Source organism: the organism of the source record quoted next, unplaced genomic scaffold, assembly GCF_019419815.1.
Source record: "Pyrus x bretschneideri cultivar Hongxiangsu unplaced genomic scaffold, Pyrus_bretschneideri_v1 Contig37, whole genome shotgun sequence".
NCBI lineage: Eukaryota > Viridiplantae > Streptophyta > Magnoliopsida > Rosales > Rosaceae > Pyrus > Pyrus x bretschneideri.
Genome location: NW_025999690.1, coordinates 3,042,597 through 3,114,685, shown reverse-complemented (window position 1 = coordinate 3,114,685; position 72,089 = coordinate 3,042,597). Strand labels below are relative to the sequence as shown.

Sequence of the window (72,089 nt, the reverse complement as noted above, 5' to 3'; positions counted from 1 at the left end):
CGCACAAAGTCTTTTCACTTTATTCAATTTAACCAGAATGCAGGAAGGCAGAAGCTGCAAAACAATTGCAGCAACTACCTTCCTCTTAGAATTTCCAGCAGTTGTAGTTGTGTTGTCGTTAATCTCAGAGGTATATTTTCTTAACTAACTTATTTAATTTCCATTCATTTAAATTGTTTTGTATGTAGTTTATAATTGTTGTGAGTTTGTGTATTTGTATGCAAACATTTTTGTATGGATGTACAAAAAATGGTTTGCAATGTTCATATGAGCTTAGTTTCTCGTTTGAGAATCAGTTGGATTTCGTGAATGGATACGAATTCATGACTGCGATTCAATTAATTCTTGAATTGTCCCGGAATTTTGGATAGTTTGAGAATGCACAGTTACATGTTGTATTTTGCGGTTCACGCATTAGAGTTTGAAGGTGGGAAACTTGGTAGCATATATTTGCATTCTTTGGGTGCATCGTAGTTTTTTGCATGTACGTCATGCACTTGAAGAACTGCAGAGAGATGCTGTTGAAATTTTCCAATGCTCGAACTCTAATGTGTTGGAACCATAAATTACAGCACGTGACTGTGCATTGTCGAATGAGATAGGACCTATACCGAAGGCATAAGGTGGCATGTCATAATTGAAGTTGTTGTAACCCTTGTAAATTTTTTACGTTTGCAAGTGATATGGACAAATAGTGGATACATAATCCTAACAGATGTGCTGATGATTATTTGGATGGAATAAATCATTGAATTTGCAATTGCAAACAACCGGTGTTCAACTTAAATTCGGTGTCTTTGTAGAAAGTGTAACAACTCAATGATTGAATATTTTGAAACTGTTCAATACCATTTAGTCAAAAATAGAATGATGGAGACCTAAACTACGTGTAATCATCATGGAGGACAAATACAACATGCTTCATCCTCACACATTACCTGAGTAGTGGAGGTAGTTGAATCTGTTATGGACTCAAATGAACAAATTATGGACATTATCAATTATGCTTTTCCAAACACTAGTTTGAATATGAATGAGGAAGTAAAAGATGACGTCCCTCCCACCATGGACAATGAAGCATTTGAAAAATATGAAGACAAAAAAACCACTAAAAAGTGCCAAGCAAGAATTATACCCTGGTTGTGAAGGATTTTCAGTGCTCACGGCCATTGTTGAATTGATGCATGGCAAAATAAAGTTTTGTATGTCGAACCAGTGTTTTGATTACTTATTGAGGGTTTTCAAGAGGATGCTTCCAAAGGATAATTGCCTGCTAAAGATCATAAAGGTGCAAAGAAGGTGCTGAGTGGTCTTGGATTGGGATATGAAAAAAATCGCGTGTATAAATAATTGCATTTTGTTTTACAAAGAGAATAAACAGTTAGATAAATGCCCTGTATATAATGAGTCACGGTTTAAAATGACCTCTCAGAATAGAACAATGAAGATTCCACAAAAAGTTATGCGTTATCTCCCATTAAAGACCAGGTTGCAGCAATTGTATATGTCAACGCACACTGCAAGCGACATGAGGTGGCATAAGGATAGACAAGTGGATGACGATGTTATGAGACATCCTGCAGATGGAAAGGCATGGAATTATTTTGATCAGTTATACCCCGATTTTGCACGTGAGCCCCGGAACGTTAGATTGGGATTTGCAACAGACGGGTTTAATCTATTCGGGGTTCTAAACTAAAACTACAGCACTTGACCAATCGTCGCAATTTCGTATAATTTGCCTCCTTGGAAGTGCATGAAAAAAAAGAATATATGATGATGTCATTGTTGATAACTGAAGATCTAGGCATGTTTATTGATATTTATTTACAACCATTGGTCGATGAACTAAAAGAATTATGGGAAAACGGTGTTCCAATGTACGATAAATCTATCGGGAAAAGAGATTTTCCTGCGTATGTTATGATGTCTGGGTGGAGCACTAAGTGTTATTACACATTCCTAGTTTTAAAAGAGAACACAATGTCTGGTTAACACACAGGAAAAGATTATTACCTAGGCATCGTAGATGATTACCATGGGACCACGAGTGGTGTTAGAATGAGACAGCCTTCTTCAACGGCACAATGGTTCAGCCAAGACCCAAAGAATGGTTTGGAGATGAAATTTTGGCTAAGGTGAATCGTTTGGATTTTGCTCTGTTAGGCAAATCCAAAAATCGAACAACATCTGAATGGGACACACAAAACGAGGTTGTTCGAGCTCCCATATTAGTCCAAATTAAAGTTGAGACACAACATCAATATAATGCATGTTGAGAAAAATGTGTTTGATACACTGGTCGGAACTATGCTAGACATTGAAGGAAAAACAAAGGACATAATAAAAGCTCAGATTGATCTAGAAAAAAATGGGCATTAAGCCAACGAGGGATAGAGACATAGCTAGAAAGAATCTCGCATCATTTTCTGTGAAATCGAATAAGAGGAAAAAGTTGTTGCAGTTTCTATCTTTTGTACAGTTTCCGAATGGGTATACTTCAAACATCGGTCATTGCGCAAACATGGATGGAGACAAATTTTTAGGCCTCAAGAATCATGATTGTCATGTGATACTTCAACGCCTTCTCCCAATGGGAATTCGACACCTCGTGTCAAAAGATATGGTGAAGCCCATTATGTTGTTGGCAAGGTATTTTTTGTCAATTAACTGCAAGATCTTTGCGCAAGTCCGATGTTAAACAGTTGCGCAACGATATTATTGAAGTGTTATGCAAGTTTAAACAAATATTTCCTCCAGCTTTCTTCACAAGCATGATCCATGTCATGATTCACTTGTCGGATGAGGCACTTCTAGCCGAACCCGTCAACTATCGATGGATGTATTCGATTTGACTAAAGGTATTTAATCGCCATAATATTTTAGTTTGTGATGTATGTACGATTTGACTAATTTTACACATAATGTTGTTTATTGATGCAGCCTACTAGGTGAATTTAAAAAGAGTGTACGGAACATGAAAAAGCCCGAATGATCAATCGTGGAAACATGGATCGCATTTGAGTCTCTTACATTTTTTGCAATGTACCTACAAGACGTTGAGACTACGTTTAATCAACAACAATGCAATAATGACGGTGGTGTGAGAAGTGAAAAACTTTCTGTTTTTTTTCCAAATTGCAAGACCCTTTGGTGAACCAATCAGAAGGGGTCGTTTAACAAAATGGACATAGAGGTAGCACATTGGTTTGTACTTAACAATTGTGACGAGACAATGACCTACCTAGATGAGCATGAAGAGTTGATGAAGCGGAAACATCCTTCACATTTATATGCCAAGAAGCATCGTGTATTGTTTCCTTGTTGGTTTCGTGACAATGTAAGTTGTTCATGTTTTGGGTTATTTTCATAATTGTAAATGGTAGACTAACACATTAACTTTTTATCGTTAATTTAGGTGAAGAAATTGAAGGACATGAATTTGCCCACTTACACTGAAGAATTGTACAACTTGGCTATTTGGCCCCTAAACATAGAACTGTACTCCAGTTGTCATGTAAACGGCATCAAGTTTTTGGCAACTGATCGCGATGACAAGTTGTGTATGCAAATAGTGGGGTATATCCCGAGTACGGGTAACATTGCAGACGTTGATTTCTATGGAAAACTTACAAGTGTTGTGCAATAGCTTTACAAAGAATGTTATCAAGTTATCCTGTTTAAGTGTCACTGGTTTGATACAAACCCACATAGGGTTAGAGGTGTTAAGCGAGACGATGGTTTACTATCAGTCAACACTAACAGATGTTGGTATAACGACAACCCCTACATTTTGGCAACGATGGCCAAACAAATTTTCTATATATCTAACCCTAAGGGCGGGAGGGAATGGAAAGTAGTTCAAAATATTGAGCACAGAGGGTTGTATGATATTCCGAACCAAGATCCTGCTAATGATGACAATTATAGCAACGTTGATGACCAACAACTGGAGACTTTAACGGAACTTGGTGCAAATATAATGCGGGATATGACTATTGTACAAGAACGGTACCAGGTAGCTGGAGGTCCTGAAATCGAAATACCGATCGGCTCCATTATGATTGATCTCAGGGGTCTATCACGATACAAAGCACTCGAGTGCACGAACGACAATGTTGACGTGCATACAGACCAGGAGGAATAGGAGTTTGAATATGATGAAAGTGATGATATTTATTCTAGTTCAGACAAGGATTAATGAAACCATGTGATGTAATGTAAATGTAATGATATTTGTAAAAAATTAATTAAACAAAAAAAATTATTTATTTAAACCAAAAATAAATTAAATAAACAATGCGCGAAGATATTTTGGAAATGTTTGTCACGCAAATAATTAAAAATTCATTTTGTTTTATTTAAAAATTGGACGCATGACAAAAATTAGAACACCCTCGTTGCGCAAACATATAAAAATTTGATTTTTGACGAAAATTAGGCGCATTTTTATTTTGTTGAAAATTAGAACACTCTTCTCTCTCTCTCTCTCTCTCTTTCTCGATTCCCTCAGAATCTCACTATCCTCTCTCCCTCTCGATTCTCTCCATCTCTCGCTCTCATCACTCACTATCATAGTCTCTCCCTCTCTCCATCTCCCCCTCTCTTGCTCTCTCGCTCTCTCTTTGTTTCTCTATCTCTCTGTCACTCTCTCCTCTGCACCTAACATCCGCCGCCACACTCCAACACCACACCATCTCACCACCGCCACAACATTACTAGGTAAGCACTCAGTATTGCTTAATTCACTCTCCCTTAATTCAATTATTTATTAATGCAATTTTTTATTTTTTCTGTTGAATTGTTTTGATTAGAACAATTAGGGATTTAGGGTTCAAATTAGGAAACTTGGGTTAGGGATTTAGGGTTCGAATTGGGAATCTTAGGTTAAGGTTTTCAAATTGAGAATATTGAGTTATGGTTTTCGAACTGAGAATATTGGGTTATGGTTTTTGAATTGGGAATCCGGGGTTTGTATTTTAGTTTTTTTTTCCCATTTTTTTGGTTATAAACAAAACTAGGTATCTAATTGGGAACAAAATAGGAGTTTCAAATTGGGATTACCTAATGTGAAGGAGAGGAAGTCCCAACAAGTTCCATTAACAAAATTGGGTATTATACATTAAGAAATTTGGAAACTTTCTTTGAATACTACTATCATAGATCAAACTCATCGAGAAAATTTGGTATTTTTACATTAACAAAACTGGGTATTTTTTATTGGGGTGGGGTTACTGGTTTTAAGAAAATGTGGAGAAAGAGTAAATATGGCCGTGAGTTCATTTTTTCTTAGCTCATTCAAACCTAATATGTGTTCTTCCCAGGTTGTAAATTGTGTCAATGTCTATGGTTCCAATCTATTCAACTTAAACCGGAATGTTGGGCAATGCCTTATCATTTGTAAAAAAGATTGGGGATTTTTTGGGGTACCCCATGAAAGTGCAAGCTTTCATTTATAGAGAATTTGTAGAGGGAGGGAGGTGGGGAATGGCCTTTCTACACCTCTTGAATTATAAAATTTTCGATACATTTTATGCTTTAGTTCTACAGAAGTTAGATTCCATGAGAGTGTCTTTATTTTGGCATGAATTTGGATAAAGAGATTGAGGGATTTAGCATTGCTCCAAAGTTACTAGCTTTCCACTTTCTTTCCAAAATAAATGGAGGGTTAGAAAAGAAAAGATTCTCTCATATATTAATTTCTTGACAGATTTTTGCTTTATTATATAGGCAATCATACGTACTCCTTTTCTCTCCAATATGTGCTCCTGGCTTTTGTTTCTTTTTCGCTAGTGATGGTTGATTGTTGAGTGTACAACTATTGGTGCAAAATTTCCTATGTTTTATACCTTAGTTTGCTTCATTTGATTTTATGCCACAGTTTTCAACCTCTGCAATAGTATCAACAGTTTTCAACCTCATACTTACTCATTTTCTCTCCAATGTAGATCTTGTTATTACTATTATATGATATTTCTTATTCCCATTCCCCACCCATTTATGGCTATAAACCATGCCCCTAACACTCTGGATTATGCAATGAAGCCATGATGCCTATAGCTAATACCCATATTTTTGATAATTTACTATATGTTTCCCTACACTAACCATATATGCTATTGTCTCAATGCTTTGCTCTAGCTGTATATTCAAATAACTTCACTAGATTTGGTGTTTTAGTTTGCTTTTGGATTTTTTTCCCAAAAATAAATAAACTTAGTTTATCTCTGTGTGTGTGTGTGTGTGTCAAGGAAAATGTTATATATTTGACTATTTTTTGTCTATTACTGATCTATTGGTGGATCAACTACTTAGGATTCATTGCTTATGTTTTTTTATAAACACCTGATAGCTTTTATATGCAAAACATAAACAAAAACATGTTGGTGTTGGTGTTGGTGTTGGTGGATTATGTATATTATGTGCCATGTAATATACTCTAATAAATTGACTAAAAGTAATGGAATGCAACTTTTTTATTTATTGTTTTTGTAGATGTCGAACTTAATTTCAAACGTCAAGCTGCTAGTAGGGTCAATCAGACACCTTTTCTAGTAGATAGTGCTGCTGCCACCTCCACACCTGATATGGGCACGACAGGTGTGTCTCCGATCACGCTTTTCTGTCCAGCGGTGTCTCTGGCTCCTGCATCATCAACTTTTTCATTGACACATCCTCTACTAAGCACCCGGTGAACTCATCAACGGCCTTGGAGTTTTGAGGAGGCTGAGCAGTCTGGTGAGGTTTCTGCTATCCATGGAGATGGGTCCCAAACAGGTAATGCATCTTTCTCATAGTATTTTCAATTTAACAATTTGGAATTTAGATTATAGTTGTTTCAAAGTCCCTAATTGGTATAAAGTGTTTGCATTGTTAGGTGGATGTGTTGTTTTTGTTGTTATATTGTCTGCATGTTTTAGGAAATGTTATAGTTTTAGGGGAGGTTTTGCAAATTTTCAATAGAAAATAGAATTCGTCTAATGTTTACTTTGTTTATTTTGTAGTTCAAAAAAAAAAAAAAACCAAGGGCCGATGTAGACTTTTGAAGACATCATAGCCCACTTGCACCACGACCGAGAAGATTGCCATTACGTGGGAACCTCAACGTCAAGCGGCTGCAACATAGGAGCAGCACAGTGTGTTGCCCAGAGACATTGACTCAGTTGTAACGACCCGTCCCCAATTATTACGGTTTTTATAATTTTATAGCGTGAATTTACGAAAATACTCTTCGAGGCATAAACGTTGACTTTGGTTGACCACCTTGTTGTGTCATGTAAGATCCGTTTTCTTGGTGTATCCTTGTAGCACTCATTGCTATGAGCATGTAGGCACAAAGAAAATCAGATTTAGAGTTACGAGAGACTTTATGGAATTACGAAGTCGGGGGGCAAAATAGTCATTTTACTATTCAAGACATCAGGATTATTATTTAATTAGTATATGGCACGTGGGGCCTACACCCCATTTCTCCTTCTACCATGTGTCTTCTTCTCCCCCAATCTCTAAGACTCTCTCGATCTTTCTCTCTCCCTCATTTTTCTGTCACCCTTTCCCTACCTAAGCACCCACAGACCCCTTACGCTTATTCTCTCCGGCGAGCTACACCACACAAACCAGGCCAATACCCCATCTCCATTTTATGGCGAAGAACCACCACCACACTCTGATCTTCTCCGTCTCGAATCCATGCCAAGGCTCTGGAACTCGACAGTGGCTAAGCCACTGCTCATTTCCTTCCCGTCGAGCCACAGTGAGTTTTCACCCTCCCCGATGTAGATAAGTGTCTAGAATCCTTTTGGTAGTGTTTTAAGGTTAGATTAAGGTAGTTTTTAAGTTATACTTGCTTGTTAGACGCAGAGATGGCAAGAGGGAAATTCCCCAGTTTTCCGGCAAGAACCCGGGGGAATTCAAGTCATTTTCTGGTCAACTTCGGCCATTTCACAGCCTCCACTAGGTATATTTGAATCCTTGTTCCTTGGTTCATTTTGGTATATTATATCGTCAAGTTCAATGATTAGTGGGAGATGACCGGAGCTTGGAAGCTCCGGCTTTCTTCTTCGTGAAGTTCGGCAACCAAGATCTAGACCGGGTTGACCCGACCCGTAACAATACTAGCCTACCAACCTAGCTATCAAGCCCAGTCTAATGACCCGGCCCAACCCTTGACCCATGTGACCTAAAACCCATAACCCTTTACCTTCAACCCAGTAACCTAGGCCCAATAACTAACCCAGCCCAACCCAATCAGATCCAACTAAGCCTGGTCCACTAACCCAGCCGATCCACTAACCCAACTCATTAACCCAGTAACCCTTGGTCCAAAAACCCCAAACCTTGGCCCAGTAACCCTAACCAGACCTGGCCCGTTGACCCAACCCGTTGACTTTTGACCCAACCCGTTGACTTCCGTTGTCCATTGACTGGTTAACGTTGCATGTTTTTTATAAACTTGCATGTTTTCCGGACAAAACTCAAAATTCAACGTTGCATGTGAATGGACCCCTTCTAAACTTGCATGTTTTTTATAAAATGTTAGGCTTGCATGCATTTCATATTTCAGGAATGACGCATGGTTTATATTATGTTTTCCGGATTTCCATATTTATGGTTTATCGAATTTACGTTTTTACAAAAAGTTATGAATGATAGGATTTTCATATATGAAAGCAATGGCTTTCAAATATGATTTATATTATGGATTTACGAATATGGATTTACGAGATGAGATTTTGAGATATTATTTTGGTGCTTATCTAGCGGGTTATCATACAACACATCCACACAACACGGGTATGTAAATGTCTATGGCCATAAGACACATTTGAGGATATTTATGGATATATTTCTTCTCCGGGGTAACCTGGAGTCGTAGAGCTTCACCTTTGGGTGATGGGGCCTACCATATTGCTTCACCAGCGTAACGCAATGTCGTACAGCTTCACCTTCAGGTGATGGACAAGTATTGCCCTTGGGCGAATGAAGAGTTAATGATATTGATGACATACCTCCAGCTTCACAGCCGAAAGCAGTGTCGGTGTGTGATGTATATATTTTCTTCTCTAGTATTACCCGAAGTCGTACAACTTCACCTACGGGTGATAGGGTCTACCCTATTTCTTCACTGGGGTAACCTAGTGTCGTACAGCTTCACCTTCGGGTCATGGACAGATACTACCTTCGGGCGACTATGATACCCGTAAAAAGAGTAAGTATTGAGAAGATTTATGGATTTTCCTTCAGGCGGCGATAATCATTACTGAGCATGGTTTTTCACATAGATGTTTTATGAACGTTTTCATGGCATGTAGAGTTTTCAGAAAACTATTATGCAGTACTATATATGTATTTTCAAAACAGGGGGTTAGTATGTTCATAAAGAAAATGGTTTTCTTATTTTTATTAGTATTATTATAAATTTTGGTCTAGTCATCTTTTATGTTCTGCGACCCCTCAGGAATTAGAATCGAGGCACACAATCCCGGCATCAGGACATTTTTGCTTAGGCATATTCAAACTTCCTCTATGTAGAACCTATTTCTCGATTCGTACCTTTCTATTGTAATACTTTCACTTTATTCTTGATTAGTTGTATGCTCTGAACACAATACTGCACTAGTGTATCCATTTCTAATTACATATTTTATCAATATGCATGTTTTTAATGGCTTCGTCACCCTTGGGTGTTGGCCAGCACGTTCCTACCCTAATATTTAGGGATATCAGGGTTGGGGCGTGTTAGTTTGGTAACAGAGCATGGTTTGTTCAGAGCATACTTAGGATCTTCCCCTACTCTAACGGCATGGTAATTTAATCCTCATTCTACCTGAATAGTCACATCCTATTAAAGAATAAGAAATTCGTGTTAGGATTGTGCCTAAAGTTTGATGTATTAGGTTACGAATGACTTTGAACATCGAACCGCTACTCTGCGACATGCGTTCCCTATGAATGGTGGACAGAGTCTATTCTGCATAGAGTGGCGTGAATTAGAGGAAAACTAAGTGTGAAGAAGTCTAGTTGGATCTGTTAAGGATCGAAGGCGATGATGGTCATCTACGACATACGTTCCTTTGGAATGGCGAGCAAAGGCATACCAGTTAGGAGATCGTTTAAAACGCTCGAAGTTCAGGTTAGAAGAAATTATGGAAATACCAGTCGTAGATAAGGTTAGCATGAATCTATGGGGTATACCGAATCAATTTTCTTGGGCTTACTGTTTCCCATGAGGGAATTCGTGTGGACCCTCAAGAAATTCTCAGTGATTATTTATTGATAATATTCTTATCTACTCCAACTATGAGGTCAGTTATTAAGCATCAACAACCAGCTTATACCAAATTCTTCAAATGTCTACCTTGCTTAAATTTCATATCTTCCTTAGGAGACGTAAGCGTTGTGGAAGATATTCTTACCAGATCCAAGGTTGTGATAATTAGAAATCGGAAATGCTATTGAGTGTCTTGAATTACAAAATATCGATGGTCTTGTCAATTCTATCGACAGTTGTCAACGATTCCTTGACCATACCCCTACTTTCATTTCTTTTGGCTAGGAAAAAGTCAGTTTTGTTCAAGATGTTGTCTCATTCTACCATCCTTCTTACACTTTTCGATGACGTTGACCAATTTCAAATCTTGCAGTGATATCTCACTAAATGGGTAATTATGTGCTAATACAGCATGAATGAGTGACACTTATGCCTTTCAACGGTTGGAACTGCATGAAGTGAACTACCCTATCCACGACCTATAGTCAACGGCTACCGTCTTAACTTGAAAACCTAATGACACTCCTTCATGGAGACTTTGGTGATGATTTGATGTTTGTCGATCATCTCACTCGATGTACTATCCATTAGTCCTTGAGGACTATTCCTTGAATTATCTGGCCGAATTCATCATTTTCGAATTTTTCAAACCGTCTAACATTTTGGTCTACCTCGGCTTGTTCGTAATCTCATATTCATCTCTTGGTACTAAGAGATGTTTTAGTCAATCTTGGGTTACTTTTCTATTCTTCGTATCATTTCTGAAGTAAACAGATTGTCCAGGAGAACCACTTAGACATCAAAGTTTTTAGTTAAGATAGTTAGTTCTTCAATCATCCAATCAGCACCTTATCGAGCGAATCTCCACCATGGGTGATTTAATATTTCTGGAGCTACTGTTTAGCAAATTGTTGGGAATTTTAGGTTGAGAGAAAAATCTAAATCTCCGTTCGTCAGTTTTCATTAGACTATCATTCAACCTCGCAAGCTTCTATGTTTTATCTTCACTTAAATGATTAAGAGAGTATATTAATGTTCACGCGTACCACCACGATTGTGCAATTGTAGTTATAAAAGACCTCAATAGAAAGACACATCAATACCTGAATATTCTTCAATTAGTCCTATTTTCACCTTATGCAGAACTTTCAAATATTTTGCGACATGACTCTCGATCATCAGAAAACTGAGTTAGCCAATTTCTAGGTTCAATCACTTTAAGTGGTTATTACCCAATCAAGTTAGGTACTTGTACGTACTCAAGCATTAGAGTTGTGTATTCAATTCAGATATCTTGTACTCTAGATTTAATGGACTTGTTTTGAACCTCAAATTCCTGAGTGTTCTTTTAGCCTTCTCAGCATGGTTTCTTTCTAAAATCGTGAGGAATTCATGACGGATTGACTCGGCTGAAATGTGCAGTCCAGTTTTACATTGATTCTGACATGAACGTTAGGAGCATAACCTTTTCACAAGCTTACCATACTTACCAGGAAGAATTCCAAGTGGTCTTGAGGATTAAGTAGTCTTTTAGTAAGAAATTGTTGAAGGTAGAACTACAGGTTCCAGGCCTGTGATCGTATGGCTAGTTCTGTGAATAGTTTGAAGTGGTAACCATTATTAGGAGAAAGTGGTCAAATTTATGGTCCTTCTAATATAGGCTTCCAATTTTGTACCTCTCAACCAGGAAAGCGATGATCGTGGTTAGTCACGAAAGACATGTTGTACGATATGTGTTTGCCTCTACACATCTTTCGACTATTTCACTCCAGGACTTATTGTTTGTATGTACGTGGATGTTGAAACACTTCTAGCAGCTCTGATTGGTGCGCTTTGGTGTACTGCGAGAGCGCAATTGAGGAATTGATCTAACGATCATGGCACGTTCACACATTGAGGAGCAAAATGGTAATTGTGGCATCTTCAGGAACTTCTCATTTGCTTATTAAGACAACGATGAGTTATCGGCATTACAGGCTGTAAACTGTAAATATCAACGGCTTAATTGTTGGGTTCGCTAAGCAAGTGGGCTAGTCGGCCCGTCGATAGCAAGAGCTATTAGTTAACTTTGATTAGGACTCGACTCAAGACACGACCATTCTTAGAGTATGGGACATGACAAATGTTTAGGCAAGGCCCATTTTCATTTTTGGTTTTGATTTTTGGTACAAATATTTTAAATTACATTATTTTATTTATATATGTATTTTTACCATTACAAATTTTGGAGTGAGTTATTTCCACTTTCTAATTTTTTAACTCATTACAAGTGTTTGAATCGTACGCTTTCATTATCTATTTTATCATCGTCTTAATATACGTAGACATATATTTTTGGACTTTATGTTATTACGTAATCATATATGTAATTTCAACTTTATATTTTTATATAAGTTTTATATTATATATTATATTAAGGAAGGAAGAAGGTATGAGAATCATTGCAATCCGATCGCAATGGAATGGCATTCTCTTTTTTGCAACCGCTCTAACTGGATTTCTTCCTTATATATATACATACTTTCTCCCTATTTTCGAGTATTGTACATATAGCAAGTTATTTCAAATTTTGGGACAAAATTTTTTTAATGGGGTAGATTGTAACGACCCGTCCCCAATTATCACGGTTTTTATAAATTTATAGCGTGAATTTACAAAAATGCCCTTCGAGACAAAAACATTGACTTTGATTGACCACCTTGTCATGTCATGTAAGATCCATTTTCTTGGCATATCCTGGTAGCACTCGTCGCTATGAGCATGTAGGCGCAAACGGAATCGGATTTGGAGTTACGAGGGACATTTTACGGAACTTCGAAGTCGAGGGGCAAAATAATCATTTTACTATTCGAGAAATTAAGATTAGATATTTTTACTATTTAATTAATTTTTAGCACGTGCGGCCCACACCTCATTTGTCCTTCTGTCACGTGTCTTATTCTCCCTTAATCTTTAGGACTCTCTCGAGCCACGGTGAGTTCTCACCCTCCCTAATGTAGATAAGTGTCTAGAATCCTTTAGGTAGTGTTTTAAGGTTAGATTAGGGTAGTTTTTAAGTTATACTTGCTTGTTGGACACAGTGATGGTGCGGGGGAATTCCCCAGTTTTCCAACGAGAACCCGGCGGATTTCGAGTCATTTTCCTATCAACTCCAACCATTTCACGGCCTCTAATAGGTATATTTTGATTCTTTGTTCCCTGGGCTTCATTTTGGTATATTAGGTTTAGTGTTGAGTGGGAGATGACCGGAGCTTAGAAGCTCCAGCTTTCTTCTTCGTGAAGTCTGGTAACCCACGATCCGGACCGAGTCAACCCGACCAGCAACAAACTGGCCCCTCAACCTAGTTATCAGGCCCAATCCAATAACCCGACCCAACCCTTGACCCATGTGACCTAAAACCTATAACCCTTTACCTTCAGCCCAGTAACCTAGGCCCAATAACTAGCTCAGCCTAACCCAATCAGATCTAACTAAATCTAGTCCACTAACCCAGCTGATCCACTAACCCGGCCCATTAACCCATTAACTCGTGGTCCAAACAACCCAAATCCTGGACCAGTAACCCTAACCAGACCCAACCCGTTGACTGTGACCCACTGACCCGTTGACTTGTTGACCCGACCCCGTTGACTTCTGTTGAATGTTGACTGATTAACATTGACTTTTGGGTTAACTTTTTCAAATTTCGACGGGGACCCCTCCTAGGATAATTTTGACGTCCTGATTCCAAATCCGCTATCTGTTTTTCCAAATTCTAACTTCTTGGTAAAGTTTTACCAAATGACCTCTATATGTGCTTAGGTGCATCAGAAAATTATATAATAAATCAAAATATTACCCAAGATAAGATTAGGTCATCGTTCACCGGACCTTGATATATATATATATATATATATATATATATATATATAAATTATTAATTCATAATTATCAAATAGGAGTCCATAAAGTCGCATACAACAAACCTAGTTAGATTTGTATACCTAATTTCAGTTTATCTTGATGCCCAGGTAAACGTGATAAAAATAAAAAATAAAAAAAAATTGCAAAGAAAAAATTTGCAAAAAACACAACATAGATGACACGATCTTCTCGGCAATACAAGGTTAACATATTCATACAAGAAAAAAACGCGGAAGCAAGAAAAAGCCCATAATCATATCACAAGAGCGCGATTAGTCGAACCAAAACAAACCCACTCTTAATAATTAAATGAGAGCCAACAAGAAAAATAAATAATTAAATTTCATGAAAACTACTTAAAGGCAGCAGTGTGCATAGTAAATCCATATATTATCAACCACGAAAATCATTGCATACCAACACAAAATTGCGGAAGCATCAAAATAAATTTTCATGAGATGGAACAGTAGAAGGCATCCAACCAAAACGATAAGCAAATTTTCCTTAGTATGTGAATCATCTTCAATAAACAAATTTGCTCATACCTTTATATCGACCCTAAGCTTGTTGTGTGGCTCTGATACCACATGAAAGACATATTCTGAAATCACAACAACAAGACATTAGAATCACAAATAAATCAAATCAATATGAAATAGAGATCGACTAATTATATTGAACTTATCTGTAGAATTCGGAAGACATGGTTTTAAAGATGAAGCCATTGATGAACTCTAGGTTGTCTTCTCCTTCCAATACTCCAAAATATCCCTCTACTATATATGAATAGGTTTTAGTATTATGAAGAATTTAACGTATGGAAGTAGGGACTTAACCTAGTATTTATATACCATTAGGGTTCCTTATTAGCCAGCCTATTAACAGCTAAGAAGGTCAACCCTATCACCTTGATTGAGTCCTATCATGATGTAATATCTTTGTATTTGAACATCTAGATGATTCTCCTAGATTAGCTGTAATGATTGAAGACTCCACAATTCTTACCTAACTAGGACTCTTAATTTACTCGAATTGCACATCACTGAATAATCAAGTGATTTGTTCCTCAAGTAAACCAATTGTCACACATTGCCATTCACAGAACTTTACAATATAGGCATCAACTCTCCCAAAACTTATAGGTCAATTCCCGAGCAATGTGAATAATTCTTTAGGGCGAGATCAAGTTATTTCTTGAAATCTAAGGATTGAACTAGTGAAAAATAGATTGTAATATCTCCATATGCATATTTTTATCCTAAACTCTATAAATAAACTGCCCAAAGCCATATCGTATTTATTTGCTCCATAACCTGGTTTCTTACCATTATCCATACCCACTTACGTAGAGCTGTACTTACCATATTCGCACCAAGATTGCTTAACATTATTTTGGCATTACTCTTCTCTTTAGTTTGCCACCAGATTCCATCCCTCTAGGGTTTTCCAATAGATTCCTTCCCGTCTAGGGTTTGCCATTAGATTCCTCCCCTCTAGTGTTTGCCATTAATATCCAACCATCGCCAGAACTGCTGGGTACCAGATCACAAACAATAATATTATCAGTGGGAAAAAATCTAGCAGAGGGGGAAGAAGGATTGAAATCAAGAGAGTAGAAGATAAGAACAAGCGTCATGTTACCTTCTCCAAGCGCAAAAGGGGTATCTTCAACAAAACGGCCCAACTCAGCTTTTTGACCAGTGCAGAGGTAGTGGCGATCATTGTGTCTAGCAACGGCAAGGTACTTTTCTTCGGCAGCCCTGCCCCCGACACTATCATCAACCGCTACCTTGACAACAATAATGCCTCCTTATTTCCTGCAGATCAACCAGATCATCCTACTAATGCTTCGAATACTATAATGCATGGTAGTAATAACAAGTAGAGGAGTACATGAAAGCTAGGACCCAAATGGAGGCAGAGAAGATCTAGCGGGGGATAATAATAACAATAATATTGATTATGGGGAAAGAGGAGGGTTTTGGTTGGAGAAGCCGATTGAAACGATTACTAATTTGGAGGAGTTAGAGGAGTACATTGAAGCATTGCACAAGTTGAAACACAATGTGGAGTTCGAACCAATGAGATGATTAGGAATATCTAGACCAGCCCGACCGGGTGCAACTTCTCCTCCTTGATGACTCTGGATCATGGACTACTTTCTAAGGTTGAACAATTCTCGTATTACTATTAGTATGTAAATTTTCGGATTTCTTCAGAGATGACTCCTGTCGACTGGCCTGTTTTTGTTTTTGGGTTGCCAAGAGCCAATATATTCGGACAATATTATGAGATTTTTTCACTCTTTAGTCTGATGATTACCAACAGTGTCAATTTCTTTAGAGCGCGGAATCACTCATTACAAGCTTATATATTAGGTTTTAGCTCCCGAATTTTGTGTTAATACGTAAAACTTAGCGAAAGACTGATGATTGGTAAGAGGAAAAAAATGTACAGTCAGTGATATCAAGTAAACATCCAACATGTTTATAGGCCAAGCGCCCGTCCATGTTTTTAATCCTCTAGCCATTCATATCATGTGTCAATCAGTAAGCAATAATCCTGATCAAAAAATCATTGTACGCCATGGTTGAAGAACTGCATCAAGAAAAGCACTGAGCAAGAGCAAGAATGAAATAAGTAAAAAGGGCGACTCAAATCCAAAGATTCACCACAAATACGTGATCAAATGGACATATGAAAACCACCCTAATCATCAATGGGAACAAAGATACAAGACCAAAAGCATAAAATTGTAAAGAAAACCCCAATAGAAAAACAGGTAATTAAGTAGGCAAGTTTTGATAACATCATGTGAACATGTGACAGTAGGAATGACGTGTGACATCACAAAGTGCACTTACCCACCCATAAACACCTCCTCAGGAATAATTGACTTGCATGATATGACTGTGGCTCCAACTCATCTTTGCAGTTCAAATCTGCTTCACCATTGAAAGGTTTTCCTGAATTTTTGTCCCAACATGTCTCCCAATGCAATCAACGCAAAATGTGACGGCAGCCACTGATTCTGAACATTTCTCCGGTCGGTTTGACGTCCATGCAGATGCCTCAAAAACCCTGAGAGGATTGTCCAGTTTCTTTTTCCTTCCCTTTAACTTTTTCATTCGGGTTTCAACATCTTCTTCTTCGATTCTCAGGGGCGGAGTAGTATTTTGGGGGGATTAATGAAGCAATTGCAGAGGACATTAGAGCCTCTTGAAGCTGCAACTCTTGTGCATATTTCTCATCTGAGAAGGGAAATACTTCTTGCTCATCATGGAGAGCTGAAAAGTAGAACTCATCAACCAAAAGAAGAGTAGTATCATCAGAGTTTGGTGTTGATGTTTAACTCGTAAAAGGATTTCGACAGTCTCTCATCAGGTTCCAACAATTTGGAGAGACGCATTACAAATTTTAACGCGTTTGGCTGTTAATTTTTCCTCAATTTCCGAAACGATTGGCACTTCACTTCATCAGGTGATTATATTCAGAAATGTTAAGACTTTTCATGGACTCTTTACCATTTCATAATTTCATGTTAATTATTGCGGCAACAATATAAAACAGTGTACCAAAAATATAAGGTGGCAGATAATCCATAGAAAGTCTCACTTTTGAGTTTCCCCTTAGCATTTCTCTATTATATTACCTTACCGTTATATTTTTTGTATTTTGTGCTTCTCATATGTAGAAATGTGTGTAAGAAGCAATTATGCCTTTTTTTTTTCTAGAAACAATTTTAATAAATAGGTTTTTGTATCAATAATTGTCACAGAGTGTATAAAATCATAAAACATTGCATCAATAATTGTTTGTTTTCCATCCCAAGAAGTTTGCCCAAAAACAGAAAGGGGAAGGGGCAGAATGGGAAAATGGAAGTGTGTGTAGAGGGAGAATACGAGTGAATCACTTCGCCATAAGGAATGGTGGCACGGTCCGGTATAGGAGTGCAAACCCGCGTATACCCATCTATTGCCACACGATGCAGATCCAACAGTTCACATATTTAAGCCTTCATATGTAAAAGAAAAAAGGGTAAATTACATTTTACAAATTTGAGATTTATTGCAACCTCATACAACATTTTCAAAAAATTTTACTTTCATACCTCACGTACTATTTTATTTTAATATAATATATCTGTTACATTTGTCATCCATTGATCCGTTAATAGATGATATGACTGCCACATTTGTGCTAACGTGGCTGCCAAATTTGTGCTACATGTCAAAAAAATAATTTTTTATACATTTAAAATATTATAATAATTTACACTATTTATAAAATATAAAAAAATAAAAAATAAAAAAATCCAAACCCACACCCAGATCCCCTTCCTTCCCCCTCACCTCTCTGCAACCCCCGCCCTCTCTTCCCTTGACCCACTTCTCTCTCCACCTCTCCAATGGCCTTGGCACCAACTCCACCACCACCTTCGTGGTCTCCAAGCTCGGTGAGGTCCTTAAATCCGACGAATTGAAGGACAGAGTCCCGACTTCCAAGTGCACCGAGGACCAAGCTCGCCAGTTGGGTTGACGGCGCCAATGAGGTCAACCCAAATCTCGATTTGGTCAAAGGGCACAGCGAAGCTCTGCTGAGGGAAATGATGGTGGAGGTGTGGAGAAGTTTATGGTGGGTTTTTTGGGGTTTTGGGTGGGTTGGTGTGGGGTAGGCCTGGCAAACGAGTCGTATCTATCGTGTTCGTGTCGTTTTCGTGTAACACCTGTTATCTTAACGGGTCGTGTCGTGTCACACCCGTTATCTTAATGGGTCCTTAACAGGTCGTGTCACTTTACCCCCCAACCCGTTATGACCCGTTAAGAAAAAAATATATTTTTTTAAAATTTGCACATACCACACATTGCCACATAAATATTACTTCAAAACATTAAAACATTTCTCGTTCAAGTACTATATCTACACTCGAAAATAAAAGCCTAATAAAAAAATAATACATACAACTAATCTATTACAAATATTAAATGTGCAAGGATAAAGAGTTTTTGTTTTTAAGATTGTAAGTCTTTCTCAAAAGTTTACACCTCCATTTACAAAGTCTTCAATTTACATCGATCATCATGAAATTGTATTGGAACTTTGGCTTGATCTATTGCCTTCAAGAGTTATGTTGAAGATGTTTTTAGTAAGATTTTCCACGTCAGAACTCTCTTCCGCATAAACTAAGTATAGAAAAACCAAACATTAAAAATCATTCAAATTATGAAAAGTTTACCAAAATAATTATGAAAAGAAATAAAATAATAATACTATACCATATAAAAATATATTACCTCCTTTTCCAAATAGCCAATCTCGTGTGCACAACAAAGCTTGAACTGTTTCTAGTAACGATAGATTGAGTAACATTTAGAGTTTATTTATATTTTCATTAAGTATAACATAAGATTTTGTGGTATCCACTTGTGTAAATATTTTAAATTGAAGATCGAATTCATTCATTGTATTCATAGAGGGTCAAGGAGTGTAGCTGTAAAAATTCATCAAAATCGGAGTTAAAATAACCGTTAAATCTTGATTTTTCGTTTATAACCGTCGAAAAGCTTTGTCCCGTTACTTGATCTCTGAATGTTTGTTTTTTGTGATTTTTTGCTGATGTGATCTCCAAGTATATACAAACAAGTTTGACGGTTTGGATCGTTGAAATTAGTTTTGGAGAATTCGTATCCCATCAAAACGATAGATTGAGTAACACTTAGAGTTTATTTATACTTTCATTAAGTATAACATAAGATTTTATGGTATCCACTTGTGTAAATATTTTAAATTGAAGATCGAATTCATTCATTGTATTCATATAGATTCAAGGAGTGTAGCTATAAAAAAATCATCAAAATCGGAGTTAAAATAACTGTTAAATCGTGATTTTTCGTTTATAACCGTTGAAAGCTTTGTCCCGTTACTTGATCTCTGAATGTTTGTTTTTTGTGATTTTTTGCTGATGTGATCTCCAAGCATATACAAACAAGTTTGACGGTTTGGATCGTTGAAATTAGTTTTGGAGAATTCGTATCCCATCAAAATGATAGATTGACTAACACTTAAGAGTTTATTTATATTTTCATTAAGTATAACATAAGATTTTGTGGTATACACTTGTGTAAATATTTTAAATTGAAGATCTAATTCATTCATTATATTCATATAGGGTTAAGGAGTGTAGCTGCAAAAAATCATCAAAATCGGAGTTAAAATAATCGTTAAATCGTGATTTTTCGTTTATAACCGTTGAAAAGCTTTGTCCCGTTACTTGATCTTTGAATGTTTGTTTTTTGTGATTTTTTGCTGATGTGATCTCCAAGCATATACAAACAAGTTTGACGGTTTGGATCGTTGAAATTAGTTTTGGAGAATTCGTATCCCATCAAAATGATAGATTGACTAACACTTAAGAGTTTATTTATATTTTCATTAAGTATAACATAAGATTTGTGGTATACACTTGTGTAAATATTTTAAATTGAAGATCTAATTCATTCATTATATTCATATAGGGTTAAGGAGTGTAGCTGTAAAAAATCATCAAAATTGGAGTTAAAATAACCGTTAAATCGTGATTTTTCGTTTATAACCGTTGAAAAGCTTTGTCCAGTTACTTGATCTTTGAATGTTTGTTTTTTGTGATTTTTTGCTGATGTGATCTCCAAGCATATACAAACATGTTTGACGATTTGGATCGTTGAAATTAGTTTTGGAGAATTCGTATCCCATCAAAATGATAGATTGACTAACACTTACGAGTTTATTTATATTTTCATTAAGTATAACATAAGATTTGTGGTATACACTTGTGTAAATATTTTAAATTGAAGATCTAATTCATTCATTATATTCATATAGGGTTAAGGAGTGTAGCTGTAAAAAATCATCAAAATCGGAGTTAAAATAACCGTTAAATCGTGATTTTTCGTTTATAACCGTTGAAAAGCTTTGTCCCGTTACTTGATCTTTGAATGTTTTTTTTTGTGATTTTTTGTTGATGTGATCTCAAAGCATATACAAACAAGTTTGACGGTTTGGATCGTTGAAATTAGTTTAAGAGAATTCGTATCCCATAAAAACAATAGATTAACTAACACTTCTTAGGGTTTATTTATACTTTCATCAAGTATAACATAAGATTTTGTGGTATCCACTTGTGTAAATATTTTAAATTGAAGATCTAATTCATTCATTATATTCATATAGGGTTAAGGAGTGTACCTGCAAAAAATCATCAAAATCGGAGTTAAAATAACCGTTAAATCGTGATTTTTCGTTTATAACCGTTGAAAAGCTTTGTCCCGTTACTTGATCTTTGAATGTTTGTTTTTTGTGATTTTTTGCTGATGTGATCTCCAAGCATATACAAACAAGTTTGACGGTTTGGATCGTTGAAATTAGTTTTGGAGAATTCGTATCCCATCAAAATGATAGATTGACTAACACTTAAGAGTTTATTTATATTTTCATTAAGTATAACATAAGATTTGTGGTATACACTTGTGTAAATATTTTAAATTGAAGATCTAATTCATTCATTATATTCATATAGGGTTAAGGAGTGTAGCTGTAAAAAATCATCAAAATTGGAGTTAAAATAACCGTTAAATCGTGATTTTTCGTTTATAACCGTTGAAAAGCTTTGTCCCGTTACTTGATCTTTGAATGTTTGTTTTTTGTGATTTTTTGCTGATGTGATCTCCAAGCATATACAAACATGTTTGACGATTTGGATCGTTGAAATTAGTTTTGGAGAATTCGTATCCCATCAAAATGATAGATTGACTAACACTTACGAGTTTATTTATATTTTCATTAAGTATAACATAAGATTTGTGGTATACACTTGTGTAAATATTTTAAATTGAAGATCTAATTCATTCATTATATTCATATAGGGTTAAGGAGTGTAGCTGTAAAAAATCATCAAAATCGGAGTTAAAATAACCGTTAAATCGTGATTTTTCGTTTATAACCGTTGAAAAGCTTTGTCCCGTTACTTGATCTTTGAATGTTTGTTTTTTGTGATTTTTTTGTTGATGTGATCTCAAAACATATACAAACAAGTTTGACGGCTTGGATCGTTGAAATTAGTTTAAGAGAATTCGTATCCCATAAAAACAATAGATTAACTAACACTTCTTAGGGTTATTTACTTTCATCAAGTATAACATAAGATTTTGTGGTATCCACTTGTGTAAATATTTTAAATTGAAGATCGAATTCATTCATTGTATTCATATAGGGTCAAGGAGTGTAGCTACAAAAAATCATCAAAATCAAAGTTAAAATAACCGTTAAGTCGTGATTTTTCGTTTATAACCGTCGAAAAGCTTTGTCCCGTTACTTGATCTCTGAATGTTTATTTTTTACGATTTTTTGTTGATGTGATCTCAAAGCATATACAAACAAGTTTGACGGTTGGGATCGTTGAAATTAGTTTTGGAGAATTTGTATGCCATCAATCAAGTTCCGTGTGTGTGTGTGTGTATATATATATTTATTAAGTAGATTTAAATCTATTTATTTTGTACGTATAAATTATAATTGACTGGTACACGGAATAGTACATACATCACGTGTGTCATTATAAAAATAGTGAAATATGTCATGTGTGTGATAAAAAGTTAATAACTTAAAAAAAAAAAAATATTTCTCACCACTTCTATTAATTTTCATTTTTCCCTTTCTTTTTTGTTTCCTTTTCAACTTTTTCTTATCATTTTCACTTTTCCCTCCAACATCTTTCCCTAATTCCCTCACCTTTTTGTTTCATTTTCAACTTTTCTTAACATTTTCATTTTCCCTCCATTTTTTTTTTTCAAAAAGGGCGGCAACGGCAAGAAATTGAATGGAAAGAAATCACATCAATGGATGCAAATCATGCAATGCATCATGCATATTAAATTATTAATTAATAATTATTATAGTTTTTATAAAATTTAATATATATATATATATAATATATTATAGATAGTTAATATTTTGGGGGTATAATTATTATAGTGTATATAATTATTATAATTATTATAAACTTTATAGTTAATTTAATATATATATATATATATTTATTTATTTATTATAATTTTTAGGGGTATAAAATTGTAAATTAATGTATATAATTATTACAGTATTTTTTTAGGGTTATAAAATTATAAAAATAATATTCTATTTATCGTGTATCGTGTTACCCACGTGTATATCCGAATCAACCCGTTATCTTAACAGGTGCTTATCGGGTTACCCGATAACGACCCGATTCGTTATCGTGTCGACCCAAACACCTGCTAATTTCGTGTCGTGTCATGTCGGGTTATCGGGTCGTGTCAGAAATTGCCAGGCCTAGTGGGGGGTGGGGTGGGATGTGGTATTTGGGGTTGGGGAAGAAAATGGGGTTTTTTTTTTTAATAGGGTAAATTATTATAATATTTTAAATGCATGAAAAATTATTTTTTTACCACATGACACAAATTTAGCAACCACATCAGCACAAAAGTGAATCTTATATTTGCCACGTCATCACTTAACGGATTTTCTAACGGATGTATGAAATTAAAATAAAATAATAAGTAAATGTATGAAATTAAAATGTTTTATTAATGTTGTAAGGAATTGAAATCAACCTCAATCCTGAGAAGGTAAAATGTAATTTACCCAAGAAAAAATCGTATAACAGCGGATTAGGAAGACAGACAGTGTCGATAGGTCAGTATATTCATAATCTTTCATTAAACGCTACACAAAGTCGTATATGTTCACAAAGATAGCGGCATTATGTTACAACGACCCTTGTCAATCATAGGATTTCTTAACTATCAACCTCCACCCCTCCCAAAGGGAAAACATAAACAGAGACTGAAATTATAGGGTAAGAGGAGATACAAAGAGAACATAAATTTCCCACCCGGACCGAAATGCGTACGCTAACTAGTATGCTCTACTACACTTGCTGTTTTCTAACTTTGTCCTCCCCCCTTCTTTCGTCTCCTAGTTTTCCATTGACATGATTAAGGCCTAATCAGCCGTACAAATCAACAATTTCTCGTGCCGGATTGGGGAGGGAAGCAACCTCCAAATCAGAGAGCCAAAAGGAAAGTAATATTAATTATGATTTTGTAGGAGCAAAATTGAATTACAGCGGCCGTGATACCGTTGAGCCTTGCAAAAATCCATTTGCAATTTTCTGTGGTTTCTTCTTGAAGTTGCTGATGCTGCAATGTGGACATATGTACTCCAGTCCATCTGTTTTTGCATAATCCTGCAAAGTCGAAACAAAACTTTAACAAACACAAGCGGAAGGATTTGTTTCCACTGCCACAAGGTGCTTACGGATTTTGCAATATGATACCTTAAAAGCACCAAGACCCTGCCTTCTGTCACAGCCAAAGTGGGCCCACTCGCCGCATATTCCACAGTTTACCCAATCCCCTGCTGCGCTACTGTAGAACAATATCCAATTTCACGTAAGCAAACATTTAGCTAATACAATCATTTTTCACCAAAGGAGAGGAAGTAAGACGGGGTAAATACGAACCTGTGACACAATAAGCAGCACTCCCCATCTACATCATCATGAGCCAATTCGTATTCTAGAAGGTAAGTTTCGTAGTGTCGTTTAAGTGTATTTCCAACACCCTGTGAAAACAAGAATCATACTCGCCTGTATCAATTGAGTGTTCCAATCTATTGAATCTTACACATAAAGAATGAGTGATTAGGTCCCTATTCATCCTTTCGTAATCATATACTATTTAGGGTTTAGAATATGTATGTGGAAGCCATCCCAAATATTCTTAGGTGTGACTGCTATTCTCTCGTAAGCATAAACTGTCTCACAATTTTGGTCCTACCTTTTCATTCTCCCTTACCTCTTTGCGGATGTTGCAGCATAAAATATTTCAAAATTGGAAAACAAAACCAAAGGGAGATTATAAACATACAGTCATTCTATTGGTCATTGTGTAATTGCTCATTTTTGAGAAGATCTGTCCTTTCCAGTTGATGCCATTGCCAACATGAAAGCCTCCTCTGGTGACCACCTGACAAACACCTCAACTTTTCAATAACATGTCACAAAATTCCAGTGGTTAATTATTTTAGTCGCAACTTCAGCAAGTGTAAATCCTGGCAAAGGAATTTAATGAGTTCACCTCTTTATACAAGTTGTAGAGGTCAAGTCGCTTTCCATTGAGAATGGCATCTGGAAACTCTGTGAGTCCACCTTGAGGAATGAGCCGATTATGTCCCCGGAGAATTAGAAACTGCATTACATCCTTCAAAAACTCCTCCTGCTCAAGGGAGAACTAAAATGTAAATAGAAATGAATGCAAAACAAGAAAGTAAAACCCCAAAGGTTAAGTATATTGTGGGAGTAACATTTAAAAAAATTCATATTCATTGTCTATTACTATTATAATATTGGAACTTCTCTCATGTCCGCACTTTGCCTTTATTCCACAACATCCCTCTTGTACCTTTACTAATTCTTATTTTTCAAAGAAAACTGCATCTTTTGATACAATTTGGAAAAAAATAAATAAAAAAACAGGGAAGAAAATTCCCGCTACCTATTTCCCTGTTTTGACTTCCCCATTTACTAACCTACGTACTTTCTTGATGGCTATTACTCTATGACCAGCATGTATATTATTTTCTTATCACATAGTTACAACCTCCATGTAACAAAAGGTATCTCCAGCGCATGGAGAGTGCATGGTAGTAGTGCATTTAGTACGTTCGTTCCAAGGGCTTATATTATAGTTGTGCATGTGTGTGTATAGTATATAGACTTGATCAACACTTACAAATTGATTTAACACTTAGAGCAAAACATAGCTCACCTCTAAGCAAGAATGTATTGGGCTTCTACCGCAACCATGTTTCTTTAAAGGCAAAGGATTCAATGAAATAATCTGCTTAGCCTGAGAAGAGCTTGAGTACGATTTTCGTTGTGTTGTAGGAGTTAATCCCACAATACTGAGCTTTGTGGGTGGAGGAGGAGGCATATGAACCTTCACTTGGCCTCCATCATGTCCATCTCCCTCAGAAATTCCAGAAAAGGGTGTCATTTTAGGACGACGAACATGAGGAATGGGCCTCATTGCAGCTATTTTCAATCTTCGCCTGGTTGGAAGTAAAGCTGTGCTAACCCCATTCATTGCTCCAGCCACTTTATTGTCTTCATCTATTTTAGAAGCAGCTAAACATGGAAGCCCTTGGCCGTCAAGAGAACCCGGTCTTGTGTCTTGGCATGGTTGAGATCTCTTCCTACTAGGAGGAGGTGGTCTCAACCAAGTAGGAAGGCTGCTGGGAACCAAGCCGTTTGATCTATCATCTTTCTCTGGACTGGAACTGAAGAAAAGAAGGCGCACAGCATCATCTTTTTCAAAAGATGCCACAGGTAATCCCTGAATACTGGCAATGCCCAGTGCAACTAAACTGTGATAGGAGACATCAGGTGCGAGCTGCCTCAAAACCTGAATTTGTAGCCACAACAAAACTAAAAGTTACATAAAATATTGGAAAAAAATTGATCCATTTTTGTTCAACCTACAAAAATTAACACTGAAGATTCCAAGCCAACAAGGTAAATTTAATTTTCCAAGAAGGATGCTCCTGAGATAACCTGATTGTAGAACAAACACTGATGTTGTAGCAATAAAATTAGAATCCATTTTAAAACACTGATGTTGTAGCAATAAAATTAGAATCCATTTTAACGAGCCTTGTTCTTGGGCATGAGAATTAGATGGATCCTATAACAAGTTAGTCTACCCTAATTTCTTGAAATCCCCTCAACTAAGAGGGGAGAATTTGATTACTACTAACTAAAGATTGGGCAGGTCAGCGGCGACCAGCAGAATCAAAATTAACAAAAGGGGGCATAAATTTTTGGTGTCCTCACAGTTCTTCAATATCATGCTAGCTAAGACCAAGATAGAGGAGGAAGTAGGTAAAAACCTGTGAAGCCCATGCAGGAACCTTCATGCTAACTTCAAATACCGTAGCCCCACATGCAACTGAAGCAGACTTCCGTGGTTCAGATAGAGGTGCTTTGGTTTCCTCATCTTTGGGCAATGCACGTACAAGTTGACTCTCTTCAATAATTTCATGCTTTATATGATTCTCCAAGAGCTGAAAGTAAACAGGTAACAAGGTGTAAAAGTTGAACAGCTCCCAATACCAAAATTTTTCCACACAAGTCCTTTGGATTACCTGATCATCAAAGCAAGTTTGAGCACTGCCCGACACAAGAAGTGATATGTGTGCTGAACTACAAGTTGATACATCACATCGCATGGTCACAACACCACGAGAAAATGTCCCAGCCTGAAGAGGCGGCGGAGGAGCACTAATCACGTAAAAAGCATTCATTAATTAATTTTATTGACTCTGGGCGTAACTGCTCAAAAAAAAAATATCAAAAAGTAACAGGCAGTTTGAAACATTAATGGAGCGTTGAAGTTGTTTCCTATACCAAAAATGCACATTCAACACCTGATTTTATGAGAGAAAATTACAAAAGGAAACACCAACACATGTAACAAGATCAACAGCATCCTTTCTCCACATGAACAGCTACCATTCAAACCAATGTGATGATGCAAACTTTAACTACTACGCAATTTGCAAATACCCTATCCAGCAACAATAAAAGAGCATCCATAATATGCATAAACTATTTAAAGAATACAACATACCTAAATTTTCCATGAAGCTTGCTCCCACGCATCTGGAGAAACATAGACAATAAAATGAAGAAAAATAAGAACTCCTTGCACCATGATGATACTAAGAGTAGCATGTTAGTTTTTATTTAATTTTCGGATAGATATAAAATTAAGCAAGTTATGTAAGGCAGTGCTAATTATCACTTTTTTCAATAAGTTTAATCAGGAATCCGAAGAACCTTCTAGAAGGGCAAAAAGAAAACTTCCCTTAATTAGAGCTATAGGAAAATAAAACACAAATTGACTAGCCAAACCACACTTACTTCAATGTTTAAGAGGGCATTGAGACCATCCTCCAAAGGTTCTAATAAGCTTGCATCCTGAAAAGAAGTCATCTCATAAGTCTATGGAAAATATGGTAGTGTGTTCATTTCTGCTGGCATCTGTGTGCATGTGTTCTTAATTGAAGATTAAGTATTTAAATGCTGGAAACACAAGTACATACAAGCTTACCAATGTGGATGGCTCGCCACAAACAAGAAACCTCAAGATCACATCATCATCATGTATCTTTATAGCAGGGAGAGTACCCAAGGAACCTTCTTCATCTTCTTCCATATCTGCCTCAGGAAGATCAACGTTGATTTTTACGCGGTCACCAAGAAGACATGGCCCCAGCTCCGCACTAGATTTATATATGTTAGCAGGAACGAGATGGATGTTTTGTACACAGTAAATCCTAAAGGAAGCATATGCAAGTTGGAAGGCATCCCATGTATGAGTTGATGAACTGCAATCAACAAAACTGCAATTGTCAAGCCTATTTGGTGCTTGTATAGAACATAATAGCATAAAGATGTCTTAACTAACTATGTTAATGCATATTGCACAGACAATGCTTCAATCCAAATCAATGGCATTAGGTGTCTCTAGAGATGCTAACCAACATCTAGAGATGCTAACCAAACAGTAATCAAGAATACTACAAATACATACATGTGCACACCAAAATGTCATCTCTTTCCCTGTAACCAATCCAAGATGCTACTCGACACCCTTTATGTGTGTATTCAGGTAAATGAATAGAAAGAGAAGTACCTTTGTACCACTGAAAGTAAAGCATGTCGAAAGTGGCAAGCAGCATAAGAAGAAAATTCACTTCTCCAATATATCACATAAGGAATCCCCTGCAGATGAAAGATGCATACTCAACCACAATTTTCAACAAAACCATGTTACAAAAATAACGGGCAGGCTTCCAGTTCTGAAACAAAAGTGCGACACCCTAACTAGCCATTTCTCACTGATCCCTTGGTAGTGTACTCCTGAAAGCATACTTATTAAGCCTTACTAAGATTACCTTAGAGTGAATGGCTGCTGCCAATGTTGCACCATACGGAACCTCCAAATAAACCTGCAAATATTTATTATATGAAGTTGAGTCCCATCCCATGTCAAATAAACTTCAAGCATATTACAAAGAACAAACCAGAATGAACAAAGAAAAGAAACACCAATCATAGATGGGAATGAGCTCCAAACAAAGACGCAGGCCACAAGAAATCATGCAATGCACAAATCACCACACCTCATAACGAATTTCCTGATTACCTACTCCTTGATTTTTCAATGCCTCTTGTTAAATGACTCACGCCAAGTCAAATAATCACATGCTGCCATAATTATAAAATGATAAGAAAGCAATTCACCGACCACATATAATGAAATCTATTTTCCTTAATTCTCCAATGCAAGCAGGAACATGAGCATAAATCATGTACACACAATCCCAAAACATGCCATTTTGCAAGTTCAAGAAATATAATACTTACAGTTGTAGGCAATGTAGCACCAAAGATCTCAGATATAGCTTCAGCAGTTGACAAATCAACATCCTCCCAGACAAGAGAGCCAATTTCACTATTACCAAGCTGTTCCCCTTGCAAGTAAACAAGATTCGGCTTATATGATTCAAGCATTTTACAAAACTCCTCTTTGGTTGGCTTCGTCAGAGTTTGAACCTGCATTTTAAAGAGTCGCACATAGGGCAAACTTAGAAACTATACCAAAACCAGGAATTCACCATATATGTTAAGAACAAGAAGATACTAGCAATAAAAGTATGCGCAACTCATTCGATATTAAATATTCAGAAGATAATGGTAAGAAAGATTTTCACCTCCAAACGCCCAGAGGAAACTAACTCCGGAAACGGGTATCTGAGCTTATCATCTGCGGTGTCCTTGTTAAATTTCTCTTCAGAATTTTTCCCGCAAGTGACCACAAGCAGACTACAAGGGTGCTTTGAAGCTCCCTGAGAATGAAACATTATTTCCTGCAGGCTTCCACACAGTTGGCAAAGCAAAGAAGCTCAAGCTCCTCACAGAAGATTTAAAACCCGAAAACCATTGAAATCCCCTAGACTATAACACTGAAGCCAGGCATCAACTTGGAGTCCAATCACACCATCCTGATCAAATTTCACCTTCTAGCTACCATTCAAGAAAGCATAAGCAAATCTACTAAGAGGGATCAAAATCCCTCCTCACAAAGAACTATCAGGACCAAAATTCCCCCAGAAAGCCAGCATAACAAGATCCAGGACCCAAAACAAACCAAATGAGAAAATTAACCAACTTTTGCCCAATGATTGAAGCAAATTGGGGAACAAGCCCTCGATTTCAACCCAAAAATTGTTGAAATTGGAAAAATTAGCCGATACCGAAATGAGAAAACGTGGGGAAATCAACGAACCTGGCGAAGAACAATGGAAAAATCACAAAAGCTCACTGACCCAGATGAGGAAATTGAAGAACTCGAACAACCCAGATGAGGAATTTTGAAGAACCGACGACCCAAGTGAGTCCCTTAGCTTCTACAATCACAAAAAAGCACAAAATAGACGAGTAAAGTATGAAAAGAGAACCCTAGGCTCGTAAAATCCAAATCCCCAAAAAGAAATTCGTATAAAAAAAAAAACCAATTTCTATCAGGAATTAATTTATTTATCTGTTTCCATCTATCGTAATCTAATTGACCAAAAATAAAATCAAAATTCTCAGTCACCAAAAATTTTATTAAAAATTTGAAGGTAATTAATATTCGCATTTGTTAAATATGGTTGGTGTGTCAGAAATATGCATTCAAATTTCAAAACCACAAAATGGTCAAACCCAACAAAAAACATCGAAACCAATTAAAACTCCTTATGACGAACTTGATAAAGTAACAACCTTTGATTGAACACATTGCGTTTAGTGTAACATTAAACCCAAAGTAACTTTCGAAGAAATTGAACAGTAAATTTTCATGTCCCATTATGATTTCTTGGACTTTTTGTGTTATTGGCATTGCCCACAAAGATTCGGAATTTGGGGAGGTAAAAGGTAACAACGAACAACGACGTTTTTTTAAAAGCCCAGGATTTCTTTACTATATTTGTTTTTTGAATTTGATTAATTTAATTTTCCTGTTGTGTTGTGGCGGTAATAATAGTAGGGGTCGTGAATGTGGGGGTGTGGTGGTGGAAGGGAGATGGGAGCTTGGTGATGAGGTGATGGGGTGATGAGGTGGCGAGGATGGTGGTAGAGGTGGTAGTCATGGTAATGGTGGTGTTGGTGGTGATCATAGTAGGAGTGGGGATGATGCTTATAAATAACGATGGCAAAGGCAATGTTAACAATGGTGGTGGTGGTGGTGGGGGTAGAGGAGATGGTCACGGTAAGGTGGTGGTGGCGACTTGGTGGTAGAAGTGGTTCTAATCAGGGCTGGCTCAGGTCCAGTGTTGGCAGAGCGACCGTTCAGGGCCCAAAATAATTAGGGACCACCAAAATTATTAGGGTAGTATATAAATTTATAAAATTTGGTTCAATGACAAAGAAATTTAACTAGAATCGGTGGTTTTGTTGTTTGAAATTAATGAGGAGGTCTTGGATTCAAAACACTATGTGTGCTTATTTACTTTTCAATTTTTACAAATTTCTTTTCATAAAAGTATAAATATATAAAATTTGGCTAAATGATCAAGAAATTTAATTAGAATCAATGGTTTTTATTGTTTAAAATTAACGAGAGGTCCTAAGTTCAAAATGTTAAGTTATCTTGTTTGGATTCATAAGCATAGAAATTTAGAATTTCCGCATGGAAAAAAAAAAACTTGGAATTTGGGACCTCCAAATCCCAAGTTCAAATTCCATGTAAATAGGTGTCATTTCTCAATTTCTATGATTGAGAGTTTAAAAATAACAAATTCTGTATTCAATTCCATTGTTCTTTTAGGTTAACCAAACAAGAAAATTTACAAATTCTAGAAAATAACATCTCGTCATTTCAATTTCCGTCATTTTTAAATTTCTTAGTAATCTTAAATTTCTTCACCCAAACGTAGTGTTAAGTGCATGTTTATTCTTTTCAATTTTTACGAATTTTTGTTTGGTTGTTAATTTATTTTTAATTAGTAGCTAGTAGCTATGTGGTTTGTTATTTTTAAACATTTGTTCCAATTCAAGTCTAATCTTCAACAAGGAGTAATGCGTTGACCAAATTTGCAAATCATATAACGTGTCATCAAAAATTTAATTTAGTACCCATTTATTACTTATACATATCAATTAAAGACTCAAAAACATCATTGTTTTTTTAGTTCCATATTGACAAGGTTAGTAAATAAGAAAAAACACCTCACGATTTATACAAAAACACTTTAAAAGTTCAGATGAAAACAAAACTCATATTTATCTACTTGTAAACCCAGAGTTTTTTGTTTCCTTCTCATGATACAAAATAAATTAGTTTTTCCATGTTTCTTAATTATTAAGTTTGAAGTGATTTTCTAAGTATAATTTTATTAATGTCTTACGTATGAAAACAAATTATTTTCTTATATAAAATGAGAGCACATTTTTTGGCAACACCCCAGGCCTCAAAAATCTCTAGACCGGCCCTGGTAATAATGATAGTTATTACATTATTAGTGGTTGGTAGAATATCAAAGAATGACAAAACAATGAAATGCATGAAAATCTTAGAGGGAGAGGTTGGATTTGTTATGACAAAAACTTACTAAAAACTAAAAAAACAAAACAAAAACAAAAAACTTAAAGTTCATCAAGATTCATGACTTTTTAAGATCCATGATTTTTTTAATACACCATGAATTTTTGTAGACTCGCAAAATGTCATAATTTTTTTTTTTTTTGTCAAACACAAAATGTCTTAATTGAATACCACAATATTCTCATATTTTTAAGAAGTAAAAAAAATAGTCTTTATTCAATATAGGGTAACCTCTTTAAATATTTATATTAAATACACTTGGATTTGAGAGTCAACCAACTTCAACTCCATCTACAATACACTCCTATATTAAAGGAGGGATGATGATGGTTTGAACCTGAAAAAGTTGAAGAAGAAGATGCTAAACACCACTTGTAAAATTTTTAGATACCTTTGAATCTTCATTTAATATTAATTAAAAGTGTTCAGAATTGAGGAGAAATTTTTTTTTTTTGGAGTTAGATCACGATTTTCAATCCAGCTTACACCGTAAGGGAAATTAACCAGAATTTTTTTTTTTTTTTTCGAGTAAGATCAAGATTTTCAATCCACTAGAGAGAAAAATTACAAAAAAAAGTCAAACTCTAAAAGAGAGTAATTAAAGTACCCACCAAAGCTAAATATCTCATAGTCCCTTGTTATATGATACACCTCCCCAAAAAGGTTAGTTGTCATGTCTTTAGATATGTTATATGTACAAAGATTATTAGTATAGATGGTCAAGGGACAGAGTCATTTTATTTGTAAGTGGCAAAAGGATGAAGTCAATCGTTTATGCTTCTGTAAGTCTGGAAATAATTGAGAAAAATGATGGAGATTATGCACCTTGAGACGGACCGGTTTTTGTTATATTAGGGCTTTTCCCCGGTAGTTAGGCAACATTAATCTCCAACTTTAAATCACAATGCACTAATTAGATAAGCCACAAAACGTAGATAAAGAAGACACGGTAAGGGTTACATTTTTGTTTTTGTGAAGAGTTTTGAGTTTGGTTATTCATTGATGCACAAAATCATACAAGAGGTAGGGTTTAGTGTGTCTTGTTAAAATCTAGTCAATAGCGCTTTTCAGTTGTATTGTACGAGTGGGAATTAAATGAAAGAATTTGGCTACGGCAGTATGTTAGGAGTTTCAAAGTGTCAACATACAAAATTCCTAGCCTAAAGATTGCAAAGCAAAATTCAAGAAAAATTGATGCAAAAAACAACAAACAACAAAATACATAATCATGTAGTCCACCCCAAATTGGGCCAAGTCCACGAGCGTTGACTGCAATTCTCTCAAATATTCACTTTCCTCTTAGCCAAAATCTCATTTTCAAAACCCACGTTAAACACGAGGACTTAATACTAGAGGTCGTGAAGTTCTTTAGTTGAAAATCTTTTAAGCAGCCAATGGAACATGTCATCAACGTTGATTGAACACTATATTTTTACCTAACATATATATAACTGATTATACTAATGCAGAAATCCAAGTGTGGTGAAGTTGAAGTTTTCATAGCCTCTCCGGGTTTGAAAAATATGGATAATTATAACTTACCACCAGTTGTCTTTCTTTTTAAGGAAAAAAAAAGTTGAAGTTTTCATCGTTTGAGGCCCATAAGGCCTGGTTTGGTACTAAAGTGATTCTGAAAAATGCTGGTATCAAAAAAAGCTGGAAGCTGTTTTTGTATTTGGTAAACATTCAGCTTCAGTTTTTTTTCACAGTTTTGGATGAAAAAAGACCAAAAACAAGAAACTGCAAAACTCAGCTTTGAAAAACCAGCTTTTTTTCACATCTGTTTTACATAAAAATTTATTAAACACTATAATACTGTTTTTTTTTTTTTTTTCAAAAGCACTTTTACAAAAATGTTTGCCAAACACTCTGCTGCTTTATTTCATAACTGCTTATTCTCACAGCATAGCAAAAATAGTTTTTTTTCAAAGCACAGCAATACCAAACCAGCCCTAAGTACCTCACACAGATTTGATCACCTTTACCTTCATAAAAAATTTCACTATGTTCATGGCAGCCCTGCATTTTTTTAGCAACCCTTATTACAGATATTAATTAATTCTATTAGCATTATGAGCGTACGTATTATCGATTAATCGTTCAGTGCTTAATTAAAGCCTGTAGTCCAATATTAATCATGCTCTTAATTTCTAGGATCTTGCAACTCTCGTTGGTTCCTTGATTACCAAAAATAAAAAGGAACTTTTGTGTGGGTTCTTCAATCTGATAAACACATACGTCTTTGAGATCACAAAGCTTAACCATATTCTTGTAATTTTCACAATCATGGGTAGAAAATTGCTGCAACGATAAATTGAATATAGACATGTAGTTAAGAAAGAATGCAAAGAAAACCATTTTTTTATGTTCAATGGGCGATTACTACATAAAAGAAAGTCCAAACCCACATCGTATATCGATCCTAGGTAAGTTTTAACAAGGACTAGCATACAGACACGACGTCAATTATGCCAACCGAGCATGAATGGTGGTTTCTGCAACATTACATATCATAAGGATTTGACGTAAGATAAGAGTGCCGATTGTTGACTACCTGACGTCCTTCCCTTTCTCCGTTATCCGGACTTGGGATCGGCAATGTAAGATAAACTTACACAAGCGGATATTCAAAGAAAGTACTTTAAAGGGACAATTGCTCACCCCAAAAATCTAACCACACATACATAAGGACTAGCATACAGACACGACTTATACAAATACATAAAATAGTACTGTAAGGGGGCGTTTGTTTGCCCTAACTAAGTTGGACTGGACTGGACTGGACTAGCTATTAGTCCAATACTGTGTTTGTTCCATGCTGGGACTAACATTAATGAGACTAAAGGGGACTAGCATGGACAAAACCCTTCACTAAGAGGTCTTAGCGAGACCCCCCAATAACCATGGGACTAGCTAAGACTATCCTCTCTTTCTCGTCCTCGTCATGCTCAACGACCACTCTCGACAGACTCCTCGTTATCTCCGATCACCTAGATCAATCATTAACTTTCCGACTCTCTTTCAGATCCATTTCACAACCAACTTTCATACAAAATATACCAAATTGAAGCTGGGAGTGACAAGATTACGATTTTACCTGAATCGAGGCCAAAATGTGGTCGAATATGGCTGGAAAATGGCCCGGAAGTCTCAGCCTGTTTGGACTTCTTCAAATCCATGACAGATTCGAGCATTCAAGGCTAAGATCTCGGTCCAAGGATGGTGATGAATTTTTTGACGGTGCTAACTTCATCCAATTTAACGAGGAAATGGTAGGAAAAAATGAAGAAAAAGATAAGATCATAATAAAATATTAATAATTCATTTATTAAATAATATAATATTATAATTTGTTATTATCCAGCTTCTTAGTCCAATACTGCACCAAATACTTCACTAAGTTAGTCCAGTTTAGTCTAGTCTAAGCCAGTCCAGCTTAGTCCTTGAAGCTAATCCAGTCCGAGATAGTCCGGCGCAACAAACGCCCCCTTAAGGGACAAGTGCTCACCCCCAAAATCTAACCACACATACAGATATTCAAAGAAAACGGAACATTATCTTCTTCAACTTCAAGTAATCTATTTCATAGGTTTGGTTAGTACTGGACAAAGTTGCCGATAGATACCAAAACGTTGATGTCAAATATTTTTGTTTTCGGGCTAATTGAAAAAATTCCGGTATGTAAAATATCATAGGGCGCCAAAGGTATTGTTGTATTATTGCTGCTGCCTCCAATAAGAGTTGTCCATTTATCATAACAGACAAGGAAAGAAAGCGATAATGCAAGAAAGTGAAGTGACATTTTGCAAATAGAAAGGGATCCAAATCAAGAAACTGCCCTCAAAATTTATAATAATTCATCTTTATCTTCCTCCTCCTTTTTTCGGTTAAAAAATTAATCTCTATCTTGTTCTATAACAAAGTTGAGATGATAACTACAAATAATCCAATTACCACTCATTCCATTAATTTTTCTCCTGCTTTGCTGTTTTGCAGTGTCAATTAACAAGAGGATGAAAAAGATCAAAAGAGAAATTAAACTATATATATATATATATGTATATGTCTAAAGTACAAATATCTTTCTTTGATGTCTGGTTTTCTCCTGTTGCAGATGTACATCTTCAAAAACATTAGTGTTGCGAGAGCCACGCCTACTAGTGTTAGCATTACCACTCTTAGTAAGGCTGCAACGATATAGGCCACGCCTATAAGATGTTATCATTTGCTTGGTAGAAGCCTCTAATTCCTTCATCTCATCAATAACAATCTGTCTGTTCCTGCACTCTATGCTGCAAAAACCTAGATCACCTCTGCATTCAAAATTGTAAACAATCTCAGTAACTAATCAACATATATCAGAATCATAATATAAACTCCTAAAAATTAAAATTCTGGTGGTAGAAATATTTTATATGATAAAATATATATGCATCAGCTAAAAACATTTCAGAATAAAATATGAAATTACCAGCTTAAGATGGGGAGTTTATCCCTTTATTCTTAAAAGAATATAATCATAGAGAAACGATTTCTAGACGCCCTATTTTCTTCTAGCCTTTGGGTTGAATTAATAGTTTCTGTAAATTAATTTTTACCTGTACATGTAGACCTCTTTATCAAGGCTTAATCCCTTGTTGCATAAGTGACATGTTTTAAGAAAGCAAGAGAATTGCTCGAGGGAGCTGCAGGTTGTGGATTGGCTCAGTCTTAATGCAGATTTCTCAATGATATTTGTCCTATTTCTTTGTGAATTCTGTACAAGGATTCCCAATCCAACAGCCACTGAGCTCCCATGGCTGGTTTTATCACTGATGCCCAGCTTATGGGCAGCTGGCTCGATCAAGTTGCAGGGCCTCTTGAACTTGGAAACCATCGTTTGTGGGGGGATTAGATAGAAGAAGACGAAAACTGAAGAGGTCTGTGAAGAAGAAAACTGAAGAGGGATGTGAAGTTTACAAGGTTGAGATATTAGATATTTAAAAGCACCAGACAAACTGATACAGGTCTTCCGTCCACACAGAAGATATATAATATTTATAGGAGATGGATCCCATCCGGATACAAGTTGTGGGGATTGTAAAGATCCTCGCATCTTAGCCGTTTATAGTATATCGTGCAGTAAAATTATTTTAAATTTATTTATTTAAAATTAAATACAAATAATACCTAATAAAAATTGACCGTTCGATATACAATAAACGATCATGAGGCTTCCTAGAATTCTAATAAAAAAAAAAGGATCCAAGTATCTCATCCATATTTATATATAAACAAAAAAATATACAGACACATGTAAACTGCTTTGCTTTTGTTAATGGGATTGTGTTGCTACCTCATGAGCCACGTGCTGCACTTTTGCTTGCTCTATGATGATATGATCTATCTTTTACCGCGTCTGCATTCCCTTGTAGGGTTTAAAGCAATAGTTAAAGTTAGAATTGGGGTTTGAGTTTTGGAGTCGAAATGCATTATTGATACCCTTTGTTTGTTTGGCCCTACCGGAAAACGAGGGAAGTTTTTGTTCGGTGCAACATGAGAAACGTGATAATTGTGAAATACAATGAAAAATTTTCACTTTCCTTGTCCCCCCACCCCCCCACCATTCATGAAGTATACAACTCAACTACAGAAGTTTAAAAAAATAAAAATTATAGTTTGTTTTGGAAATACAATGACTAAGCAATCTCATTTTATTATATACTAATCTTTTAAGATAACGGTTTAGAGATATGCATTTTTACTTGCAAATGAGAAGTTTTAAATTCGAACCTCATAAATGATAAGTTAAAAACCAATTTATTTCCTTATTCATTAATGTAAATACATAGTTTGAACAAAAATATATATTATAACATAGGTATACAACACGGAACACAAACTGTTGGCAGAGGGAAAAAAGTATCAACAAAAAGAAAAGGAAAGCCTATTTCTAGCTAGGAGTTTATATAATAACTAGGGTTGGCACATTGATTTTGAAATTAAATATGAAACATTTTTAAATTGGTTAATGCTGTAGTGAAGAGTTTGTTTGTACTGCTTTTCTGTTTCTTTGTGGTTGTGAATATGTTGGCAGTTATATATATATATATATATATATATGCGCCTTTGCCTTTGTGGTTGTGATTATCTTGGCAGGTATGTGTGTGCGCGCGCGCCTTTGCCTCTATGTATTGGCCTTTGGGACTCCACAGATGAGCACTGGAAATGGCAAGTAGTGAGGCTTTATCCAAAAATAAAAATAAATAATCTCGATATAATTTACACTGTTGTGATCACTTCTTATTTTCGATCAACAGGGAGTGGTTCAAACTTGAGTCTCGAGAAGTACCAGCAGGCTAGTTAAGAACTTAGATAATTGGTAGTGCTCCTACTTAATATACCTAATTAACCTGAAAATGTATATTATGAACATCTCATATGCTCATTTTCTTATGATGAGAGAAATTAACGTATATTGCTCACCATATCATTTGAAATGAAATGAATGAGAGGGACTGACCATCTTGTAGTTGTATATTTAATTTTTTTTATACCCTTGTCGTTTCACTAAGAATCTTTTATACATTAAAGTAGTGCAGGCAAATGAGATTTATTCTTGACTTGATCATCTTGATGATTTAATCCACCTTTATTAATGTTATATTTATTTTTCCCCGATCCAGATAAAATCGCAAGAATAAGATCAAGAACTAATCTGGGAGAATCGAATTTATACCTTTTTTATTCTATACCAACCCAGATAGAATCGATCAACTCATGCATATTATTAATTAATTTATTGGGAATGGCAATCCACTGCCTTTTTAAGAATCTGAATCTTCTTTGGATTCTCTTTACGAGGATTCAAGAGATTTGTAAATTATGTTCGTTCATCGTATATCGTGTGATTAGAAATTATTTTAATTTTTTTTATTTAATATTAAACATAAAATAAAACTTACCGTACAATATACAATATACAAATAAGATTTACCAATATCTGAAATCCTCAGGATCCGGAGAGAACTCTGTTGTCCTTTTTTAGTCGTGAGACTATTTTTTTTCAATGCAGGCAGCTCCTCTGCCCCTTGATTTTGTTGTACCCTGATCAATTAGCTGTCAACAAATTATTTATTTAAAACAACAGAAAGGGTGGATCGATCGATATCTTTATCTGATACAAAATGTCATTTAAGGCAGAAAATAGCAAGACAAATGTCCTCCAGGATCTTTTCTCCCTTTGCACCAAAAGTAAAACAAGAACTTCAATGTTGGTACAATGCAATTAAGTAGATTGTTCATATATATTAGATTTTGCTGTGTTTGTTTTTACGTGGATAAATATATATAATATGAACTTACTAGCGTAATTAAGTAGATTGATCATCCCGCTTAATACTACAGTCTAATAGTATCTTTCTTCACTTGTAAGTGAGAGGTCTTAAATTCGATTATTGTCAAAAGTGAATTTAAACCACTTTATTACTAGTTTATTATGAGACTTAATCCGCTTCCCACCCTCTTATTGTGAACAATATCGTTTTTTTCGAAAAAAAAAAAATGTAGATTGATCATACATTGAGGAATTAATCACATCAAGCGGTCCAATGGAAATGTGGTAGAATTCCAAGTCAAATAATGCTCCCTGTGCATAGGTTTGAGGCATAGCTATAAAAAAAAAAACGCGGATGATTCATTGGTTGAAAATTTTGGAAAAATGTGTGTCATTTGATTATGATCAGAAGTAGATTGAAATATTTTTACCATTTTCAAACCCCACTACGAATTGTTCCTGCATTTCAAAGTATAGGATACCTTAGACTTCGGCAAAAAAAAAAAAAAAATACGAGGAATCAATATGCATTTCATGAGAGTCAATTGAAGGAGGACGCAAACTTCACATCGCACATAAGCAACACAAATGATGCAAAAACATTATTAAGAGAAGCACTACTAGGTGATTTGTCTGTGACTACTAACGTCAAAGGCAATTTACAAGCCGTGGCCATTAAGTCGTCAGAGCATCTCCACGACTCCACCTATTTCCCAATTGCCCCTACTGTTGCGTTGAATTGCCTCCAACTCAAAAAAATTTGCTCCTTAACACTGGTGGGATTGGGTCTAGAGCTACGGCCCTTTCAGCTGCCCCACTGAAACGGCCTGGGCTTGCGCCCGTTTGGTAACAGAAAAAGCTTGCGTGTGGGCCACCAAGTGCACAAACCAGCGTGCTCTGCCACGCCGTTGGATTTCCAACAGTCCTTTCATCTGGTCCATTGTATTTCCTACATTAAAAAGAAATGAAAATTTTAGGTTGTGTCACATACCACAATTTGGTGCATCTGATTTTTAAAACGAATTAAAAATCAACGGTCAAGAATAATCCAAAGGTAAAAAAATTACCAAAAAATTTATTAAAAAAAATCAATTTTTTTTCTTCAACGCACTTAAACAAATTAATTGAAAATTTTTATGAATAAAAAATTATATTTGTGAATAGTAATCGTCATTGTCCTTACTTTTCCTCTTCTCAAACGGATAAACTTGCACGAAGGCAATTACTCTTTAGAGTAAATAGTAAGAACAATTTCACGGCCCTTGCCCGTGCCTTGCCCTCCTAAAACGGGTGGAGATGATCTTATGCCAATTATGCTTTTACTTGGATTTCATTAATAAAATAATCCCATACGGTAAAGAACTAATTTAAAAGTTATTATATAAGAAACAAAAATTATCTCATAATTTTCTCTCTCACACTAATCCCCTTTCATACTACTTCTCATCATTCCTCAAATGCTTTAAAATGTATTATATTACTAATATTTGAACACACACTTATTGGTTTAAATATTTTAGAAAGATATTTCGGGATTTACTAAATAGAAAATTGTAGTAATGATCTCTCAATTTTAATTTAATTGGGACAATAGTTCTTTAACTAAAAATTCATGATCATTGCTCTAATTGGGTTAAAGTTGAGGGACCATTGCTACAATTTTTCTCATTTGATTTTCATATTTGTCATTTGATTCAGTCTCACGTGCAATGCATGTGACTCCATTGACGGAAGTGTAAACGGAGTTGACAAAAAATATCATAGCTGCACGTTTTGATGAGTTAAGAAATCAATGATCATGAGTTTTTAGTTGAGAGAGTATTGCTCTAATTAAGTTAAAGTTAAGGAACTATTACTATAATTTTCTTTTCACAAAACACACAAGGTTTCTCAAAAGTGAACAGGTTTGATCACCATCCATGTGCATCTTGCATCCATATATCACTGACAATTAATTCAAGACAAAACTCATGTGGAAAAGGAAATCTTCCAAGATATGCTCCTAGGCTCCTAGCTTCCCACCTTACTTTTTCAATTTGTTTGTTTTGTTTCTTTTTATGCGATTGATAAAGGATAGTTTAAAGTGCAATTAACAATATGTATCGTGCATTGTCTCTCCACTTATACACTAATTCTATTCTACCATATTTTTGCGTGTTTCGTTTAGGCCCGTAGTTAATCAATCTTTTGATTGGAAGGGCACATAAAAAAATTAATTAAATTAAAATCATGAAAGTCAGCTTCAACCGGCACGTTCTGGATTCGATTGTTAAAACTGGTGAATCACATTATGGTGGTTAGGAGGAGGTTGAAATGTCTTTATAAGTCTTCCCGACCTTCGAAAAGATGGATTGCCGTAAGAAAATCACCCAACTGGTTCCTTTTTTTATAAACGAAAAAGAAAGCCAGCCTCAACCATATTTCTCATCAGTTTCAGTTTGGCTAATGCCGCGTCCAAACAAAACTTGCATCAAAATGTAAACACAGATTCTCTTATCCTCCAGTTATATATTTGTGTGTCTATGTATGTATATATATAGCTAGTCTCTACCATTGCCGTATAAATTGTAAAGTTCTCCACTGCACACTTCAGACGTAGCTTTGCATGAAATGATCATGAAGTAGAAAGAAAGGCATGAAATGATCAAGTTAGTGAGTAATTTATAATGAAAAAACAATAAAGGCATATATATTAAGTATTATTCGCACTCTAAAAATATTAATAATTCTTTATTATTTATAAATTTTTTAACACAAAGAAAGTGCAAGATAACTTTCTAAAGAGCAAATCCTCATACTTCATAATGTTGTCTTAAGTCACTTCAAAAAAGGTTAAATTGTAGCAAAGGTTCATTATCTATACTATGATTTTAGTTTTCGTCTCTGAACTCTACTAATAGTTTCTCTCATTATCGAATTATGTCATTTGTTGCACTAGTACTCATTTTGTTAACTCTGTCAACTTTTTTGTTAAGTTGAGGGACATAATAGAAATTTCATCCAAAAAATAAAAAAAATGAATTTTTTAAAGAGAAAGACTTTGGCTCCTTAACGAGTGAGGAGAACTCCTCCTTATAATACCATGACGTATTCACCAAACTTTGTGCTTACGATCAAAACTCTTTACATATTGACTAAACGATATTAGTTTTAATTGAATTTTTTTGCAAAGATGATCTTTACATGGTGATTTATAATATGAGCGGTTCTGATCATAAGTATGAAAATTTGTGAATAGGTCACGAAGTATTTTGAGGAGAAACTCCTCCTTAACCTTAAAAAACCAACCTCTTCTTTTTTTATATAAATGAGTTTTCTTTTTGTATGAAAACACATAGTCCCTAAATTTGAGGAAAAGAAGATAGATTTGATGAAAGGATTACTCATGCAACGAGAGTTAAGTTAGAAGATTGAAGAAACTAATATGAGAGTTCAGGCACAAAAACTAATCGTGGGGTAAAGTTAAGGGAACTTCGCTACCACGCACCTGGAAAAAAAATGTACATTTCTCCATTCTCAAATAGTCTTTACGTATACTATGTAATTGAAGATACTTTGACACCCACAATGATCTTAGTTTTTTTTTTTTTTAACTGTCAAGCCTCGATCCCTAGATAAGTCCAGGATCAACACGTGACGTCAGAAATTACTCATGAAATTACCATGTGTCATTCCCAAGACATGACCCAAGACATGACCAAAAACAACCCAACGGTTCAATAGCGTAGTAACTTTTTCTTTTATTTCATATCTAAGGTTCCAAACCACTCAGCAGATTCGAATATGGAAAGGGATTCCGAACTCCTCAACAGAATCCAACAAAGATTGGGTTCCGGACCTCTTAACGGAACCGATTAAGGAAAGGGATTCCAAACCACTCAACAGAATCCAACGAAGATAAGATTTCGAACCACTCAATAGAATCCAACGATGATAATGTTTTGGACCCCTCAATGGAATACAACGAAGATAGGGTTTTAGACCACTCAATGAAACCAATTAGGGAAAGGGATTCCGGACTACTCAACAGAATCCATCTCTAAGATATGTGTAGTCCCCCAAAGTGGATTAACCAAGTAGAACCATAGGCATTCATCTGATATCATGGTCCTCCAATGCAGATTAATCAGGTGGGACCACATATGGATATAATGCGACCAAGTAGGCAAGGCCCCCATTGCAAATTCACTAGGCAGAGTCAACCCCTAGGATGCGTATGGCCCCCAATGTGGATTAACCAAGCAGGACGATAGGCAAGCATCCAATAATGTTGTCCCCCAATGCAAATTAACTAGGCGGGACCACTTATGGTAGTAATGTAACCAGGTAGGTAGTGAACCCCCAATGCTTATTAACTAGGCGATACCACAGACATGCCTCTAATAGTGTGGTTTCTCAATGTGGATTAAGAGGTGGAACCACCTATGTAAATGATGTAACAAGGTAGGCAATAACCTTTCAATGCGAATTAACTAGGTGGGACTATATATAGGCATATACATAATAGTATGGTCCCCCAATGCAAATTAACCAGTCGGGACCATCCATTTACCACTGCTTCATGGTGCAATCACATCATCACACATCATACATCCCAATACAACATACATCAATTCAACATGAATTACAATTGTAAACATACACATTATCAAACCAATATTCAATCACATAAACATACAAGTTCAACAAAACATTTCTAATATGGTCCATGATTTACCTACGCACCAGCAATCAATCATTTCCAATACACTTATTTAAAAGTCTAGTAGACACATAAATCTTGGTACCCTTGCACACAAACCGAGGTGCACAACTTCTGAGATGACACACAAACCAAGGTAGGCTCTTTAGGCTTTATTAGGTATCTAGTAATTCTAATTCAGCATGTAAGAAGGATTAGGGACATATTGATCATAAGTCAATCGAATAAGGAGAGGTTAATAGAGATTTTTTTAGTAGTGTATTGACCTTAGTTGGATAGGGATGTTGTTTTTGTCGACCTTAGTTGAGGTGGATAATTTTTTAAATTGGACTAGTGCTAGAAAATGAAATGACCATTGACGTATGCCAAAATATAATTATTGGCCTAAATTTTATTTTTATTTCTTTACAACATATTGGGGTGAGGTTTTGGGTAACTCTATACAATGAGCCATTCATTATTAAGTACTAGACTCACAATTTATAGAGTTAAATTTTAAAGCTATTACTTTAGTGAAACAAAAAATAAGTAGACCATAATATTAGTGACAGAATCTCATAACTTCTTATATTTTGGTGAACCAAAATCTTTTTTTTTTTTTTTTTTAACAAACGATGTTATCTACATTAAAGGGGAGGAGGAGATGGGCTTAGCCTCATAATATGCTAGCAATTATGTGGCTCAAATTCGCCTTTGGTGAGAATTGAACCTAAGACCTCTCACTTACAAGTGAGGAGTAATATCACTAAACGGTAGTACTAAGTGGTTGGTGAACCAAAATCTTAAATCTTCAAGAAACTATAAAGTAAAAATGCAGTCCTTACAAGCCCATACACATGGATATATAGTCCTTAATACAAGGAAAGGGTTCATAGATATGTCTCCTCATCCAAAGTCATTGATGGTTTTGCAACATATAATTGTCCATTCTGTTATTCTGCTGAATAAGTTGTTTGATCATGTCCTTAGTAGTGTCCTCGCTAAACGAAATTGGCCTTGCCATGGGCTTCAAATTCATGGCTTAAGTTTCTAGTTGTGTGGGCTTGATAAAGGTTTAACTCTTACTTCTAGTTTTATTCAGTAAAAGAGAAAAAAAATCTCAAAGGAAAATCATTATTCAGTCTGCCATATGCTACAAGTCTAAAGTCTAGTACTATTTCTACACTTAGATGTCGAAAGTCTTTTTAATGTCATGTATTTTTATCTATAAATGACTTATTGAGTGATTTAATTCAAATTTTACGTCTTTTAGAGCAAATTATCATGGTATTGATAAAAAATAAAGTAACTCATTAGCTTCATCACACATGTAGATTACAAGACGTCATAAGTTTGTAAAAGAAGAAGAGGATGCCCTTGAACTTTCCATTTCTTTTTTCCCCATATATTTCGGTTATTGCATTGGGAATCAATGGCTTTTGCAATTTTATTAGAATAATCGGCTTGAAAAGGTATAAATAGTATCCCGAATATATGTGTTGAGTGTGGATCAATATTCTACTACCCTATTGAAAAATTATTCGAAGCTCATGAGGGTGTGATTAACGAGAGTATAAATAAAAAACTTTTTTGGTGGTAGCTGTGCTCTACTTAGGAGCTATTTGATATTTTTTTTTTTTTTTTGAAAAGAGAAAATTAGAATGTCTTACATCTTTTCTATATTTGTTAGATTAAACATTCATCTCTTTTAAAGATTTGATTAAAATGCTTTGATCAATTGCCACCTCAATAATTTTCTATTTATTTAATTTCCATGTCATTAATTTAAATGCATTTATATGGAGGCATAAGGTAGCTTAGCAACTAATTGCCTATAATATAGGAATTTAATTTCGTCAATCCCCTTCTATACATTAAATGACATTTTTTTTAAATAAAATAAAATAAAAAATTAATTAACTAATTCCTCATTACCTTATTATCAGTATTTAAAAAAAAATTCTCTTTCTATTAAAAATGTCTCAATAAAAAGTCTTCAATACATATTTTTTTCACATATAGATATATAAAAAATATACTTAAAACTTATGATACATTTGAGAACAAAAGGATCGACTTTTGGTACGTTTAGACTTCAAATGTATCGAGAAATCAAATGTACCAAAAATTCAAATGTACCACAAAACCAAATGTACCCATTGTTATGTAACCCTTTTGGTATGTTTAGATTTCAAATGTACAGAGAAACCAAATGTACCAAAATTTCAAATGTACCTGTTGACCCTAAAAATCACAAAGCCTACGTGCCGCGCAGGCCGAGTAACTAATAATTTAACTACGTCATTCGGTTGAATGCGGGGCGTGCCAACTCATCGGCCGAGCTTGGCCGAGAAGTAAAATTTGTCGATGTTACGTTGAGTGCGTTGCTGACTTCTTTACCTTGCGACTGCAGCTGAGGAAGGAACAAATCTCAGCCTTTGGATTCTCGAACCTGAAGACAAGGCTGCTAGTTCTGCAAAATTCACGAATCGTCGGTGCCGGATTCGGTCACAGTGATTATATTCGTGAGAGTATAAGCACGTCGAAGCGACACCAGACTATATAGACACAAGTACTCGAAGGAGATGTATGTCTTGATGGTAAATGTTGTTCGGTCGTCAGAATGTCGAACTCTGAAACTTACTTGTGAGTATCCAATCATAAAATCACTTAGTGTTCGATGTGCCAAATGTCGTAACTCGTAACACCTTAAAGGCTTATAAGATGACCTCCGCCAATAAGGATTCGGAAACCCTTCTCGGCCGAGACTTGGATAGGTAACCAGTCGACCTCAACGCAGTGCTGTTTATCCAAACTAAAGGTGTTCGCCGGTTGCCTTCACAATGTTGTTTATTCAAACTGAAGATGTGTCGGCGGAAAAAGAAAATAAAAAAAATCTCAAGAGGTTTGAGAGGTTTGCGCAGGGCAATTGTGTGTTGAATTCGGGCTTTTGAATTACACACTTTGTTCTCTATTTATAGCAGCAAGAACAAATCCTAACCATACTCGAACTATGACTCCTCACCCCAATCCATCTTATCTCGGCCAATCCTACTTCTATTAGGATTTTGAATTTAGCCTTTTATTAGGCCACATTCACTTCCACTTTCCGGTATCCTTATCTGGCCGAGAATCCTTACTGCATTAGGACTTAACCGCTTCATTCATTCGCTTCTTAATAGGGCCCACCTACTTCCTATTCATCTGGAATATTCTTTTCCAAATAGGGCTTGGCCGACTTTAGTTAGGCGGCCCATGAATCGGCTGGTTTGTAGAAATCCTCGAGTAGAGTTTCTGGGCCGAGAACAATTCCATACTTGGCCCAACCCAATAATTTTAGGTCCAAAAATTGCCCCCTCGTTTCTGAGGTCGTCGACCGCCAATCCTCGATCTAGTCTTGACCTTGAAGAAGCGAAAACGTCTTTTACCATTAGACTTAACCGTCTTGATAACCACCACCATGCGCATTTATGAAATATGATTGCATGATCTCTGTTTTTCCCGATGTCTTGCCACGTGTCGATTCTCTGATAAACCTAACAGCCCTTAATCATGGCCCTTGAAAACGTGCGTCTGCCGAAGAGTCTTTTCCTCATCAATGCATTAAATCCACCACCACACGCAATCGTGCGTCCTAAAAGCTCGAGAACCTCAATCCTATCCTTCCGAGACATCCAAAATGATTGGCCATTTCCCGGTCGATTTTTCCCTCAAATTTGAAAATCAAAATGCCTCAGATCATCAAATGTTTAACATTCCTCACGAAATGCCTATAAATATCTGAATGTCTTTTACCTGTATTTCACGCTTCCAGAAACCTTTGAAAAATCTCTCTGCAATTTTGCTTTCGAAATCCCAGACAACAAACTTTCATCCCATAAGTCCTTCCAAGCAGTCATCCAAAATGACTTCCAACGCCTTTGTTTCCAAGCTCAACGACGAATGTAGCAAATGCAAAAGCTTCATCGATCAAGGCGCCATTAAAACCCTGTGCTTCGAGAGTGACTTGATCACTACTCATTAAATCTTGGGGCCACTCTTCAAGGATGCAGTACCTTCATCCATCACCACACTTTTCAAGGCTCACTGCTTGACACCCTTACGGCAAGGGTTCGACTGGTCAAAGTGGTACCTAATGAGGCCCCAAGAAGCTTGGCCTACGACTAATGCCAACTGGGCGGCCTGGGTCATTCGAATGGAAAACTTCTTTGGTCAAGAGTGGAAAGCTCTTGGTATTTATGATGCTATTAGACTCTCAACCATGGAGTTAGTTATGGACATGGAACTTCTCATGTCAGCGCTGAGTCTCTGGTGCTCGGCCACCAATACCATGGTCATTCCTTTTGGCCCTCTCGGCCCCACCATCCTCGACATCATGGCTATTCTTGGGACTTCTCATTTTAGCATCCCGATCGATGCCGCTTTCTCTGGATGCTCGTCAAATCTTGACCTCAAGGCACTTTTTGATGATCGAGTCGTCAAGACGCTAAGTCGAGATGGCCAAGAGCCTTCGAAGGAAGAGGGCTAGAAATTACACAAGAATTTCTTCAACTACAACACCCTTATCCTCCACTTCGTTGGCCGATGAGAGGCAAATCTTCGGAAGGGAGAACACGAAACCTTTCTATTCTACTGGTACAACAAATTTATTTGTTGTACCCGATCAAACAAATGCCTGGTTGAGAATATATCAGTGGCCAAAGCCCTGGCGCGTGGTCATACCTTGGCGCTCAGCTCAGCCCCCATTCTTGCTAATCTTCTTCGCTGTTTGGCTGAGGCGACCATTGGCAAAATTAACCCAAATCAGAATAGTCCCCTCTCGGTTTTCCAACTCTAACTACAGGTCTATCTCGCTACATTCTGGCCAGAAATCTCTAACTTCCAACCTACTATTTTTCTCGGTCTTCAGTTGGCATCTCGGCCAGCGCCTCCTCACCAGGCCGAAGAGGTCTTCAAATATCTATTCGGCCTAGATGTCCTTTCTGAAGATAAATTTTTAGTATGTCGTCATCAAGAGCACCGTTGCTCCCTCAAGCTTCCAACGTCAGCATGGAGTGAAAGTGAAGAGGCTGCCCTTCGTCAAAATTAAGGGTCGATCGTGTTAACTCACGACCTTCCCCTAGGTTGTGACTCTCGTCGAGTGAGTTGGGAAGTTTACCACCCCCACTTCAGTGCCCAACAGCTCGGATACCTCCACTGTTGTCCAGTACCTCTACTCACTTCCCTTTCCCTCTTCAGTCGAGAACGCCTTTCTGGCTCGTCAGAGAGGGAGTGTAGAGACTCCGAGAAAGAGTTTCAGGATCGGCGCAAAACATTTCACCTCCGACCAACTCTTCCCGAATCTCTTGGCACTGACACTTTCGGCGACTAGTGGGAAGAATATACCCAAACCTTTTTTGGGGTTCCAGTCGAAGACATTGTTAACAAAATCTTCGACGATCGGCCTAGGAAAACCTCTGCCCCCCAATCCAAAGAGCCGACCAGAGGTATACAACCTTCATTCCTTTTATTTCTCTTTTCTACTGTCGCTGAACTTTGCTAATTTAATCTCATTTTCTCAGATAGTCGAGCGTCGAAGAAAGCAGACGTGATTGACGCGGCTGCGGCCAAGAAGCAATCTGCTTTCACTAAGAGAAGCAAAATCGTCGCGTAGTCTTCGCAAGGCAAACGGTCTCATCCGGAAACCAAGATGGCAGACGAAGTTCCCTGACCCTCGAAACACGTCAAGAAATTGGCGAAGAAGAGGGAACAGGAGATCCACGTGATCTCCAACCACACCACTAGAACAATCGCACCTAGCAACTCTCTCCCTGGCCCGGTCGTACAAGCCCCAACGGAAGAACGGCCAATAGCATCTTACTAAGCAGCCCTAAATTTCCTTCTTTCAGCGTGTCACACTTGTAACCTCGGGTGGCACAACAATGAGAGGATTTTGTACCTGAGACAAATCTTGTCCATGGCCTTATACTGGTAAGCCGGTTGCTGACTTTCCCATGATTGTTTTCTTATTTACGGACCGTGTCTCAATGGTCATGAACTCTGAAGGTCTAGCACAAGGTCCCACTGGGCGTGCTAAAATGTTGACCCTAAAAATCACAAAGACTACGTGCCACGTAGGCTGAATAACTAATAATCTAACTATGTCATTCGGCTGAATATGGGGCTTGCCAACTCATCGGCCGAGCTTGGCCTAGAAGTAAACTTTGTTGATGTTGCGTTGGGCGTGTTGCTGATTTCTTTACCTTGTGACTGCAGCCGAGGAAAGAACAAATTTCGGCCTTTGGATTCTCGAACCTGAAGATAAGGCTGTTAGTTCTGCGAAGTTCACGAATCGTTAGTGCCATATTCGGTCACATTAATTATATTCGTGAGAGTATAAGCACGTCGAATCGACACCAGACTATATGGACACAAGTACTCGAAGGAGATGTATGTCTTGATGGTAAATTTGGTTCAGCCGTCAGAATGCCAAACTCTGAAACTCACTTGTGAGTATCTAATCATAAAATCACTCGACATTCGATGTGCCAAATGTCGTAACTCGTAACACCTTACTTCGCCGAGAAGGCTAATAAGATGACCTCTACCAATAAGGATTCAGAAACCCTTCTCGGCCGATACTTGAATAGGTAACCAGTCGGCCTTGACGCAGTGCTGTTTATCCAAACTGAAGGTGCTCCTTGGTCGGCTGATTCTACGACAACAATGCTGTTTATCCAAACTGAAGGTGTTCGCCGGTTGCTTTCACAGTGCTGTTTATCCAAACTGAAGATGTGTCGACAGAAAAAGAAAATAAAAAAAATCTCAAGATGTTAGCAGTTTGCGCAGGGTAATTGTGTGTTGAATTCGAACCTTTGAATTGAACACTCCGTTCTCTATTTATAGCAACACTCGAACTAGGATTCCTCACCCCAATCCATCTTATCTCGACCAATCCTACTTCTATTAGGATTTTGAATTCAACCTCTTATTAGGCCACATTCACTTTCACTTTTCGGAATCTTTATCTAGCCGAGAATCCTTACTGCATCAAGACTTAACCACTTCATTCATCTGCTTCACAATAGGGCCCACCTACTTCCTATTCATCCAGAATATTCTTTTCCAAACAGGGCTTATCCGACTTTAGTTAGGCTGCCCATGAACCGGCTGGTTTGTAGAAATCCTCGAGCAGAGCTTCTGGGCAGAGAACAATTCCATACTCGGCCCAACCCAATAATTTTACGTCTAAACAGTACCATAAAACCAAATGTGCCCATTCTTAGGTAACCCTTTTGGTACGTTTAGATTCCAAATGTACCAAAAGACCAAATGAACAAAAGATCACAAATGTACCACAAAACTAGATGTCTCTATCAGATAACCCTTTTGGTACATTTACATTCCAAATGGACCAAGAAATACAAAAAATCAAATCCACTATAAAACTAGATGTGCCCATACTATAGGTAACTAGACGTAGTTATATAATCAAACAAATCTTTATTATGTGTTGGGTCCTCTAAATAATCAAATCTGACAATTTTTTTTATAAATATTCTACTATATTCACAAAAAAAAATATATATATAATAAACAATAAAAAATGCATAGAGATGGATAATAAATGCATAAATATAGGGATAAGAGGAAAAGAAAGAAAAAAAAATGTCCAGGAAAAGTCGTGAAAAACTAAAATTCTAAACAAAATTGAACTTATATGAAAAACTGAAATTAATAACCAAAATTTTAGGAAAATGTTTGACCAAATTTTCAAAAGGAGTGTATGTTTAGTCTAAAAATTTTAAAAACGAGGCGCCTATATCAAAACGCTCCAAACCTAAAATATTGTTTGGTAACTATTTTCAGTTTTTAAAAATGAAATCTAAAACTGAAAACTCAATAAAGTAATTTTTAGTTTTTACTTTTTATTTAAAAAAAAAAACTGAAATAGTTACTAACAAGATTTCAGTTTAAACTGAAAACTTAAAAACAATGGTTATCAAACGGCCCCTTAAGGATGAAAATAGTACTTAAGGGACAATCAATCATCCAATCAAACTTCATAATCAAAACTGAGATGTGATCAATGTGGTGTTAAGATTTTATCGCTATATATGGTGTTAAAGAAGATCATAACACAGTTATAAAATGTTTCAATGTCACACTGTAAATTGAGACCACTGATAATTAAGTTGATTATCGTCAATATATTTTATACAAATTCACAGTCATAACATGATAGCAATTTTTGTTACTTGATCGTACTGCAAGAAAACATGACTCAAACATGCATTGAAAAATCCTCATAACTTGACCTATTTCGTTCGAGATTATTATATGTATTGATTCATCCATTTTGTTAGGCCCTTCACTAGGACAGTTATAATTTAAATGTGGAACATCATTAAAGGATAACTAGAATTATACCCTTGTGTTAATCATAATTGTAAACAATAATTAAAGTTCGTCATTCAGACCAATACTTGCCATGCAAGATAACATTAGTTCTACATGCATGATACGGTTTATATGAATCTGCCACTCAGTGTTTCCCAATATTACAAGAATAAGATGCATTGTGTTTGCGTAACAAGTCCTTGCCCCCCAATTAAGGAGTGGCAGTACTTTACTCGATTCCACTTTCTCATGGCGTAGTTGTATGGTCAAAAGCATATAATCCCAAAACTTGGACGTGTAAGAGTGTCTCTGTATCAACATATTGCAGGAAAACATAAAATCCTATGTGATTGATAGAGGCACAATGGCTATCGAATCCTATTACTTTTCTACCACAATCAATCGCATCTCTTTCTCAAATTAGGAAAAAGTCATAATTCAGTTGAGAGTCGAGATATATAAGTATTACCATCACAGTCTGCGCCCCTATATGTTTTCCCTTCATCCCCATAAAACCCTACGCCTACGTATACATACTGGAGCTTCTTACAAAATCTATCCCAACCAAACCCTACGTGTGTGTGTGTGTGTATATATATATAAGTTTGTTTAATCATATGGCTAAGGTTCCTACAATCCCTTTTCTCCTTCTCAGGTTGGTATTTGTTTCTTTAGTTCACACAGATATGAGTTATGGTCGTCAGTATATCTTTGTTTAATTTCGCATAATTTCTTATCAAGTGTGATATTTTAAATTTTTTTATATACTCCCATTTCAAACCTACTCCCATTTCAAGTCAAGAGATAGCTAAATAAACACATCCCATTGCACTGATTGAGGGTGTTCGTAGTGATTGAGGGGGTCATAGAAAAAAAAACAGATAAAAATAAAAGCAATGAGAACCAATTAAAACTGACTTTGGGTTTTAGCTATTTTTTGTAGTCCATTATTCTTCATCGTTTGTTATTTAACAACTAAAAGAAACCTTTTTTTTTTTAAATGAGAAAAAGTTTAAACTCGAAATGCAATGGGTTGAAGAATTGTTAGCTTTAATTGATCTAATACCAATTCAGGATGAGCAGAACGACAATAACGAAAGGCTGATTGTGCCTCCTACCCAAGTTGACTTGAAATTCCTAAAATGGAATTTGCACAAGTCATGAACCGATGATGAGTTATCATGGTTCTCAAACATCACTTAAATACTTGAATTTTGACATTGTAAATCAAACAATTAAACGATTTCCAATTTAGTTGACCTTTTTGCAACATTGATCTTTAATAGGTGACTTGGAAACTAGATGGTTTCAACCATGAAGTAACATTGCAAAATAAAAAGGAAAGCCAAGAAGATCCAAGTGAGAAGATTGCTAATCTCTTAACAACGTGAAGGACCAGGGCCTATAGATGCAACTATTACTTGCAAGTCGCGACAACATAACCAGTAACTACAAAAGATTAACACCTGCATCATATCACATAATGGTACAAATTTAACAAAATTCTACCTCTCATTTGAATTTCAGGGAAAAGTTACAAACTGGGAAAATATCACAAGTATAGCTGAATAAGCTCATCGCTGACCACTGACGGAGTTAGTACCCCCAAATCCGTAAAGAGCAGAGTAAGATATTGCGGAGGAGTATAATCACGGGCAGACCTTTCAACTTCAACCTTGGATGGGATGGGTACCCCAAAATCAATGGGATGTAATGCAGGGGCCATGTCTTTCTGGTCCAATGGATAAAGGCGAGCAAACTGGAAAACACAAATCAAATGTATGATGTTTTGGGGAGAGTAAATTGTAGCAACCCTTAACTTTAACTCAATTGGAGCAATGGTCCCTCAACTCAAAATCCATTACCATTGGTCCTTCATCTTTAATTCAACTGGAGAAATGGTCCCTCAACTTTAACCAGTTGGAGCAATGGTCCCTCAAATTTTAACCCAATTGTAACAATGGTTCTTCCAACATAACTCATTTTGATAAAATTCTGATGAAGTTGACCAAAAGGACCATAACTACACGTTTTGATGAGTTGAGCGATCAATGGTAATGAATTTTTAGTTGAGGGACCATTGCTCCAATTTGATTAAAGTTGAGGGACCACTGCTACAATTTACTCTTTGGGGAACTAATAAACAAACATTGATATTTGAATCTGCAAATACCTCCGCGAAACTGCAATTTGCTACTCCTAAATCTACTACAAATTTGTACTCCTAAATCACACCACCAATTAGTAAGGCACATCAAGTGCCAGATCATGGATAAAAGGATTATCTAATATCTTTATAGGTATCGCATTATTTGCTATCACGTTTCCTAATATATGATTTAGTTCACTAGATATAGTGTAGAAAACATTTTGGCATACCTTGTAGCTTTCAGCAGCCACATAAACCGGTTTGTTCATGCTGTGTGCCACTAAGGCAATTTGAAATGTTCCCATCATATTGATGATACCTCCACTTTCAACCACTCCATCTGCCCCAACAAATACCATGTCGACCTCATCCATGGTATATGCTGCTGCAGAGTCTATTAGAAGCTTCACAGGAACATCAAGCTTGGCCAGCTCATTTGACAATCGTAATCCTGTTCTGTCTGGTCTTCCCTCTGCAGTTTACAGCATAAAGATTGAATCATATGGGAGACGAGTACAGCAGAACCGCCCATATGGCAAACATTTCATACTAATCCTACCTGTTAGAAACAATTTGAAAGCAAAGATGCAAAGAAACATAATTCAAAGCAAGAATAAAGACTGGTGTTCTATCTGGTCAATCTGTGTGTTGATGTAAAAGAAAAAACAGACCAAGAATCCGAAATCTCTCTATCCCATATAAGAGGTGCCAAGTGGATACAGATTTTAACTTATGTTGTTAAACCTGTCTTACTCCAGTTTATGTGCACATAAACTATAATTCACTGCATGATAAAGAAGAAAACCTGTACAGAAAACTCGAAAGAGTTTGTTGCTCTGTGCCGCAGTCTTTAATACTTCTAGAACAACTCTAGAGAAACCGTGAACCAATATGGTGCAACCATCAAATATAAAGTCTTGACTAAGCACAGCAATGATTCTGCGGGCCTGCAATCTTAGACGAGTGAGACTGAATAACTGGAAGATGACACTGTTAAAGATACATAAAAGAGTTGTGTATTACATCAAAGAGCTACATATTACGTCGTGTACCTTCATAGATATCTCCCCAAACTTCTCTGCACGTTCAATCAAACGAGACGTGGCTGAGTTGAAGTCCTCATACTCTAAAGCTGAAGTTCGAGTAACATACCGGATGAACAGGTCGCATCCAGCAGTCAAAGAAATAGAGGTCGTGTCCCATGACTGAAGTAAAGGGTAAATCACATTAATCCTAAAAATCCAGAGTTCTACCTTTCTGCTTGGAAAATACACCAAAGATCATAACTTTTGTTTTGTTTCAAGAGGTATGAACATTATAACTTAAAAATCTCATACGATGCGGCAACTTGATTTAACGAAGTAACACTTCATGCAAGCTAGATTTACTGCGCAAATTAAGTTTAAACAATAATATCGTGGTAATACCTACAACGAATGAATTCACAATCCAGACGACAAGACAAGCAAGTTCGCAAATCACCAAATCAGAAAATTGTGTGTACCAAATTCAATTGCCCCAAAAAACTAACAGACAATTTAATTCTGATTAAGATAACAGCATTTATCATAGGACAAACCCTAAAACACTGTAATTTTAAACAAACCCTAAGCATTTATCTATAGGTTCTTGATTCAGTAAGGCAGGGCTAATTTTCCACAATCCACTCACAAAAGAACAAATTCTAAAAACTGCTTTTCAGTGAAACAAACAGGGCATAGTGGACTCACTTTAAGAGACTCGGAGGCCTTCTTAAGCTCAATTTCGAGCTCCATCATAGTGGTGGCCTCACTGGACCGAATCACAGACGCCAACGCCCGAATGGCCGCCACGGCCTCCGCCAAATCGGGCTGCTTTCGCCAGCTATTGAACTCCTCGATGACGCTGAAGGGCTTGCCGGAATTAGACCCAGGCTTGGCTTCAGCCTCGGCGCCTATTGGCCCTTGGTCGTCGAGGTTTCTGCCCACGGCAGCTTGGGCCTGGGCCAGCCAGTCGCTGGTGACGACGCCGTGGTGGGCCGCCCGGGTCTGGTAGTAGGCTGATATCTTAGGGTTAGGGCTTTGCAGAGCGTCGGCCATGGATGAAGGCGGTGGTGGCGGGGAGCGAGTAAGGGAGTCGGGTTTCGAGGCCATCACGGCGTCGTTTCGCTCCTGGTCTTGCTTGTCGTGAATGAAAGAGGCTGATCTCCACCACATTAATGCCTACGCGGAGGGTTTGGGTTCACTTTCTCGGGAAAATAGGTGAGAGAATAACAGGAGAATCTGCCGGGTACTGTTGTGATGAGATTCCGGTAGCACTTTTTGCTTTAAGAGTAAAATAGAATTTATTTATAAATAACCAAGTCATACAACGAAAGCATGATTCCGGTGGCACTAATTAGGGTGACGTTACCATCTCATATTTTTACAAAAACGACATCGGCTAAGAGATGTAAAGTAAATGACGGCTCCTTATAAGGGTTTGTTTTAAGGGTGGGTTTGGAAAACGAAAATAAAAAAACGGAACCGAATATTGAACCTGAATGTGTTTTCGGCCCTCATATGGAACCAGAGGGGGATGCGTCTAGTCTACCTCATTTTTTTGGTCAGCTTCTTGATCAGGAAACTCTTGTGTGACTGTATTTTTAAGAGCTTGAAGATCTGTAGCGCCGTTTTTAGGAGCTTAAAGATCGTTGCGAGCCACTTATTACTACAGTTAGTGATATTTCTTTTCATTTGTAATTGAGAGGTTTTATATTCGATTCTCGCTAAAGGCGAATTTGAACAACATTATTGCTAGCTCATTATGAGGTTTAGCCCACTCTTCCACCATTTTAATATAGATAATATCATTTGTTAAAAAAAATAAAAACATAGATCTGCCACAAAGTTCACAGCACAAATTTCTCTCTTCCTCCTTGCTATGATTTTTTAGATTCTTTTTTATACCAATTTTTAGATTTTATTAGAAAAACTCAAATGGACCATTTTGGGTTTGATTTTCAATTTTAGTAAACAGTCGAATCGAATGAAACTGAACCTACCAATTGTTCGTTTTGAAACACATTTGGAATGGGATACAAATACTTAATGACATGCAAAATTGTTTCCATTGAGCATAGAAAGGGTTTTAGCCATATAAGCGTATTTTTTGAAAAAACACATGTCAAGTGTTTTGTTAAAAAAAAACAAAACAAAAAAAAAACCTCCACGTGTGTTTTATGAGAAAACACTTGTAACTGTTTATCCAATACACATTTTAATTTTTTTTATAAATTTATTAAATGTTTATAATAAAAACACTTTTAACTTAAGTTCTTTTTGAAAAAGTAATTCTAAACAACTAATTCTGCATTCTAGTGCATTTTGATCCGGACTGATTTCTCTCTCGTTTCTAACAATTAACTATTTAACACATTAACGCTCTTGTTGTAAAAAAAAAAAAAAAAATGTACTTCCAAACATTGTCGTTTACAAGTTTGCCCATCCTTAGTTAGACTAGTCCTTTTTCTATATGTAACAATATATAATTACACTAAAGGGAGGAGGAGTAGCACCTAATTCGATATTCAGGAGATTTTGACTTAAAATTGTTCACTTGCAAGTGAAAAGAAAAACTACTAGACTGTAGCATTAAGTGGTGACCCTTTGATGTTTTGGAACTTCAACGATAATTTGAATTTGACACAAATTGAGCTGAACAATATAATTAAGTGATATAGTTGATGACATAATAGTGTCTTAGGCCTCATTTGGAGCGCTAAAATTGTATTGAGATTAGATTTAGTCTAGCTAGATCTGACAAAATCATGTATGAAATGAGTATGTACGAAAGACTTAGGATTTAGGTCAAATCATGTTCGGTCGGGATCATAAGAGATTTATACAATGTGAGCACAAACTTTAAGGGGCCAAGTTACTATGTACTAGCAAAACATGATAAGATTATAGCACGACACGTTGTCAAGTCTATCTTTAGTTCCATCCTTTATTGAAGTACCAAATGCGAGAAATTACAATAAAGCATTTTAATTGGAATAGTCCTATATACCAAAGAAGGCCAAAGAAGTGGATATGACACTTTGTCATTGGATTTGGTGGTAATAAGGCAAGGGCAGCTCAATTAGAGTCTGTTTATCATTCTATTTAGAAATTTGGACTTGAAATTTTTTATTTGTTTCAAGAACATATTTCCAACTATGATTCATAAGACCCAAAACTTCATTTGGTTTGAGAACTTGAAACTTATGTTTACATCTCTGTCATATATTCAAAGACAAAAAAATGCATATTTGAGAGGCAATTGTGAATCTTCAAAGCTTGAGAAGAAATAAACCCAGATTGACAACCGGTTCGTAAAATCGAACGAATCTAGTGGTGAAATCGAACAAATCTTTGAGCAAATGGAACGAATATCGAGTGAAATCGAATAGAGCTCGGGGCGAAATTGAACGGCGTTTGCAATGGAGATCGTCCTCTTAATTTTTTTTATTTACCAGTGAGGGAGAGAGAATGAGAGAAAAGAGACGACAGAGAAATTTGTTTTAGTTACCAGTGAGAGGAGTGAGGGAGAAAGAAGGAAAGAGATAAGAGAGAGAGAGGACAAGGAGAGAGAAATGTGAGAAAAAGCAGAGAGAGGTTCTCTAAAAACTGTAAATTCTCACTTTTCTGTTTTGATGAAGCAAGGCTATTTATTAAGTTAGTTTTGAATTGTGTTCTTGAAAAAAATCTACCGAACAAGAATTTTTAAGTTTTGAATTGTGTTCTCGAAAAAAATCTACCAAACAAGAATTCTTAACTTGACACTTAAAACCTGTGTTTTGAGTTTAAAAAGTTGAATTTGAGTTGAATACCAAACAAGCCCTTAAGCTTTCTCTAAATTTGATAAAAAATATGGTTAACAAAAACCGAAGTAATTGATCAATTTTCACTAGCTACAATTTGAGCATCGTTCTTCTCTTCACTATTTTGGATCATTTACAATATACAATCCTAATTAAATCCTAAGGTGGAAAAACTAAAAGATCTTCAATATACTTATAGACATTACGACTTGAATTGCTTGATACTGTCGTTGACTTGCTTCCACACTTTCACATTTTACGGTTGATGAGGCCGCACACAACAAGAAGCCCTACGATGAGACTGTGATCTACAAGCGGTTCTACTACCACTGTCAAAACATCTTCTCCTAGAACCACTCCACATGTTGATTGTTTCCTTTTTACCTGTTAAATAAAATACCATTAATTAGTCTCTACATGATATATCATTAACTTATTTCAGTTATATCATTCAGGCATGAAGCTAGTATTGGGGTACTACAATATTGATATCATGCACTCATCGCTAATAAATTAAAAAGAATACGAGAGAGAGAGAGAGAGAGAGAGAGAGAGAGAGAGAGAGATGAGCACACGATGAACGATATTCAACAATTCCCAAAATATAAAGATGAGACAGAATTTACCTCTGCAACTGGTCTTCCAAAATTTTCAAGTATCTTGTAGGATGACTTGCTGCTCAAGCTTTCTATTCTGTATTGTTGTGGTTGGTTCTTGTCTAGCCCTACAACAACCTTACACTGTGACCTTCCTCTACACAACCTAGAACTTTTTCTTACTTGAAATCCAGGCTTCTTTGGGTTGATCTCTTTACCTGTGGATCTGTAGCCCTCCCAAATCCCAGGTAAATTGAATTTCTGCATACCAAAAGCACCAGTGTCATCAGCAAAATTCAGTCTAGTCTCCAACTCAATGGTGTTATAACTTATAATTATGTAGCTACTATTAGATTATACCTTTCTCCGTATGGTGAATAAGGTTTTGCCTTTCAGATCCATAAGATAAACTTCACCTCTACATTTGCAGGCATAGTTATCTACGCGATACACAATTTTTCCATTAGAATCAAAGACGGTGCAGCCATTGCTATTCAGTATGAGAGACTTCATCCATATGGTGAATGTTTCTTGTTTGGAAGTGCAGTATTCGGCAAGCGAGGAGGAAAGTGGTGCCTCAGGGTGAACCTTTGTCATGAACATCACAGAGAAGATATGTTTTGATGTTTTATTCAGCACCAAGAGGTCTTATATGCTCAACTGCGCATGGATGTATTAAGAAGCTACAGAGAAAAGAAACTAAAATAACTAATTAATTAATGTCTGATGTAAAAAATATTCACTCATGTATTTGGTGATAATTTGGCTTATGACATTAATTTACTGATTGAGTTTGAAGATATGCATGACAGAATAAAAATTATAATATCACTTGTATTATATCTTGCGCACTTTTCATCAATAAGTTACTAAAGCATACCCAAAAAGGGTAAATATTATCATTTTTAATACACCAGTTCTCTTGAGGTCATATGATTAATATTAATCTGATAGAAAGGATAAATCTACCATTTTTAATAATAAATAATATGAATCTTATCACTAACTAATCCGCAGCGCGCAGTTTGCCCCATGTCATAAATTAGCAGCTTTCACTGTAGCCGTATGGAGTTCAGCTCATAAGATCACCTACCAAGTGCATGGTTCAATACACACACACACACACACGTATACATATATATACGTACATGTATATATATATATGGTTTGCCAAGAAAAACAATGATAGGTTGACTCTTTTTTATTTAATGCATGCTCACAGATTGGTGGTTTACAGGAAAAATCAAACTAATTTTCGTGAAGTTTTGCTTTCTTGATCTAGGATCAATGATCATGACCCTCTTACTTTTTGCATATAAAACCATATGTATATGACAATTTGGCCGAGGGAGTAGGTATGAAATAATCACTAGAATTTCATAGCTAGAAGGTTGGATTTGGCCTGTAATTTGTACTTTTTGTGTGTAATTGACTGCCTGCAGCCTGCAAGAAGATGACAAACATGAGTGTGGACGAGTCTGCAGCTTGGAGAAACCTACAATATATGGCAATTATAGCATGCTGCTTAGAACTGTTAATACAAAGAAAAGGGGATACCCGTCCACTAAATTAATCATGTAGAAATGTAGAAACACCCTTCGCATCGGTAACTAATTCAGGCTATAATACATGATAAATCATGCGTTATAAGATATATATATATATACTATATATATATATATATATATATATAGTATTGTCAATAAAACACGTCTTCGAACATGTGTTATAAACAAATGAATTAATTATCACACTAAGTAACACTAAGACATGCATGTGTTATATAAACGAGTAAATTATTACAATTTCCCCAAAAAACTACTCTCGTGTAGTGAAAGCACATGCAGGAGGTTGAGGTTTTGAGCCTTCATTCTATATATTTAATTCAGAGATGTATAATAAGTGGTGAATTGCCTCCTCCTCTATGTCCCTTCGTATATATACAATCTCTCTATCTACACAAGGTGGCTTTAATTAGTACATAACAATTTTCTGATTATTTTAAATCTGAGGAGAGCAAAAGATTATAGTACTCTAAATATTAGTGGCACGAAATTAATGGATAAGTTTGAGCCAGTTAGAGATTAGAGAAGAAAATATAAAATTGAGTGGCTGGCTTATCTGATTATATACAATACATAGTTCTTTGCTTGAGTGCTTCTTTAGTAGTGATCAACTCACAGTGTAATGTAAACTAACCTTATCTCCGTATCTAATGGTAACTGGGTTTGATTTCAAAACATTCGAAGCCACCGTTGGATTCTCATCCATTGATTTTGTCAGCTCCTTCAATATTATAACTCCATACTAATTAATTAATTAATTAATAAAAAGCAAGTTTTATTCATTCATAAATTTGGCTTTACATTATAGTGATATATAATATACTATTAATGAGTATTTAAGATTTAAGGTATAACAACAATGTCTTAAGTGAGATTGTGGCAAGGAGATTTGTATTCCATTCCATAGTGACTTAATTCCTAAATAAAGTTCCTAGCTGTTTGGGAAGTCAACTAGACATTGACTATTCAGAAAGTCCGGTGTATATCGCATAAAGGTTAGTATGTTCTCATGCTACACATGTTAGACACATGATTGATATACATGTGCTTGTCTATTGATAAAGTTCACTGAACACTGACCGTTTAAGAAGCTTAAAAGTATGTATGCTTCCTACATGTCAAGCATTACAAAGCTTCTTGTTGTAGTATGCAAATAGTTCTTAGACCTGAGACATCATATGTATCTTATATTTGTAAATATGAGCTTTGATTTTATCGTAAAGCCCTCAATGAGATTGCAAGGCCTAATAGTGTGATATTTGGGTTCATATGTATAAGTATGAAGATACATGAATTTGCAATAAGGAATCTATCATCTTCTGGTAAATATCCTTCAAAACCACTTGAAAACCCATTTCAAAAATCTCTGGCCAAAGTAATTGTTGATCAAGCTATGTTTGTAAGAATTGCTTCAACATGAGATGCATCATGACAACAATAGATGACTGTATGTGATTTTGTCATAATTCAATGTCACATAAATCTTCATCGGATTATGGATGATAGAAGAACTGAATTGCATTGTAACTACAATCAAGACTCGAAAGAGTACCATGATTAGTTAGTGTATACTTCTACTAATCCGGGTAGCTATAACATGCTGCTAGGTGACACTCATGGTTTGTGGAATTAAATTAATTCATTTTAATTTCACTGTTGGCTTTAGTTAGAACCTAAGAGGTCACACACACATTATAAGTTCTAATATCGTTATATGGATGATGATTAGATATAATTGATTGTTAATTATATTAGATTGAGTATTTGGGCTTGTTGGACATGGTTTTAATTAAATAAGCATTGAGCTTTATTTAATTAAAAGGGGTCCAAGTCACAAACCCAAAGTGGGTATGTGAGTGGGCTTGGCGTGTGGGATAAAACCCTAAGAGGGTGTGGCAAGGAGTATATAAATACTCCTTATGTTTCTTTCAATAGACACAATGCAAAGTTGTTTAGTTTTTCTCTCAAAGAAAAGAGAGAAAAACTCTAAGCCAAAACACATTAATGTCACCCATTCTATGTTGATCTAAGTGAGAGATATTGCTAGCACATTTGAATCAATCACTCCATCATCCGTTTCTAGATTTATCAGTGTAGATACTCTTAGAGATTCTAACTTGGGGACCTTGGCGTGATCAATTATGAAGAGAAAAATTGCAATTATAGGGATGATCCAATCATGTGGCATGCACGTGGTTAGAGATTCAAGTTAATCTCTTCTACTTCTTTGTTTGTTGCTTTATCTATATAACCAATTGGATGTATAATGGGGACATATTGCATGTTGTTTATTATTTTATACTACGTCTTTAATTATTCAAATTAAATTAATCCCAATAATATGCTTGGAAACCCAACAGTGTGGTGGTTAGGGGTGTAGATGTAACAATGGTGGTAAGGGTTGTGGTTGTGGTGGCAATAGTGGCGGGTGTGATGGAGGCGATGATGGTTATGGTGGCAGTGGTGGCAACAATGGTGATGATAATAGTGATGATGAGGTTGTTGTTGTGGTTGGGTTGCCAGTGGTGGCAATTATGGTTGTGGTGGTAGTGGTGATGATGGTGGTGGTGGCAGTGATGACGATTATGTCAGCGTTGGTGGTGGCAACGATAGTTGTGCTATAAGGTTGTTACAGTGGTAGGTAGTGGTGGTTATAGTGATAGGCAGTGGTGGTTATAGTAGTAGGTAGTGGCGGTTAATTTGTTCTCCAATAGGAAAAATGTGGGTAAAGGATAAATAATGTCATTTTTAAAGACTACTAAGGATATTGTAGGAATTAAATAATTCATTAAAAACTTAACTTTGTTTTTTCTAAGCTGCTTATAAAAGTTGCTGTATAGAGATCACTGCTTTTAAAATAAGTAGAATATTTTAATTTTATCAAACACTTTTTATTGCTTAACTTTAAAGTGCAACCGCTTTTGGTATTAAAAAAAAAAAAAAATCAAACGGGGGAGCTAGTAAAGGATGTGGCGGTTGAGAGCATTCCCGTTAGATTTTACAAAACAATATGAATATGTTTTACGTTTGTGCAACAAAGCAGCCTATTTGGTGGCTTCACATGTAACCAATTATGAAGATTCTTTTTATTGAGACTTTGTTAGTCCTGGATTTTTATTCAACAGTCTAGCAAAAAATGTAAACATTTCTATTTGAATTAAGTCGGATTTGTATCGTACATTGGTGGGAAAAAAAAAAAAACCACCAATTAAAAGATTAAGATGAAGTACGGTGAGAAAGCAATAATTATTTTCGAGGTTACCTTGCTTTCACCTTTCAGACGTAACTGCGGTACAGAATATTACTTGAGTTAAGCAGCATGATGTCAATACGCATTTATTGCTTGAGACTAGCATAGGACTAATATAATCTGGCTTAGCTGATAATTATCCACTACTTAATTATGCTGTCATCCTTGTTGAAAACTTGAAGTAAACCATTACTTCCATTGACTTTCTTATTTGCTTCGATCTTAAACAAAATAATACGACCATGTTTGCTTGCCAAAGTTTAAGGCAATTCGATCAAAATTGTCAACATTGTCCCCTTATACTGATATCATCTCAATATATTGTCAACACCATCGATAATGTCCAATTATATCGATAATAAGTAGTTTCAAGTAATCTTTGATATGTCATAAACAAAATTATCAATACGTTGTCTAGACTAAATATTTTTCGATTGATACAATAATTATAGGACAAGTCACATTTTTTAGTCTCTTATAAACCCATGTTTAATTTTAAATGTTGATTTCGTTTGATTTATTTGATCTAATAATCATAAATAAAAAATGATATATGAGAAGCTAAATATCACGTGTTAAAATCACTTTCCTTGATAACGTTATTTGAGAACAATATTGTAATGATTGTGTTATTAAACAAGTATGCAGATGACCTGCCAAAATATGGGCTCATTCACATAGAAAGAGACTTTGGGCCTCAAAGTGGGTTGAGGATTTGCTGGGTATTTCTTCGCCTGTGGGCTTCATCCCTTGTTGCATGCAATGTTTAAAATTTCTTCGATACGGTAGAAATATCCACAAAATCAAAGAAAGATAGGAAAATGAGGCTGAAGTGTAAACTTTACCTCATATTGGAGAAACTCTTACGTTTAGACTAAATTAAAATTGACTCATATCATCTATATTTCTGACACAACTGTCAAATATTAGAGAAACTCTTATATTTTGTCCAAATTAATGCTTGACAATCCCTAAAGTTTCATTTAAATTTACATTATTTCCATTGAAAGCAATACATATCGATATTGATATTCGATATTTCCACAAATTTTTATATCGATATCGAAACACTGGTTGCATGCACACGCTACTGCACATACTACTGAAAAGGACTTGATATAAGCAATTTGCATGGATTAGGTTGGCATAAATAAATGCTAGTGGTACAAATTTCAACCTAAAATTTTTATATTTTACAATGAAGACGGATACATGAATTATATTTAGCTTAGAATATAATAGAGGATAAATGTTTGCATATCACAATCACATTTTATTTATTTATTTTTTCATATCACAATCATAATGTTTAATCTTCTAATTTCATTATCGCGGAGGTAAAAAATTATTAAGTAGACTCTGACTAAATTACATTATGTAAAGAAAGAAGGGCGACTATTTTGAATAATTAGAGTGCCGATATGATCTTTTCTAAAAATTGCTTTCACCACTTAAGTCGAAAGATAAGAAGGTTTGAACTTAAATTCTTTAAAGTTGAAACTTAAAATATATTTTAAATTGAAACGTAAAAGAAACGTACAATTAAATCTCTTTCAAGTTTGAAAAGAGATACGCTGTTAATTACTAAGAGCTGGTTGGTGGGTGCTCCAATAGTAGTAGATGGCTTCGTGTTTCTTTTTAGAAAAACTTGGATATCAATATAAATCTGTACTCTAAATCCCAATTTGACACGGTTTCGTACACACATTACTTCTCAACAACTATTAATAAAATGTGAAAATGTATGATAGTGATGGATTATGCATCTGTAATTAGGAACAACTAATCATAAATAAAGAACCTCTGAATGTTGTCCTATATGGCTATGAGTAGTGTGTGAGCTGTGAAGCTGCCACTTAAAAAATTAAAAACGGTGTCACCGAACACCAAAGAACCAAATTTACACCGCCAAATATACTAATACAATAGTTTCATTTTTTTTTTATTCTGTGTTTTTTTTTTGGAAGAGTAGGATATTTTATTCATTGAAAAAAGATATTATAAATACATATTATGAACAACTTATTTCCAAAAAGGTCATTGTAAACTAACTCTAAAAATATTATAATAAAACATCACCAATTGCAAAACAATGAGTAAATATCAAGCACTCGTTCGAGCTCATAGCCACCATTGAGAAAACAAAATGGAAGAGAGGTTTTCACCACTGGACCCCTCCATTTTTCTGGCAAACGCAATCGAAACTCCGGCAACCATTGATGCACCCCTTCACTCTTTCTTGTTTCTCTATACGAATTTGGATCCAATCAATTGGCAATTAGAGAGGCCTTTGTGAGTTGGGGTTGACATGAGCATAGCCATGTTCGACGTAGTACCGTGAGGGAAGGGTGAAAAAGAACCCCCATCGGGGAGTGAAATAGAACATGAAATCGTAAGCTCCCAAGTAGTGGAAGGAGCCAAGGCCCAGGGCTCTGACTGATTTTGAAGAATCAGCGGATGAGTTGTGGTTAGGGATGAATGTCACGACATTGACACTAACGCATATAGAGTATGGTGATTCCTATTCTTCTCAAGGGTATGAGAAGAGGTGGAAGAGAAAGAAAAGAAAAATAATGAATGGAGATAGTAGTATGACGAATTCACAGAATTTTTTTGTTGACGTTTGGTTTGAGTTCGCCGAAAATATAGAGAAGTGTAATGTTGTGGTGGGTTCTAGGGTTATTGGGTGTTGGGATAAAATCACCAATCTCTATTTTTTTTTTTTTCGTTTTTTTATTTATTCAAAGGCAATTTTGGGAGTTTGGTGGAGAAAGTTGTTTGGTTGAGTGAAGATAACAACGGGTCCAAATAAATTTCTCTGGCAAAACAACTATCAAAATAATTAAATTGAAAAAATATAGAAATATTTAATAGAATTTAGGATTTCTTGCCCTTGAATTCCGCATGTTTTGAGTATAAATGTCAATGGGGGCTCACGCGTTTGTTAATAAAAATCCATTTGGATAGGTTTTTATTTTTCAAACAAATAATAGCTTTAGCATATTAAATTGTTAATTGTCAAGGAAGAAAAGAATCAATTAACATTTTTGAAAAAAACGATATTATCTAAATGAAGAGGGTGACTTAGCCTCATAATAGTAATACTATGGTTAAAATTCACTTTTGGAAAAAATCGAACCTAAGATCTATTATTTACCAATGAGGAAAAATATTACTCGACTATAATACTAAATAACAAAAAAAATTAATAAATATTATTTTGCATTAAAGTTCATAAATATAATTAATTTTTGTGACGATAGTAAACGACCATGTGCTCCGCTCTATTGTCCATTTGAATAGTTGGATTGGACACAACAACAGAACAAAGTTACGAACAATTGCTTGTCAATTGGGCGGCGATGTTAAATGACGAAAGTGCACACAGGTGTCCGTCGCACACAAAATCTATGTTGGCCGGAGAACACCTGCGAGGGCACTCTCGGTATTTGAATTCTGAATTTTGCATTTCCTGACTTTCTGGGCCTGTTGTTCGTTCGTCATGAAAGCGACGTCGTTTGCCCACTAACACAGAGAAAATTAAAAGAAAAAAAGACCAAAATTACATATATGCAACCACGTTAATAGGAGCCATCTTTGTCTCTGCCACAAGAAAGAAATAAAAAGTGAAAAAATATTGAGAGAAAGGTACAGAAAATTTAACGAAATACGACGAACGAACGGGATTCAGAGAATTAATTTTCAAAGATCGACGGAGATGGTTGCTGTTGCATTGATACTCTAAAACTTTTCTGGCTCAAAAATGGCGGATTGGTCTGTTGGGTTAGAGAGTTGAAGCGCAGGCGGCATTGAATTGGGACGAGTCGGTTTCTGGGAACGAGGGGTTTCGCAGTTTTTTGTACCCCCTCTGTAATTTTTCTTGGAGCTTTCGGATCGTCACGGATTCTTGAGGGCACGTGGCGGCAATCTACGGATGCCACCTGTTGGCTTTTTCACTGGAGGGAAGATCTGAAAACGGTTTCTGTTTCCGTTTTACTTGAATCGCAAGGTATTTTATTTTTTATTTTTTAAATTTTTTATCCCAATTGTGTTGAAAAAATAGAGACTCTGGTGTTTGAATTTGTTGGTGTTTTTGAATTGGTGTTGTTTTTGGAACGTTTGGGTTTGTGTTTGCATGTGGGAACTTACTGGAGACAGATGGGTCTGAGTTGGTACATGCATAGAAGCTTTCTGGGTTTTCTGAATTTTCAATGGCAGTGGTTGGGAGGTGGTTGTGGGGGGTTTTTAAGATTCTGGGTTTGCTGAATCCAGTGTTCCTCTTTGTTTTCATTCGATTTCGGAGCTTGGGTTAGTTTTGTTTGGTGAATTGAGCTGTAGTTTGATATTTGTTTTTGGTGGGCAAGTAGGATCTTGGTTTACTAGTTTGAATTTAAGATTAACCCAAATTATACCTTCTGTTTTTCGATTCGTGGCAGGTTGTTGAATCGACATAGACAAAGAGGATTTACTGATGGGGGTGCCTTTAGTGTTTTGTGTGGTTAGTTTTTGTTCGTATGGGGTGAATTTGGCGCGGTTATAATCAAGAATATGCTTGAAAATAGTTTAGTATTTCGGTTTTAGTAATCGGGTGAATTGGTGAAGGTTTCCCATCTAGAATTTGCCTTGTTAAGAGTGGTAATTGGCAAATGAGCAGGGCAGCAGAATCGTTTGTCGATGGCTGCGCCCAGCAAGATATTCTCCCATTTTATTTCCATGGTTAAATCATGGATCCCTTGGCGATCAGAGCCTGCTAATGTTTCGAGGGATTTTTGGATGCCTGATCATATCTGTAGGGTATGCTACGAGTGTGATTCACAGTTTACTATCTTTAACCGTAAACATCATTGTCGGCTTTGTGGACGAGTTTTCTGTGCTAAGTGTACAGAGAACTCAATACCTGCCCCCTCTGGTGACCCAAGGAAAGATCAGGAAGAGTGGGAGAAGATTCGTGTATGCAATTTTTGTTACAAGCAACGGGAGCAAGGCATAGTTATTCCTGATAACGGAATCTCGGTTGCCAACTTAGATCTTAGTACTTCGCCATCAGAAACCAGTTTTGCTAGCTTTAAGTCATGTGGCACTGGTAGCAGTAGTAGCTTCACTAACTCAATGCCATACTCAACTGGGCCATATCAACGATTTCAACTTGGTTCTGGCCTCAGCCCCTGTCAATCGTCTCTAATGGAAACTAACACAGAAAAGCAGAGCAAATTCAGTCAATGGAAGAGCAGTGATTTTGGTGCCGATATGTCTCCAGACCAATATGAAGTTGCGACTGCCAGGTTTATATTTCTTCTTTGCCAGGTTTACATTTCTTATTATTTGTACCCTTAAGAATTGCATTCAAGTTAATTATGATTCCCATTCTCAGCATAATTTATAAGAAGATAGCAATAAATTATATGTAGTTATATAATTATTTAGCAACTGCTGAACCACTTGTTTGTTCTTTGGTATCAGGAGTGATGACGAGGATGTTGAGTATGGTGTATATCAGTCAGATTCAAAGAACTATCCTCAAGTCAGTGACTACTTTAGTCACATTGATTTCGATGAGATGAGCAATGATGATGGATCACATAAGGTGCATCTTGATGGAGAAAATATTGATGTGAAAATTTTAAGCAGCTCCTCGTTACTTCCCAGTCATGACTCGCAGGTTTTGGAGGGAATCCAAGAGCTCGAAAAAATAGAAGATGAACATGATACTGGGGATGAATATGAGGCATCTTCCTCTATGTATTCTGCAGGGGATGATGATACAGAACCTGTGGATTTTGAGAACAATGGACTTTTATGGCTTCCCCCTGAACCAGAAGATGAAGAAGATGAAAGGGAAACTGTTCTACTTGATGATGATGATGATGATGATGGTGACGCTACAGGAGAGTGGGGGCGTTTACGTGCATCAAGCAGTTTTGGAAGCGGGGAGTATCGCAATAGGGATCGGTCAGGTGAGGAGCACAAGAAGGCCATGAAGAATGTTGTTGATGGACACTTTAGGGCTTTGGTAGCTCAGCTGTTGCAGGTTGAGAACCTTCCAGTCGGCCAGGAAGGAGAAACAGAAGGTTGGTTGGAGATCATTACGTCTCTGTCCTGGGAGGCTGCTACACTATTAAAGCCAGATATGAGCAAAGGGGGAGGGATGGACCCAGGTGGTTATGTAAAAGTAAAATGTATAGCTTCTGGATCTCGCTGTGATAGGTAGTGATTCATTGAATTTTTCATGCCTAATTAGTATGTACTTCTACTGCACAATGGTGATTTCATGGCTTGATTTCTGTGCATGAATGATTAAGAAAACATAGGTGAAACATATAGAAGACCCATATTTAGTACAAATCACTATTCATAGTTATCCACTTGCAATAGCAAAAGAAGAAATATTTGTATAATCACTAGAAAGAGAACTCGAAATCTAAATGGTAGC

The 72,089-nt window shown here is 36.1% G+C and overlaps 5 protein-coding genes and 1 pseudogene across 5 annotated transcripts in view; 2 read left to right on the top strand and 4 right to left on the bottom strand.

Moving 5' to 3' along the window:
* The first annotated feature begins 3,802 nt into the window (after positions 1-3,802).
* On the top strand, positions 3,803-16,264 carry LOC125480902 (annotated as a pseudogene).
* A 7,609-nt stretch (positions 16,265-23,873) lies between these two features.
* LOC103948613 (AT-rich interactive domain-containing protein 4) lies at positions 23,874-31,175 on the bottom strand. Its single transcript, XM_009359658.3, has 15 exons — positions 30,027-31,175; positions 29,680-29,868; positions 29,208-29,261; positions 28,946-29,034; positions 28,361-28,637; positions 28,171-28,227; positions 27,878-27,909; positions 27,393-27,528; positions 27,138-27,311; positions 26,018-26,653; positions 25,328-25,465; positions 25,118-25,216; positions 24,712-24,812; positions 24,526-24,616; positions 23,874-24,435 (listed from the first exon to the last, which is right to left on the bottom strand). The coding sequence occupies exons 1-15, from the start codon at positions 30,174-30,176 to the stop codon at positions 24,310-24,312; spliced, it is 2,349 nt and encodes a 782-aa protein (XP_009357933.2). The 5' UTR covers positions 30,177-31,175; the 3' UTR covers positions 23,874-24,309.
* Positions 31,176-36,719: 5,544 nt separating this feature from the next.
* Positions 36,720-37,926, bottom strand: LOC103948615 (FCS-Like Zinc finger 17). Its single transcript, XM_009359659.3, has 2 exons — positions 37,501-37,926; positions 36,720-37,215 (listed from the first exon to the last, which is right to left on the bottom strand). Exons 1-2 carry the CDS (start codon positions 37,776-37,778, stop codon positions 36,969-36,971), a joined length of 525 nt encoding a protein of 174 aa, XP_009357934.2. The 5' UTR covers positions 37,779-37,926; the 3' UTR covers positions 36,720-36,968.
* Positions 37,927-54,637: 16,711 nt separating this feature from the next.
* On the bottom strand, positions 54,638-57,764 carry LOC103948616 (translation initiation factor eIF-2B subunit alpha). Its single transcript, XM_048563987.1, has 5 exons — positions 57,157-57,764; positions 56,479-56,631; positions 56,232-56,373; positions 55,657-55,898; positions 54,638-55,036 (listed from the first exon to the last, which is right to left on the bottom strand). The coding sequence occupies exons 1-5, from the start codon at positions 57,619-57,621 to the stop codon at positions 54,830-54,832; spliced, it is 1,209 nt and encodes a 402-aa protein (XP_048419944.1). The 5' UTR covers positions 57,622-57,764; the 3' UTR covers positions 54,638-54,829.
* Positions 57,765-60,497: 2,733 nt separating this feature from the next.
* LOC103948637 (protein LURP-one-related 11) lies at positions 60,498-61,441 on the bottom strand. The gene is made up of 3 exons (XM_009359673.2): positions 61,205-61,441; positions 60,875-61,105; positions 60,498-60,632 (listed from the first exon to the last, which is right to left on the bottom strand). The coding sequence occupies exons 1-3, from the start codon at positions 61,439-61,441 to the stop codon at positions 60,498-60,500; spliced, it is 603 nt and encodes a 200-aa protein (XP_009357948.2).
* Positions 61,442-68,925: 7,484 nt separating this feature from the next.
* LOC103948617 (1-phosphatidylinositol-3-phosphate 5-kinase FAB1B-like) overlaps positions 68,926-72,089 on the top strand; it is a 9,619-nt gene continuing 6,455 nt past the window's right edge. The window contains 3 exon segments of the mRNA XM_009359662.3: positions 68,926-69,668; positions 70,096-70,941; positions 71,120-71,863. Coding sequence (XP_009357937.2) covers positions 70,334-70,941; positions 71,120-71,863 — 1,352 coding nt within the window. The 5' untranslated portion in view covers positions 68,926-69,668; positions 70,096-70,333.

Bases quoted from the DNA above. Each gene is read 5' to 3' on its own strand.
- LOC103948613 (XM_009359658.3), bottom strand. From the start codon at position 30,176: ATGTTTCATTCTCAGGGAGCTTCAAAGCACCCTTGTAGTCTGCTTGTG. The intron at 29,262-29,679 runs GTAAGTATTATA...AAATATTTGCAG, and splicing joins GTGCTACATTGCCTACAACT to GTTTATTTGGAGGTTCCGTA. The intron at 24,436-24,525 runs GTATCATATTGC...TCGACTTTGCAG, and splicing joins AGGGTCTTGGTGCTTTTAAG to GATTATGCAAAAACAGATGG.
- LOC103948615 (XM_009359659.3), bottom strand. From the start codon at position 37,778: ATGGTTTCCAAGTTCAAGAGGCCCTGCAACTTGATCGAGCCAGCTGCC. The intron at 37,216-37,500 runs GTAAAAATTAAT...TTTTGAATGCAG, and splicing joins AAAGAGGTCTACATGTACAG to AGGTGATCTAGGTTTTTGCA.
- LOC103948616 (XM_048563987.1), bottom strand. From the start codon at position 57,621: ATGTGGTGGAGATCAGCCTCTTTCATTCACGACAAGCAAGACCAGGAG. The intron at 56,632-57,156 runs GTGAGTCCACTA...CCTTTACTTCAG, and splicing joins AGGCCTCCGAGTCTCTTAAA to TCATGGGACACGACCTCTAT. The intron at 55,899-56,231 runs GTTTTCTTCTTT...TGTAAACTGCAG, and splicing joins CTTTCGAGTTTTCTGTACAG to AGGGAAGACCAGACAGAACA.
- LOC103948637 (XM_009359673.2), bottom strand. From the start codon at position 61,441: ATGACAAAGGTTCACCCTGAGGCACCACTTTCCTCCTCGCTTGCCGAA. The intron at 61,106-61,204 runs GTATAATCTAAT...TTTGGTATGCAG, and splicing joins TATTCACCATACGGAGAAAG to AAATTCAATTTACCTGGGAT. The intron at 60,633-60,874 runs GTAAATTCTGTC...TTTATTTAACAG, and splicing joins TTGGAAGACCAGTTGCAGAG to GTAAAAAGGAAACAATCAAC.